Source organism: Spinacia oleracea, chromosome 6 (assembly GCF_020520425.1).
Source record: "Spinacia oleracea cultivar Varoflay chromosome 6, BTI_SOV_V1, whole genome shotgun sequence".
NCBI lineage: Eukaryota > Viridiplantae > Streptophyta > Magnoliopsida > Caryophyllales > Amaranthaceae > Spinacia > Spinacia oleracea.
In genome coordinates this window covers 93,989,590-94,061,678 of record NC_079492.1, presented here as the reverse complement: position 1 = coordinate 94,061,678, position 72,089 = coordinate 93,989,590, and the positions used below count along the sequence as shown (strand labels likewise).

At 37.1% G+C, this 72,089-nt stretch overlaps 1 protein-coding gene and 1 long non-coding RNA gene across 7 annotated transcripts; one reads left to right on the top strand and one right to left on the bottom strand.

Moving 5' to 3' along the window:
- Positions 1 to 27,111: 27,111 nt before the first annotated feature.
- Positions 27,112 to 43,674, top strand: LOC110779863 (short-chain dehydrogenase reductase 2a). 2 transcript variants are annotated; one of them, XM_056831359.1, is made up of 3 exons: positions 27,112 to 27,262; positions 27,371 to 27,439; positions 42,557 to 43,674. In XM_056831359.1, exons 1-3 carry the CDS (start codon positions 27,243 to 27,245, stop codon positions 43,362 to 43,364), a joined length of 897 nt encoding a protein of 298 aa, XP_056687337.1. In that variant the 5' UTR covers positions 27,112 to 27,242; the 3' UTR covers positions 43,365 to 43,674. The 2 variants fall into 2 exon arrangements, with proteins under 2 accessions (XP_056687337.1, XP_056687338.1); XM_056831360.1 differs by having other exon boundaries at positions 27,113 to 27,262; positions 42,560 to 43,674.
- On the bottom strand, positions 30,441 to 68,674 carry LOC110777877 (uncharacterized). 5 transcript variants are annotated; one of them, XR_008923220.1, is made up of 5 exons: positions 68,371 to 68,673; positions 68,196 to 68,265; positions 68,040 to 68,095; positions 67,122 to 67,259; positions 30,441 to 30,584 (listed from the first exon to the last, which is right to left on the bottom strand). It is a non-coding gene; the product is annotated as an uncharacterized lncRNA (long non-coding RNA). The 5 variants fall into 5 exon arrangements; XR_008923223.1 differs by lacking the exon at positions 30,441 to 30,584 and adding an exon at positions 39,505 to 40,159 and having other exon boundaries at positions 68,371 to 68,674; XR_008923222.1 differs by lacking the exon at positions 30,441 to 30,584 and adding an exon at positions 51,553 to 51,774.
- Positions 68,675 to 72,089: the final 3,415 nt, after the last annotated feature.

The following is a 72,089-nucleotide window of genomic DNA, read 5'->3' as shown; positions in this document are numbered from 1 at the left end:
GAGCTAGTAAGGATATCCTGCCTCTGGAGTTATCGACGAGCGAGTACTCCTCTCGGTAGTTACAGTCCCCCGAACCCTCAATCTCTACCTTGCAGGTGTATGTTGAGAGATCCCCACACCAGGGATCACAAGGGAACCTACGATCGTCGTGGTCAAACATAATTGCACTCCCTTTATGTCACGATAACCGGGTTTTGTCAGTTTTTCTCATTGTCGTTAAAAACTGAATGGCGACTCCTATATTACTAGTCAATTGGGTGTAAACTCACAGGAAATCCAATTACACTTGATTGAATAAAAAGAATCGTCACACCCACGAGGGACGAGGTCACGCATTAGCCTCGTGCTTTTTCGACCCCTTCACACTTTGAAATTCCACAAACTGTTTTAAAGATGGGTTTGAGGCCCATGGTTGTAAAACATTGGGGTTGAACATTTATCATATATGAAATGTATTTTTCATACTCCATTTAATCTTGGTTTAGTATTAAATGATGAGTCCTTTCAATTTGACAATATATTCAAGATAGACTGTCAGGACCATTCCTGTGACTAAGAAATGTCTATCAAGTGAACTTGAATGTCAAAAGTTGAAAATGGTCCCTGGTCGGAATTTTCTATAAAGGTGGACGCATAGAAAACACTAGACGACTAGAATGCAAGATGACTAGTAGTTCTGTTTCTTGAACTATGTGGACATGGCAATGTCGCAATCATTTGCATTGATACTTACTTTGGGAAGACTAGTATCGGACAGACCTATGAAACTTTAATGTAAGAGATGAAAATCTGTCATAAGTAAATTTCATTAAAATTATTAGACACTAATCCTCAATACCTGAGTGATTTGAGATTACTTGTTTTAGAACTGGTTACTTTGACGTTGTCAACCGTCACACCATAAAAGGAGGCTATAACGGCAACGCTCGAGTAATCACCTATCAAACGAAGTCTAATCTCAAGATCGCAAAATTGGGATTGTCCTCCCATAAATCGCGATGAGATGTTGAAAGTTGTACAAGGCCACTCGGAGAGCTAGAAACTGTAAAATTCATGGTCGTGCTCAGATGAATCATAGGCCATGATTATCTGTTTATTTGATCAGTTGAACTCTGAAACCGAGAAATACCTCTGGACATTATAAGGATGACAACTCTTACCTTATGTTCATGAGCAAGCATCAAGCGACAAAGGAATTAGGCAATGCACACTTGTCCCAAAGGACAAGTGGGAGATTGAAAGAAATAATGCCCTTGGTCCAAGTATGCATTCAATGCTAAGTCTAATAAATGCGGTTCAGTATTAATTAATTATACAAGTTAATAATTTAGTGAGATCAAGTGAACTGTATGCCTAGCTAGAGGTCTCTTCAGTTCAAGTGGAATTAATAATATTAATCCACAGCTTACTCTTGATTGAACCCGTAGGGTGACACAAATAGTACGTGAACGGATCAAGTATTGAAGTGAATTATATACTCCATTTATGGATATTCGGAATCGACGGATCTCGGTTCCAGTGGGAGCTGAAATCGTCAAAAGGCAAATTATGAATACTCCGGAAACGATGATATTGCCGGAAACGGAAATATGGATCGTATCGGAAATATAAATATTATCCAAGTCGTAGATGTTGCCGGAAACGGGAACATGGTACGTATCGGAAAATATTATCGGAAATGGAAATATTGCCGGAATCGGAAATATTGCCGGAAACGAAAATATTGTCGGAATCGGAAATATTATTGGAATCGGAAAATATTTCCGGAATCGGAAATATTAAATATTTGTTCGAAACGGAAATTAATTCCGGAATCGGAAATATTAAATATTGTTCGATCGGAAATGAATTCCGGAATCGGAAAATTAATCGGAAGCGCGTCGTACGAAATAAACATCGGACGAGCTTGCTAGACGCAAGGCCCAGCACGAAGCCAGACATGCGCCTATCAAGCCCATGCGCGCAAGGCAACACAACAGCCCGCCAAGGCACGCAGGCCCAACCAAGCAGCACGCAAGGCCAGGCCCAGCGAGCAAGGCAAGGCTGGCGCGCCCAAGTAATGTGCTGCGTGCAGCGCTGTGGGCCGAGCCTGCTCCTCGCGCGCATTGCCAGCGCCCCTCGTGGGTTGTGCGTGCGTATGTGCGTTGAGTTCGTGCATGCATCGAATCCTTAAGCGATTAGGATTAGATTAAAGATTAATTTCCTAAAGCTACTAGAGTTAGTTGTTGAATTAAACATTAACTTATTAGTTTTAATTAATGTCTAATTCTAATAGGATTATATTAATTGAAACCTAGTATACTTCTAATTCCATTATTCCAACCCTATAAATAGGTGATGGCATTCACAATTTATAATCACCCAATTCAAGTATTCATATAGTTTTAAGGTTAAAACTAAGATAATAATTTTCCACAACTATATTCTAATAACTTAAAACCTTAGGTTGAATTTTAGTTAATTAAATCTAAGGCGGATCCGAACGTGTTGTGGACTATCTACGGAGGGACGACACTTGGAGTCCTAAACTTGTTCTTATTCGGCTCGGGAGCAGCTAGGGAGGGTACGCTACAAATGTATGCATCCTAAATTATGCTAATTGTTATGTGGCAATTAATTTGGATTCCTGGCTTTATGGTTTTTCCGTATGAAATATATATGCTTTATATGTATCATAACCTAACAATTACGATCGAATGAGTTTGAACTTGAGGTTTTGAGATTGGAATTGGTAACTTGAATTTGAGGTTTGGAGGATGGAATTGAACATTTGAATGCTTAAACTAGAAAATCCGGCATTATGACGCCGCTGAATTGAATTTTGAATTAGGAATTTGAAATTTGGACTAGAAAATCCGGCATTATGACGCCGTTGGATTGAATTTTCAATATGGAATTTGGAATTTGGACTAGAAAATCCGGCATTATGACGCCGCTGGATTGAATTTTGAATATGGAATTCGAAATTTGGACTAGAAAATTCGACATTATGACGCCGTTGGATTGAATTTTGAATTTGGCATTTGTGCGTGAGGCGTGTTTAAGGGTTTTGAATCAAATGGAGTGGCACTCCTAAAAGACCTTAAATCGGCGATTATAGATGCATGAGGTTTGAATGATGCTCCTAGGGGTTTGGTTTCTATGCATGAGGCTAATGGTTTTAGCAAAGCTAGAACTCGAGGTTAGCCATTCACGCGTGCAAAGACGCCCACACAATGCACAAATAGCATGTTGTCACACTAACATGGATATGTATGTGACATGCAAAGTTCTCAACCTAAGGTCGGTCTAAGTTTTGTATGATGCAAGTGGTCGGCTTTGGGTGTCAAAAGGTACTTGACTAAGAGGCGGATCCGGCAACAACTTGCACATCCACCTATGGGACGTGTGTGTCGGCAGACAACCTCCATACTTGACATCGGGAATGTCAAGCAAATGCCAAGTTTCGGTAGGCGCGGAAATGGTCACACACTTTGGTCGGGAACCGTATGGAGAGTCACCATTTCGTTGCCCCCGGGGCTGGCCCGAATGTAGAACACATCCGTATTGGGCAAGGTAGAAATTCGTTTTGTACAAATATGGTTTTCGAAATATGCATGAAATGCCTAGAAATTGAAAATTGAAAATCGCATTTGAATATTGTATTTGAAAAGCTCGTTTTTCGACATTCAAAAACAGACTGACTCCCACTTGAAAACTTGAGAAACATGGGCAACGAGCCACTGTGAGCCACTGTGCTGGATGCAGGTAGTGGCGTTTGGCGCAGGGGCCTGCACCTGGCGCCAGAGCTGGCATCCAGAACTTAAACAGATCAGTGGCTTGCTGCTCAAAGTATGCTCGTATTTTCGAAGTTGAAATCAGGAACTCCCCAGTGGAATCGCCAAAATTGTAGGGGGTTTTTTCTCGTACGTTTCGTAGTGTATTCCCCTACGAGGGCGGTTTTAGAACCTTTGTATTTTTGGATTTTGAAGGAGTCGCCACCAAACATTTTTAAGGGTCCCGTTTGGAGAGATCAAAAAGTGATTCTATTAGGATAAGGCATTGAATCTTAGAAACGGATGGGTGAGATCCGGGAAAGGGAACGAGATGCTTATTCCGCGAGCTTTAGAAATTATTCAAATGCATGGCACAAAACATTTTCGAATAACCCTAGTTATGACACTATGTGGGTTCGGATTTAGTATTTTGAACAAATAGGATTTGTACTTTGTATCGTGACCACTTTGCTATAAAGTTAATTTAAGGGAACCTAAGATCGGTTTGTCCAAGAAATTATCTTTCTTAAGCGTGGTGTAACCTTGTATTTTATTGTATTTAGCATGTGCGGTGATGAAAGCAATAAACAAGTAAAGCAACATCACAATAGAAAATGAGTGCATAATTAGTAAAGTACATCACCACCTAGAAAGGGACTAGGTGGAAAACTACATTGCCTAGAAGGAATAGGCAAGTAAAGTTGCATAAATGAACGTGCGGAATTGAAAGGTGCAATATTGAAAAGCGTAATTGAAATTGTGATATTGAAGTGCATAATTGAAAAGTGCAATATTGAAATGCGTAATGGAAAGGTGCGATATTGAAAGGCATAATTGAAAGGTGCGATATTGAATATGAACTATAGAACATGAGATCCGAACGCCAAACGACTCCTTAAGAATAAGTGCGTCCGACACGGATTCAAAGCTAAAATCTCAACTTTAGGTCAAGTTGCTCAACCTAAAGTGACTTGGATTTTGAACATAGAAATTGAACTTGAAATATTGAACTTGAAATATTGAACTTGAAGTATTGAACTTGAAAATTAAACTTGAATTATTGAACTTAGGAGTCTTGAATCTCAAATATTGCACCTTTTAATGTTAAAAAGGCATTATCTTTGATATGCTCCTATTTTGAAATGATCCTAGTTTAGGGAAGTGATTACAAACAACCCTAAACATCATTGAATATTGAAATTTGGAAACTTGAAATTGTATATTGAAAAATGGAGTCTTGAATCTCAAAGATTAGACCTTTAAACATTAGAAAGGCCTCATCTTTGATTACTCCATATTTTGAAGATGATTCTAGTTTAAGGAAGTGATTACAAATAACCTTAAACATCATTGAATCTTGAAACTTTGTATTTGTATCACATAAAGTGTGGATTTTGCAAAATTATATGATTGTTGTAAGTGACACTTTTAAGAATAAAGGTGCCAACTTTACTAATCATTTTGAAATAGAAGTCATAGAATCATTGTAGATTAGGATTGGGATTCGAAAATACCTAGTTAGGTTTAGGCTAGAATTCCTTTTGGAGCTCCCAATTGCTTAGAAATTTGAGATTGTATGAGATTTTTGAAGAGTTTTTGTATTTTGATTTGAGTGGCAATTTTTGTATTACGACGTTCTATTTTCGATTTGTCCTCCCTAAATGCTCAGAATTAGGGGTTTAAATAGGAAAATTTGTAGCTAAAATCCAGCTGACGCCAGCGTCCAGCGCAGCAGCTGCGCCAGGCGCTGCTGACGTGGCGCAGAAGCTGCCAAACAAGGACGAAAATGTTGTCCTTGTATTTGGCTTGTAGTGGGTGTACCCTTGTACGAATTGTACGAAGTTGGCACGTAGTGATTGCTTGGGGATTAAGGCTTGGTTTGCGTCTAAAAACAAGTCGTTTCGGTTTTTGAAGTTGGTTTTACGGGACGAGGCCCGGCTTGCTCGGTTTTGTGGGTCGGCGCCCGAATTTGGATTGTTTAGTGTCATTTTGACTGGAAAAGGTCTTGTAAAACCAATGGAGTGGTCCATTGGGCGAGATTGTACTTGTGTGAGGGGGTCGAAAAAGCACGAGGCTAATGCGTGACCTCGTCCCTCGTGGGTGTGACAATTCTTTTTATTCAATCAACTGTAATTGGATTTCCTGTGAGTTTACACCCAATTCACTAGTAATATAGAAGTCGCCATTTAGTTTTTAACGACAATGAGAAAAACTGACAAAACCCAGTTATTGTGACATAAAGGGAGTGCAATTATGTTTGACCACGACGGCCGTAGGTTCCCTTGTGATCCCTTGTGTGGGGATCTCTCAACATACACCCGCAAGGTAGAGATTGAGGGTTCGGGGGACTGTAACTACCGAGAGGAGTACTTCGCTCGTCGATAACTCCAGAGGCAGGATATCCTTACTAGCTCAGCATAAATAATTGAAGGGACATGCGTTAACTATTAAACTAATCTGAGTTGATTTTAGCAATATGCAACATATAATACTAGATCGATCGTGATTATCTGATTTAAATAGTATTAAGGGACCTAGCATGATAATCCAATTTCCTAAAAATATTATATTTGTTAGGCGTGATAGAACAATCAGATTTAGTTAGTTTAACATTTCATAAAAAGGGCGAGGAAAGCAATTAAATCATCGAGAAGGGGCACATTACGACGCACCCTTGAGAGGTGCGTCACGGTTCTCAGAAAACTAACCACTTTGACTTTGCTATTTATCCTTTTTATTTAACGAATCTCAAATTACGAGACAGGATACGTTCTGTTCGATTTATGGATCGATTGCAACAGAACGCGTGAACAATTTCGCAGCGTGAGGCTTAGGCTTAGGGGTTGGAGTCAATACTCAGAATATGAATTGTGTGTTGTGTCCTTTCACGTCGAATTTGGGGCAGTATTTATAGGGAAGAGTTCGTGGAAAGATAGAATTGCAGAGTTCTAATCCACAAAGAATTAGGAAAAAACACGTACCCAGGTATTTTCAGCGCCCAGGCCTGGGCGCCGAAGATTTCAGCGCCCAGAGCCAGGCGTTGAAAATAGGGTCTGGGCCATTTTCTTAGTCAGATTCGGATTCCTGAAATCCGTAGTGTTTGAGACTTTAATCGAGTCTTTTAGTGCGTATCAATTTCATGACGGAATGCGTCTGGGCCCGTTACGAACTCTAGGCTCGTTAGGATTTTAATTAATACGTAACTCTTATTTCCGAATCATATTAGGAATAGGATTCTCGCAGTTTTCTATCTCATTTAGGATTTACGTTGGAGTGCAACACCTAATTCTGACAGGTTTCTATCTTTTATGACTTACCACTTTTAGAAGCTACCCTTTACGGCAGTTTACTATTTTTAGCAGGTTTCCATAAATAGCAGGTTTCGGGTGAAATGAAAAGGGGAATTGAGATTCGTTTATTTTATAGGAGATGCGTTGTCAAGTGGAGATTTACGTTTTCATCATCGAACCTTTCCCTTTCGGGAATGGGGACAAAAGTAGGTGTCTACAATTAGCCCCCACTTTGACTGAGTCTCGGGATGAGACGATGGTCAAAGTACTGGACGGAGTGCGCCACACAAGCCATGGTGTATGTGACCTGTTTTGCGAGGGTCTCACGAGCCCCCGAGTGATAACATTTGACTTAAGGGTCATCACTTGAAATGTCGACATATCCCTCACGTGTCATTGGGATTCGTCAACGGATAGTATAGAATACTCCCTCACTTTGTCATTGGAAGTATCTAAAGAGGCGTAGAAACTCCCTAACTTTGTCATTGGGAGTAGCTACAGATGTTTTCGAAATCAAAGCTATAAAGTGTAATGTGGCCTGGCCAAGCCCAACCACGAGGTAAAAATGTTTTTAAAGATTCTCATTTTCAGGGCTAGCTAAACGAGAAAACCCCCTTGTTTTTATGGGACGTAAAACGAAGGAAAATCCAGCACATCGCTCTCTTTTTTTTGGAAAAAACGGAAAACCAATCCTTTTAATTTTTGGAAAAGGGAAAACCAGAAAAGCTATCGCTGCAGCGACTAAGGACCTGCGTGGTTAGTGACGCAGACCCCGCCGGCTAAAGATGGCGAGCCTGTTTGCTAAGGGTGGACACCCCGTCCGATAGAAGTGGACGAATCTGTTTTTGAAATTTGAAAATAAGGACCTACGCGGTTTGTGACGTAGACCCCGCCGGCTAAAGATGGCGAACCTGTCCGCTAAGGGTGGACACCCCGTCCGATAGAAGTGGACGAATCTATTTTGAAATTTGTTTGTGCTTTTTGAAAATAAGGACCTACGTGGTTTGTGACGTAGACCCCGCCGGCTGAAGATGGCAAGCCTTTTTTAAATTTGAAGACTTTATTTTTCGAAAACTGAGGACCTGCGCGGCTAGTGACGCAGACCCCGCCCGCTGAAGGTGGGCGAGCCCTGTCCGCTGAGGGTGGACGTCCCTGAATTCGTTTTTTTCTTGATTTGGAACTCGCGTGGTTCGTGGCGCGATCTTGCCTGATTGAGGTGGACAAGTCCCTATTTCATTTTTTTCTTGTGATTTCTCTTGAGAATTTCTTTTTATTCATTCTTGTAGGAGCGAATTCTTTCGAGGGATGCTCGGATTTAGTTGTAACCTGAATGTGGGTTGGCAACGTTCTTAGACGGACCATTGTCTTGTGGTCATCTTCCTTCATGGTTTTGAGCTAGTCCTTACGGCTCAATTTTGCCACTACCTGGGTCCTTGATTAGGGGACCATGTATAAGTATCAACGGCGACCTTTGTCTTGAGGTCGTAAACCGGTTCTTTTTCTTTTGAGATTATCCAAACACGGGACTTTGTACAGCGCAGTCTGGGAATATTGTTTTAACTTTGCATACCTTTTTTTGAGGTATATTTTTTCTTTCGAGCCACCAAGTACTCGTGCTTGGCGGTTAGTTCTTGTCAAAGAGGTTCTTTGGGGATACGCATTTTGTAATGTTCTTGATTGTTTTTGGGATCGTGCTCGTAAGTGCGAGCGATCTTCGTAGTGGTGTGCTACTCTTGACAAAGTCGTGAGGTGCAACTTTCAGTAAGGAAATTGGCAATTTTCGAGTCAAATGGATGCGGCAGGGCCCAATAGAAGTTAGGGCCTTTTTTGAGCCTGGGTTCATTTTCGGCGCCCAGGCCTGGGCGTTAAAGATTTCGGCGCCCAGCTCTGGGCGCTCAAAATAATTTCTGGCGAGGTTTCTTGATGACACAGTTGGCCTTTTGTTCGTTCGTTTTCCTTTTTTTTTTTTTTTTTTTGAACGCGTTCGTAAATGTACGATACTTAGAAAAGATGATATGTACGTGCGAACGAGCGTTCATAGAATGGCCGTTGTGTGCGGTCCATTAATAAGTTTGTTTGCATCATTCTTCTTTTTTTTTTTTTTTTAAGCAATGACTGATTTTGAATAGTTTGCTTAGAAGCTTGATAGGGTTCAGGCCCATTCATGAAGTGGGCTCAAACATCGTACCCTTTCGATTGTTCAAACATTTGCTTCGAGATTTTTTATTTTGCTATGGTCGTTTCGTAGCTTGGAGCCCCCAAGTATGCACATTGGGATGCTTCCTTTTGGCGTACGATTTTTGTAGGTTCTTTTGAGAAAGATGCCTTGGGGTTCCGCTCGTGTAGGTGCGAGCTGTTAGGTTATGATACATATGACATTACATAGATCATGCGGAAACAACCATTAACCCATGACAACATATTATTTACACATAATCATATAGCATAATTTAGATGCATACTCTTTGTTGCGTGCCCTCCCTAGCTGCGCCCGAACCGAACAAGAACAAGTCTTTAGGACTCCAAGTGTCGTCCCTCCGTAGATAGTCCACAGCACGTCCGGATCCGCCTTAAGATTGACCAACTAGAATCGCCGTTAAGGTACTAGAAAATTTCGGCACTTTATGAGCAAGATGTGTGTTTTAATTTTCTCTCAAAAACTCACTTTTGAATACTTTGAAACTTGTTATAAATTGTGAGCCCTAGCCTCATATTTATAGGGGTATGGAAAGGGAATCGAAATCCTATTCAGATACAAATTAATTAAACCTAGAATCCTACAAGAACTCTAATTTAATTAATTTATCAAATAGAATTAGGAATTTAATCATTAACCGAACTCTGCATGTTTTAGGAAACGTGCACGAACACAAACACTTGCACACACACGCACGGCAGCCACGATGGGCCCCCATGCGTGCGCGCGAGCAGCAGCCCACGCAGCGCCCGCGCGCGCTGCGCGCTGCGCGTGCTGTGCGCGCTGTGCGCGCTGCGAAGCCTGCTGGGCCTGGCCTTGCGCTGGGCCTGGCGTGGCTGTTTGTGCGGCGCGCTTGGCTTGCTGGGCGATGGCCTGGCTTCGTGTTGGGCCTCGTCCGGCAGGCCTCGTCCGATGCTTATTCGTACGGCGCTTCTGATTAAATTTTCCGATTCCGGAATTCATTTCCGATACGAACAATATTTAATATTTCCGATTCCGGAATTAATTTCCGTTTCGAACAAATATTTAATATTTCCGTTTCCGGAATTATTTTCCGATTCCGGTAATATTTCCGATTCTGACAATATTTCCGTTTCCGGCAATATTTCCGATTCTGGCAATATTTCCGTTTCCGATAATATTTTCCGATACGTACCATGTTTCCGTTTCCGGCAACATCTACGACTTGGATAATATTTATTTTTCCGATACGATCCATATTTCCGTTTCTGGCAATATCATCGTTTCCGGAGTATTCATTTCTTGCCTGTGACGATCTTAGCTCCCACTGAAACCAAGATCCGTCGGTTCCGAATATTCATAGATGGAGTATTTAATGCCATTAAATACTTGATCCGTTTACGTACTATTTGTGTGACCCTACGGGTTCAGTCAAGAGTAAGCTGTGGATTAATATCATTAATTCCACTTGAACTGAAGCGGCATCTAGCTAGGCATTAAGCTCACTTGATCTCACTGAATTATTAACTTGTTAATTAATACTGAACCGCATTTATTAGACTATACATAGAATGCATACTTGGACCAAGGGCATTATTTCCTTCAGTCTCCCACTTGTCCTTAGGGACAAGTGTGCATTTCCTAATTCCTTTGTCGCTCGATGCTTGCTCTTGAACATAAGGTAAGAGTTGTCATCCTTATTATGTCCAGAGGTGTTCCTCGGTTTCAGAGTTCAACTGATCAAATAAACAGATAATCATAGCCTATGATTCATCCGAGCACGGCCATGCATTTCACAGTTTCTAGCTCTCCGAGTGGCCTTGTACAACTTTTAAGCATTTCATCCCGATTTATGGGAGGACAATCCCAATCTTGCGATCTTGAGATTAGACTTCGTTTGATAGGTGATTACCTGAGCGTTGCCTTTATAGCCTCCTTTTACGGTGCGACGGTTGGTCAACGTCAAAGCAACCAGTTCTCAAACAAGTAATCTCAAATCACTCAAGTATTGAGGATTTAGTGTCTAATAATTTAATGAAATTTACTAATGACAGACTTTCATCTCTTACAGTAAAGTTTCATAGGTCTTGTCCGATACTAGTCTTCCCAAAGTAAGTATCTATGCAAATGATTATGACATTGCCATGTCCACATAGTTCAAGAAACAGAACTACTAGTCATCTTGCATTCTAATCGTCTAACGTTTTCTATGCGTCCAATTTTATAGAAAACTCCGATTAGGGACTATTTTCAACCTTTGACATTCAAGTTCACTTGATAGACATTTCTTAGTCACAGGACTGGTCCTGACAGTCTATCTTGAATATATCGTCAAATTGAAGGGACTCATCATTTAATAAACCACAAATTAAATGGAAAAATGAATTCATTTCATTTATTGTGAATGATTAACCAATAATGTTTTACAAAGATTTAAACTCTAAAACTTTAAAACATTAAACAGAGACATCAAAGCCATTCTCCAATATGCTTGATTCCCATAGCTGCAGTGTGCGAGTTGTGCTTCGCCTGCGGCAGAGGTTTAGTTAATGGATCTGATATGTTGTCATCAGTTCCAATTTTGCTTATCTCGACTTCTTTTCTTTCAACGAACTCTCGTAGAAGGTGAAATCTACGAAGTACATGCTTGACTCTCTGGTGGTGTCTAGGCTCTTTTGCCTGTGCAATAGCTCCGTTATTATCACAATACAGGGATATTGGTCCTTTAATGGGGGGGACTACACCAAGTTCTCCTATGAACTTCCTTAGCCATATAGCTTCCTTTGCTGCTTCATGTGCAGCAATGTACTCCGCTTCAGTTGTAGAATCCGCAATGGTGCTTTGCTTAGCACTTTTCCAGCTTACTGCTCCTCCGTTGAGGCAGAAGACAAACCCAGACTGTGATCTAAAACCATCTTTGTCGGTTTGGAAACTTGCGTCCGTATAGCCTTTAACAATTAATTCATCATCTCCACCATAGACCAGGAAGTCATCTTTGTGCCTTTTCAGGTACTTCAGAATATTCTTGGCAGCAGTCCAATGCGCCTCTCCTGGGTCTGACTGGTATCTGCTCGTAGCACTGAGTGCGTACGCAACATCCGGGCGTGTACATATCATAGCATACATTATTGAACCAATCAATGATGCATATGGAATCCCATTCATTCGTCTACGCTCATCAAGTGTTTTTGGGCATTGAGTCTTGCTTAGAGTCATTCCATGAGACATGGGTAGGTAGCCTCGCTTGGAGTCCGCCATCTTGAACCTATCAAGCACCTTATTGATATAAGTGCTTTGACTAAGTCCAATCATCTTTTTAGATCTATCTCTGTAAATCTTGATGCCCAATATGTACTGTGCTTCTCCTAGATCCTTCATCGAAAAACATTTCCCAAGCCAAATCTTGACAGAGTTCAACATAGGAATGTCATTTCCGATAAGCAATATGTCGTCGACATATAATACTAGGAAAGCAATTTTGCTCCCACTGACCTTCTTGTATACACAAGATTCGTCTGCGTTCTTGATGAAACCAAAGTCACTGACTGCTTCATCAAAACGTATATTCCAGCTCCTGGATGCCTGCTTCAATCCGTAGATTGACTTCTTTAGCTTGCATACCTTTTTAGCATTCTTTGGATCCTCAAAACCTTCAGGCTGTGTCATAAACACAGTTTCTGTTAAAACGCCGTTTAAGAAAGCAGTTTTGACATCCATCTGCCATATTTCGTAATCGTAATATGCAGCGATTGCTAACATTATTCGAATAGACTTTAGCATTGCAACTGGTGAAAAGGTTTCATCGTAATCTACACCGTGGACTTGCCTGTAACCTTTTGCGACCAATCTAGCTTTGAAAACTTCAAGTTTCCCATCCTTGTCCTTTTTCAGTTTGAAAACCCATTTGCTTCCAATGGCTTGGTAGCCATCTGGCAAATCGACCAAATCCCATACTTGGTTTTCAGACATGGAGTCTAATTCAGATTGCATGGCTTCTTGCCACTGCTTGGAGCTAGGGTTCGTCATAGCTTGCTTGTAAGTCGCAGGTTCATCACTTTCAAGTAATAGAACGTCATAGCTCTCGTTCGTCAAAATACCTAAGTACCTTTCCGGTTGAGATCTATATCTTTGCGATCTACGCGGGGTAACATTTCTAGATTGACCATGATTCTCACCAGATTCTTCTAAAGATATCTGAGTTTCATCCTGAATGTCATCTTGAGCATTCTCTAGAGTTTGTTGTTCGACTCGAATTTCTTCGAGGTCTACTTTTCTCCCACTTGTCATTTTGGAAATGTGATCCTTCTCCAAAAAGACACCATCTCGAGCAACAAACACTTTGTTCTCAGATGTATTGTAGAAGTAATACCCCTTTGTTTCCTTTGGATAGCCCACAAGGATACATTTGTCAGATTTTGGATGAAGTTTGTCTGAAATTAATCGTTTGACGTATACTTCACATCCCCAAATCTTAAGAAAAGACATATTTGGAGGCTTTCCAAACCATAATTCGTATGGAGTCTTTTCGACAGCTTTAGACGGAGCTCTATTTATAGTGAGTGCAGCTGTATTTAGTGCATGTCCCCAAAATTCTAATGGAAGTTCGGCCTGACCCATCATTGACCTGACCATGTGATCTAGCAAGGTTCTGTTCCTCCGTTCTGACACACCGTTCCATTGTGGTGTTCCAGGAGGAGTCAATTCTGATAGAATTCCACATTCTTTCAGATGGTCATCAAATTCATAGCTCAGATATTCACCGCCTCTATCAGACCGCAGTGCCTTAATCTTCTTGCCTAATTGATTCTCTACTTCACTCTGAAATTCCTTGAATTTGTCAAAGGATTCAGACTTATGCTTCATTAGGTAGACATAACCATACCTACTGAAGTCATCAGTGAAAGTGATAAAGTAGCTGAAACCACCTCTAGCATTTGTACTCATTGGTCCACATACATCTGTATGGATTAAACCCAATAGTTCATTTGTTCTTTCTCCAACTTTAGAGAAAGGTTGCTTTGTCATTTTGCCAAGTAAACATGATTCGCATTTACCATAATCCTCTAAGTCAAATGGTTCTAGAATTCCTTCCCTTTGAAGTCTTTCTAAGCGTTTCAAGTTTATATGGCCTAATCGACAATGCCACAGATAGGTGAGATCTGAATCATCCTTTTTGGCCTTTTTGGTATTTATGTTATATACTTGTTTGTCGTGATCTAATAAATAAAGTCCATTGACTAATCTAGCAGATCCATAAAACATCTCTTTAAAATAAAACGAACAACTATTGTCTTTTATTAAAAAGGAAAATCCCTTAGCATCTAAGCAAGAAACTGAAATGATGTTTTTAGTAAGACTTGGAACATGGAAACATTCTTCCAGTTCCAAAACTAGCCCGGAGGGCAACGACAAATAGTAAGTTCCTACGGCTAATGCAGCAATCCGTGCTCCATTTCCCACTCGTAGGTCGACTTCACCCTTGCTTAACTTTCTACTTCTTCTTAGTCCCTGTGGATTGGAACATAAGTGTGAGCCACAACCTGTATCTAATACCCAAGAAGTTGAATTAGCAAGTATACAGTCTATAACGAAAATACCTGAAGATGGAACGACTGTTCCGTTCTTCTGATCTTCCTTTAGCTTCAAGCAATCTCTCTTCCAATGCCCCTTCTTCTTGCAGTAGAAGCATTCGGATTCAGAAGTGGGTTGACTGACCTTCCTCTTTGCAGAATTGGCGCCAGTTTGCTTAGTTGGGCTGGCCTTGTTGCCACCTTTCTTAACATTCCTCTTCTTTCCAGATTTCTTGAACTTGCCCCCACGCACCATAAGCACATCCTGCTTATCACTTTTGAGCGTCTTTTCAGCGGTCTTCAGCATACCGTGAAGCTCAGTGAGCGTTTTGTCCAGACTATTCATACTGTAGTTCAGTTTGAACTGATCATACCCGCTATGAAGAGAATGGAGGATGGTGTCTATAGCCATTTCCTGAGAAAATTGCTGATCCAGCCGACTCATATTCTCAATGAGTCCAATCATTTTGAGAACATGTGGACTTACGGGCTCGCCTTTCTTAAGCTTGGTCTCAAGAATTTGCCTATGAGTCTCGAATCTTTCGACTCGAGCCAGATCTTGGAACATGTTCTTCAACTCACTGATGATTGTGAAAGCATCTGAGTTGATGAACGTTTTCTGCAGATCCGCACTCATGGTGGCGAGCATTAGACATTTCACATCCTTGTTGGCATCAATCCAACGATTGAGGGCTGCCTGAGTGACCCCGTCGCCTGCAGCTTCGGGCATCGCCTCATCCAGGACATACTCCTTTTCTTCCTGCATAAGAACTATTTGCAAGTTCCTTTGCCAGTCAAGGAAGTTTTTCCCGTTCAACTTCTCCTTTTCGAGAATTGATCGAATGTTGAATGAATTGTTGTTTGCCATATTAAAAAACTACAATTGAAAAGAATAAACAAATAAATAACCATTCACAGTTTCTCTTAATAAACTAAAACTCTAGCATACATGCATAATTCAATGTTTATTAAGCATTTTATTCAAGTTATGTGTTCCGGCAGGTGTGAATAAAATGATTCCAAGATCCTAAAATCATTGAAGAACTAAGCACAGTTTGTCGACTTAATCCTAGAACATCTTAGGTAAGAAAAAGCCTTTTGCTAATAGTCTAGAAACTATTCTTGGTTGATAGGTACGTCTAAGAACTTTATTAGGTAAACCTATCGATTTTGCCACGACATAAAAGGACTCCTTACTTATATCGTTGAGTTTCACCAAAACTAACATGTACTCACAATTATTTGTGTACCTTGCCCCTTTAGGACCAATAAGTAACACCTCGCTGAGCGAAAACTATTACTAGATTGATGTAAATGATATCCAAGCAAGTGTATATTTTGGCATGGCACCTTTTAACTCAATTTTTAAGTTTGGAACTTAAGGCTCTTACTATGTTGGTTAGATTTTAAGTGAACTAAAATCCTTAATCATGCAACATAATCAAGCTTTTGATCTCATGCATTTTAAGACATATTTAAAAGCAATAAATAACTTAAAACATGCATAAGATATTTGTGATCTAGTATGGCCCGACTTCATCTTGAAGCTTTAACTTCAAAGTCCGTCTTGAAAATCTCCGTGGGAGGCACCATTTTCTTCAAATAGGATAAGCTATAACTAATTACAACTATTTGATGGTACGCAGACCATATTTGAATTGAAAAATAACTTTGGTACTTCAGACCAATTACATTCAAATTAATGGTACGCAGACCATATTTTCTATCCTATTTGGGCCATACTAGTCACTTCATAACCTGCAAAACAGTACATATACAATATATACCATTCACCCATTCATTATCATGAATGGCCCACATAGCTGGTTAGTAAAACACATTATGCATCACGTAAACATTTGCAGCAATTAATCAAGGGCACCAATAATCTACCAATTATTCAGTCCTTATTAATTCTAATCAAGTTGTTTTAACCTTAAGGATTTGTAGACCTAATCAAGAGTTTATGACTAAAATACGCTCCCACTTAAACCAATAAATTCATATGCTTTACTAATTTTAAACATAAAAATGTATTTCTAGTCTAACCGGAAACATACAAATTTAATTAAAATTTAAAGCTCATATAAATTTATAATTGAATCCAAAAAGTTTAATTTAATTTCAGTCGTATTTAAATTAATTCATGATTTTAATTTTAGTAAAATAATTAGAATAAATAAAATTTATTATAATTACAATATTCAAAATTAAAATCCAAGAAAATAATTTAAATTATTAATTTTAAAATTAATTAAAATTACGTGAACTGGAATTTTCAAATTAAACATTCAAAACGATCTTTAATCGTAACGCAAACACCCTACGCGTTGCACGCCCATGGGCCGCACGCACACAGCCATTGCTGGCCATGTGCGCGCAGCCCATGCGCTCGTCGCATAGCTGCTGCATCCCCATCGCAAGCCTCCGCACGCATTGGTGCTCGCTGCGCGCGCCAGCGCTCATCGCACGCGAGCTATCGCTCGCAGTGCGCGCGCGACATCGCTCGCTGGGCGCGCGACATCGCTCGCTGGGCGCGCGAGCCATCGCTCGCTGGGCGCGCGACATCGCTCGCTGGGCGGGCGACATCGCTCGCTGTGCGCGCGAGCAATGCTGGCTGTGCACGCGAGTCCTAGCTCGTTGTGCGCGCGAGCAATGCTGGGCGCAGCGCTCGTGGCACGCGAGCTTGCGCTCGCTGCGCGCGAGGCTGCGCACTCTTGTGCGAGGCAGCGCGCGTTGTGGCGCAGCTCGCTTGCTGCCCACACGCGACTGCCTTGGCTCGCCCTTCGCCCATGCCCATTCGTCCATTGCTCGTGGCACACGACACAAGGCAGGGCTGCTGCCTTGTGCTCGTGCACTACGCCCTTGCTCATTGCATTCGTGCCGCACGGGCGACGAGCTCCCTTGCTCGTCGTCGCATGCCCGCATTATACAACACCCCTTAAGGGTAACACGAAGCGTCCATTGCTTCGTGCGTGCAAGTTTTATGAACGAATCGCATAAAAAATTTAAAATTTATATTTAAAATTAATGACAAATTAATAAATAATATTAATTTCATAATTTTAGGGCGAAAAATCGAAAATTTATTATCCAATTGATTTCCGATTGTTATGGATTCAAGTCTAGGTCATAAAAATTTAAAATTTATCATAAATTTACAATTTTTATGGTGGTTTTTAATCATAGGTTTCTAATTAAATTACAATTAATTATGAAAATCAAATTAATTCTAAATTATTCTAATTTTCAACAAATTAATCATAATTACAAATTAGATTGCATAATTAACAAGACTAGGCATTCAAACTTGTTAAAAATATGCAGTAGGTCAATCAAAAATTCAAGATTTATCAACAAGAATCGCAAATATTTAATTTAACATCTTAAATTTACGAAATTTTGCATTCGAAAAACTAAAACCTTCGAAAAGTCATAGTTAGGCTTCGAATTTGAGAATTCTGGGTTCGGCAGAAAAATACTGTTTTGTCAAAATTTTAGAATGCCTTTTACATGCGGAATTGACACAAAAATCACTCAATTCGGATGAGTAACGAAGAAACTGCCGAAAAACTGCGTACGTATAATTAAATAAACGCAATTTGCAATTAATTAACAATTACGAAAATTAATCACCCCTTTTAATTCTTGCAAATTTGTAATATTTAACCATGTTCATGCAATTTAGATTATGAATATAATAAGGGGCTCGTGATACCACTGTTAGGTTATGATACATATGACATTACATAGATCATGCGGAAACAACCATTAACCCAGGACAACATATTATTTACACATAATCATATAGCATAATTTAGATGCATACTCTTTGTTGCGTGCCCTCCCTAGCTGCGCCCGAACCGAACAAGAACAAGTCTTTAGGACTCCAAGTGTCGTCCCTCCGTAGATAGTCCACAGCACGTCCGGATCCGCCTTAAGATTGACCAACTAGAATCGCCCTTAAGGTACTAGAAAATTTCGGCACTTTATGAGCAAGATGTGTGTTTTAATTTTCTCTCAAAAACTCACTTTTGAATACTTTGAAACTTGTTATAAATTGTGAGCCCTAGCCTCATATTTATAGGGGTATGGAAAGGGAATCGAAATCCTATTCAGATACAAATTAATTAAACCTAGAATCCTACAAGAACTCTAATTTAATTAATTTATCAAATAGAATTAGGAATTTAATCATTAACCGAACTCTGCATGTTTTAGGAAACGTGCACGAACACAAACACTTGCACACACACGCACGGCAGCCACGATGGGCCCCCATGCGTGCGCGCGAGCAGCAGCCCACGCAGCGCCCGCGCGCGCTGCGCGCTGCGCGTGCTGTGCGCGCTGTGCGCGCTGCGCAGCCTGCTGGGCCTGGCCTTGCGCTGGGCCTGGCGTGGCTGTTTTTGCGGCGCGCTTGGCTTGCTGGGCGATGGCCTGGCTTCGTGCTGGGCCTCGTCCGGCAGGCCTCGTCCGATGCTTATTCGTACGATGCGCTTCTGATTAAATTTTCCGATTCCGGAATTCATTTCCGATACGAACAATATTTAATATTTCCGATTCCGGAATTAATTTCCGTTTCGAACAAATATTTAATATTTCCGTTTCCGGAATTATTTTCCGATTCCGGTAATATTTCCGATTCTGACAATATTTCCGTTTCCGGCAATATTTCCGATTCTGGCAATATTTCCATTTCCGATAATATTTTCCGATACGTACCATGTTTCCGTTTCCGGCAACATCTACGACTTGGATAATATTTATTTTTCCGATACGATCCATATTTCCGTTTCTGGCAATATCATCGTTTCCGGAGTATTCATTTCTTGCCTGTGACGATCTTAGCTCCCACTGAAACCAAGATCCGTCGGTTCCGAATATTCATAGATGGAGTATTTAATGCCATTAAATACTTGATCCGTTTACGTACTATTTGTGTGACCCTACGGGTTCAGTCAAGAGAAAGCTGTGGATTAATATCATTAATTCCACTTGAACTGAAGCGGCCTCTAGCTAGGCATTCAGCTCACTTGATCTCACTGAATTATTAACTTGTTAATTAATACTGAACCGCATTTATTAGACTTAACATAGAATGCATACTTGGACCAAGGGCATTATTTCCTTCACGAGCTACCCCTTTCGTGGTAGGTAATATTTTGCTACCTTTAATCCTTAATGTAGAAGTCGTGTGGCTTGCATTTTGAATTTGGGCGATAAGTAGTCTTTGCCTCTTTTACACATGCTCTTTGGTCGTGCCCGTATTAGTGTAGTATATCTTGCTCTCTTTTTTTAGACTTGTACTGTGGGATGGTTGAACTTATGGTGCGACGTAGGCTTGTGTGGCCTAACCGCATGTATTAGAACATTCCTCCAGGTGTTGGGATATCATTATTATTTTTTGCATTGGAGTACTTCATCACGCCTCGTTCAGGTGCTCGAACAAGTGTAGCACCTTCTGCGTGGGTTTGCACGGCTTATTACTTCGTTCGATGCGAGAATTCATAGGTGTTTCTTTCTTATTTTTATATCTGGGCAAAACATGGCTAGCAGAAAGAATCAGCGCCCAGGCTGGGGCGTTAAAGATATCGGCGCCCAGCTCTGGGCGTTGAAAATGATTTCTGGGTATATTTTGACAGTTCTTATCCTTGATTTTTTTCTTTCGCTTTTGCTTTGGAATGATGTAGACTGTGTAACGGGCGCTTTATAGGGCGAGCGTTATGTGCAGTAATTTGATCGGAGTTTTGGTGACTCGCGATTTTCAGTTACCCTTGTTAGTGGGGTGACTTTATATATTCTAAGTAGCGCTTAGAATTTGGGAGGGGTTGTAGCCATTCTAAGGTTCGTTTTACATGATTAGACCTTAGGATCGTGCCCCTATGATGTATGTATAGCATTAGCGTCGAGAATTTACGATAAAATCGTCATTTCGAGTATTTTTAGAGTGTTTTTCTCAAGCCCCCAATTGTAGCTACGGGATTGGCTTGGTGCTATAATGCTTGGCATACGTTTTTATGCATTCATGGTGACACGGATCAATAGTTTGAACCAGACTCGTTTAGTGCAAGGTATGTTCGAGTAGTGATTTGCTACTTCTCTTGTAAATGTCGTATTGTGCGACATTGCCATGGTCAAGGTAATCACATGTTGAAGTGTGCCTTGACCAAAAGGCTAGGTGCCTTTCTTTACCTATAATCATATTTAGAAATATCTTTGACTCACTTGCAAAACGCATACTTAGATTAAACCAATGACACTGTATTATGTTCGAAGAAGCCTTTGAAAATTATTTGAAATCCGAGTCCTACTGTGTACAATTCGAGGTGTCCTAAGTAGGTTGACTTATAGAAGGGTTCGTACAGGATTACATGAGTGAATCAAAATACTGTTACGATTTTGGAATGTTGTCTAAGGATTTGCTGTAAGCCAGGGTGCAGGCGTCAAGATATACTTGTGCCCGTTTGGCATATGCTTTAGGCTTTTAGGGCCATCTTTTCCAGAATTGCGGGAATATAAACTGTTGTCAAATTGACTTAGATTTACTTGGTGTATGTCCATACAAAAGGTCAAGGTATACTTAGTTATTTCCCTAGCTCTTTCACTTCAATTTTTTAGCCCCCAGTTGCTATTATGTCTTCCCATTAATGATGCTTTTAGATTTCGATTTTAGATGCCCGTGTCATATGTCTGAGTAGGGTGAGCCTTGGTTAAGTGCCAAGTCCTATTGACAATGTCTGATTTTTTTCAAAGGAGATTAGCAAGCATTCGAATTACCATGAACGGGTGCCCAGAGTTCGAAGGAACGATGTGGCGATGTCGTAGAACAATCTTTTTCATTGCAAGCTTACTGCCTTTACTACTTGTTGGCGATCATGATTGTGTCTAGTGGTGAAAGAAGGTCTTTAAGCGAACGACTATGTCTAGTGGTGAATGAAAGTCTTTAAGTGAGTTAGTTCGCTTTAGGGAGGGTCAAGTTGAGTACTTTAGAGGTCATGGACGCTTGCGCTAGCCCCCATTCAATTGAGGCAAAGCGATCTTTTTGAGTCTTGGCTAAGTGCCTAGGAGTGTGAGTGCTCCTTCTGGCAAGGGTACGTGCCCTTGTTATTTTTCGATGTGTGCTCATTAATTTTGGCATCTTGATGACTTGGATTCTTCCTTTGACTTAAATATTTCTTTCGACTTGGGTTGCAAGTAATTAAATTTCAATAAGGGACTCTATTTCTTATTCTTGTTATTTTATAGGCTTTAATATTTTTGCAAATTGGTTGGACCGAATCATGGATTGCCTACGTATCCGCCTTAAATAGATTTAATTTGGAATCAGGTCTTGCGTAGTTCTTAGCCTAGAAAATGGTTTCTTAGAATGCCGAATTCGATAAGTATGTCCTGAGATGGAAACATATTATTTGAAACGGTAGAATAAGTGAAGTTTTTTTTTTATTTTAATCTGCTGCCTTGCCGTAAGCCAAAATTTGTTTTATATATTTTTTGAGTACATGTATTTTTTGGTGGTACGTATATCTGAATACGTGCTGTACCCCTCCAAGTGTTCATTATTTTTCCGTGTATGTGCGGATAAAATGACGAGCACTTCTGGACAAATTTTAGCAAGCAGGGAGATTCAGCGCCCAGGCTGGGGCGTTAGTGATTTCGGCGCCCAGCTGTGGGCGCTCAAAATAATTTCTGGGCGGATCTTTTTTTGGTGCGCTAAATGCTTCATTTTCTTTTTAGATGAACTCTTAAAGGCGCTTGCAAAGTTCCTTTTTTATTATTTACATTTTTTTGCACTTTTTCATTTTTTTTTTTTTTTGTGTGACTCAAGACGGTTTGAAAGATGGGTTGAATGAGATAGGATAATTTGTATAGGTATTGGTCAAGCATGAGGATTATATCTGCTAGGACTCGTAATTTGCAGCCTCAAGCTAGTGTCACGAGTTTACATCAATCAAGGCCAATGAGTAGCATGGGGACGGCTCAAGGGTATATCAATAGGATGTATCCACACAAGTTATATGGTCATTATGCTAATGGTGGTGCAAGAGCAGGTTTGGGATTTGGAAATAATGGGTACGACGCACGTGTCAATGGCCGTACGTGGTTTGCAGTTGACAACAAGTTCAAGAACAAGAGTCGAGGTAATGGTTTCTTGGGTTATGGCAATGAGAACATGGATGGGTTAAATGAGCTGAACAGGGCCCCAGGGCGAAGGCGTCTAAGAACATAAGGATTGGAAAAGGTAGACATCGTAGAACTTTATGATTTGGATTGGTTGACTCAATTCTTTTCCTCGTTTACTTGGGTAGATTTCGCACTTTGGGAGGTACGGGCTAAGTATTTCATGGCTCTTTTCGCTCTCCCCTCTCTTTCTTTTTAAGTATTTCGTAGCTCTTTTCGCTCTCCCTTTTCTCTTTCTATTTTTTCCTTTTTGCTTGGGATTTCTCCCCAACATAAATCCTTCAAATTTTTTATTTGGGCTAAAAGGGTGGATGGTTGTGGTCTTTGAGTCACGAGGCGAGACTGAGTGAGTCTCGTTTGGTAGGCCTATAGTGGACCTTTAACTTTAGTGGGCCTAGGGTGGACTTTTAATTTTAGTAGGCCTAGGGTGGACCTTTAAATTGTCTTACTTTGCAAGCGTATTTAGTCGTTTCTTAAAATGTGCAAATAGCGTAGATTCAAAATGTTGTTTTTACCTTATTGAAATTTAACGAAAGAATTACATCGAAAATAATCTTTTGCTTCTTTTCAGATTCCAGTTTCTGGGATTTAATTGGAAGTTGTGATTTAGACTCAAACTTTCATTAATCTTTCTGATTATAACCCGTGTATGAATACAAGGAGGTGGCCTAGACTCAAAATAATGACATGGCGTAAGCCTATAATACTTGACCAAGCGACTCTCAGACTTAGGCTAATTGGACCATAACTTTCGTTGGTTGACACTTTAGATTTTAACCCTTGGGTGTTCATTTGTCATGCGCCATTTTTCTTAATGTTGGCAAGGTAGTTAATTGGGGAGATCGAATCTTTATTTTTGCAAGACTAGAATCATTAGCGCGGCTTCTCTCTTAGTGTGTATTGCTTTACCCCAATGGTAGTCTTATAGCATGCCGATTTGGGTATTTTCATGGTTCGTCATGTTGTATTCATGGAAAATCTTTTAGTCCGTACTTAGGAGCACTTCAAGGAGCGAGTGGCTCGAGAGGACTATGATAGTCGTGACCCAATGTGATCATAAGCCTTGAGGCCATTAATTTTTTGCCAATGGTATTGATACCTTAGGTTCACTTTGGGAGTTGTGCGACTATGGGGGAATGATTTTCAGAATGTGACTGTTTCCATTTTGCAAATACTATAATATATTCTTTTTATTGGTGAGAGAGTATTGAGGCCGTAGACTCTTAGGAAGGGATGACAATTACATATGGGTGCTTATTGATTTAAATGTTAGGAAGGAAGACTCAACATGGTTTAACCTTTTGACTTGCAGAACGACACCAAGCATTAGGACCGATTCTATGGATAAGACAACTAAGACTTAGGATTTGGATTGTATTTTGGCATAGCCTAGTCTGGACTCGGATTTATTTGAACATTTATTTTTTTCTTGAAGACTTTATTCGAACATTATTTTTTGAATATTTTTCCCATGTGACATTCAAGGTCGTTTAATTAGCATGCTCGGTTTTGGTGCCGAGCATTGTCGTCGTAGGAGGCCTAACAACGACACAAAGAGTTATTTATTTTTTTATCTTTTAGTCGCTTTTAGAGTCGAGTGCCTTTTCATACGCCCCTGCAGCAATTTTTACGAAAAGTTTTTTTTTTGCTACGTATATTTTTTCATGCGCGGGCACCGAGGCTGCTGTGCCTGACCAAAAGGCCAGGCAGCAACTTCAGCGCCCAGCAGTGGGCGTGAGAAATTTTGGCGCCCAGCCAGGGGCGTTGAAAGTGCGTCCCTGGCTGGTTCTCGTTTTCTGTTTGCGTATACTTTTGTTTTTGCGACTTTAGTTTTGCGTGCTTGCCTTATAACGTCCTTTACGCGTTGTGCAGCGTTTGTGGGATTCGTTACAGGCCATCCCGAGCGTCGCTTATTTTTGTGGCGATCGTTCGGGCTTGCGAAACAAGTATGTTGGTATAACTCTTTGGCCAATTGGTTCATGAATGTTTGGGCAACTTTTAAGGTCGTTGGTTTTCTAGCATTATTTGTCTAGCATTATTCGTACGCACAATCATAACATAGTCACATAGTTTGCTACACATAACTACATTACAAACATGGATTTGAAAATTAAATATGTCACGTAGTTTATGATAGGCTTCTATGGGTAGTATTTGCGCCTGGCTTGGTACCGCTTCTATCGTAGATCCAACACATGCCCAGGTCGAGGTAGTGTCTTCAACAGACGAATTTCGCTCAAGAGGCCAACCCGCAAGTGCAAGCCAAGGGGGCATGCAGGCGAGAGGGACCTAATGAGCGAGCGATTGGGTTCGGGATAGGTGTACTACCTGCACAAGTACCGAGTGGGCAACATGCGCGGCGTATGCACCCCCCTATTGGCGGAAAAAGGTATCCTTAGTCCCAACTCCCGAGGGAGCCAAGATTCGTTATGCGGTTCTGCCCGTTCACATTAATATGCTGATTTTTAGGTCGTCCCAACTTGATGGGGAAATAAACGCGGGGTAGGATCGTTTCACCCTTCGGCTATTTTGATTACCTACAAGCACGAGTATTTCCTTCACTATCCCCAGTGGAGTCGCCACTGTGAGGGGGTCGAAAAAGCACGAGGCTAATGTGTGACCTCGTCCCTCGTGGGTGTGACGATTCTTTTTATTCAATCAAGTGTAATTGGATTTCCTCTGAGTTTACACCCAATTGACTAGTAATATAGGAGTCGCCATTCAGTTTTTAACGACAATGAGAAAAACTGACAAAACCCAGTTATCGTGACATAAAGGGAGTGCAATTATGTTTGACCACGACGGCCGTAGGTTCCCTTGTGATCCCTAGTGTGGGGATCTCTCAACATACACCCGCAAGGTAGAGATTGAGGGTTCGGGGGACTGTAACTACCGAGAGGAGTACTTCGCTCGTCGATAACTCCAGAGGCAGGATATCCTTACTAGCTCAGCATAAATAATTGAAGGGACATGCGTTAACTATTAAACTAATCTGAGTTGATTTTAGCAATATGCAGCATATAATACTAGATCGATCGTGATTATCTGATTTAAATAGTATTAAGGGACCTAGCATGATAATCCAATTTCCCAAAAATATTATATTTGTTAGGCGTGATAGAAAAATCAGATTTAGTTAGTTTAACAGTTCATAAAAAGGGCGAGGAAAGCAATTAAATCATCGAGAAGGGGCACATTACGACGCACCCTTGAGAGGTGCGTCACGGTTCTCAGAAAACTAACCACTTTGACTTTGCTATTTCTCCTTTTTATTTAACGAATCTCAAATTACGGGACAGGATACGTTCTGTTCGATTTATGGATCGATTGCGACAGAACGCGTGAACAATTTCGCAGCGTGAGGCTTAGGCTTAGGGGTTGGAGTCAATACTCAGAATATGAATTGTGTGTTGTGTCCTTTCACGTTTGGGGCTGTATTTATAGGGAAGAGTTCGTGGAAAGATAGAATTGCAGAGTTCTAATCCACAAAGAATTAGGAAAAAACACGCACCCAGGTATTTTCAGCGCCCAGGCCTGGGCGCCGAAGATTTCCATAAATAACAGGTTTCTATAAATAGCAGGTTTCGGGTGAAATGAAAAGGGGAATTGAGATTCGTTATTTTATAGGAGATGCGTTGTCAAGTGGAGATTTACGTTTTCATCATCGAACCTTTCCCTTTCGGGAATGGGGACAAAAGTAGGTGTCTACAACTTGGATTTTGAAATTGATTTTTGAAAATTGTTTTTTGTACCGAGTTCCGGAATGGGAACGGTCTCGGAGATTGGACTTTGGCTCTTGGATTTTGGAATATATTCTAGCAATCGGTACTTCCGCACGGAGTTGTTCCAACCACCTAACAAGGATAGTGTTATAAACAATATTCTAGCTTTTATAATATCAATCGCTACTTGTACCGGCCACTCATATTTGTTACCCGCTACTTTGATAGCTAACTTACTCGCTACTTTTCACCGCTACCTGCTATTCCCCCGCTAACTGCTACCTGCTACTTATCCGCTAACTGCTACCCGCTACCGATAAATTTGCCGAAAAAGACCTAAAAAGTCCAGTATCTTTCTATTACAACAACCTTTGACTGAATAATTAAAACACATATCCAAATAAAATTAATAGTAGTCCACTATTTAAAGTTTTGTACAACTACTACTTCCACTATAAAACCTCAAACACGGTTCCTCTCTCTATTTTTCAACGTACTCCTTGCTCTCTCTTTTTCTCTCTCATCCATCATCTCAAATTCCTTCATTTTTCCCCAAATATTCTAACAAAATGCTAAGACTATTGCAAAGGTATCCATTTAATTTTGTATTAAACATTTACTTTTGAAATTATTGGCAGCTTTTTTTTTTATTATTAATTATTTTTCAATTTTTCCTTCTTTTTGGTGTATAATTCAGAGAAATGAAGTGGGTATCGTTCTATCAACAACATTCAAGATTTTCCTCCACCACTTCTTCTACCGGAAGGTATGCTGACATGCTGTCATATTTAACAAAATGCTTTCGTATTTATGTTTTTTTCACTTTCTGTATGACGAAATTCAACTAAAGAATCAGATCCGGTCCTTACATTTTAATATATAAACATGTACATTTAATTTTATACTTCAATACAAAATAAACAAATTACTTCATTATTCCGTAATTCATTAAAGTAATAGGCTTGATTACATTAGGTGAATAATATACTACGTAGTTATCTAATTTTTTTTTTTTTTTAAATAAAAGTATAAAGTCAAAGTATCAAAGTTTTCTATTGAAATTGTTTGGGATCAGACATAATATTTGGTATCTTGATGCCGTAGTGATTTAATATTGATTAGAGATTTAGAGATAGTATAAGTAATTAATAAGAGAAATACTTAAAAACAAACATTTCAGTCGTTCCATTGTAGAACAGAGATTGTCTAACATTGATAACTTAGACCATAGTCCGTAATATATAAACCCCATTTGGTCAAATATATATATATATATATATATATATATATATATATATATATATATATATATATATATATATATATATATATATATATATATATATATATATATATATATATATATTTGTTTATTGAGTGCGTATAAGACTAGTATAATAAATAAGCTAGGAGTAGACTTCGAACACAAAGTCTGTGTGTAGCATTTAACCATTGTGTCATACAACCCAGGCGTTATATTACTACGCTTTTTATGTTCTAAGAGCATTTCCAATGGCAAGCTAATTTGACAAGTAGTTTGTTATGCCACATAAAATTTCAAGATATTTTATTTTCTAGCTAATTTGTGCTCCAATGGCTAGCAACTAACAGGCCCGGCCCTAGGGGGTAGGCGAGGGGTGCGACCGCCTAGGGCCCAAGGCGGAAAGGGGCACAAAATAATAGCATGTCCAGTAAATTAGTACTAATAATAAACAACACTTTAAATACACATATTATTTCCTCGGCTCATTGGTAGAAAGTAGGTGCAAAAGCGTTGAAACCTACCATATGTCTAGTGTTCGGCTCCCCACACTAACTGTTTTTTTTTTCTTTTTTTTTTAACTTTGTCAATATTTTTATTTTTGCTTGTTAGCTTATTGTAATTTTTTTATTTAAATTTATTTTTAGCAACTAATTTCTCATTTATAATACTTTGTACATATAGTGTCTCAATTATTTAAACCCTTTATTTGTATTAGCTTTGTCCTTTAATCCATTATAAGATAATTAAGTTTTACGTTGAGTTTATGTACGTAGTATTTGACTTTTAGTACTCAGTTCTAATTGATGTAACTATATGTGGGCGAAAAAAATGCTTATTTAATGGACTATGGATCTATAAGTTTTAAAATAGATATCAACTTTTAATGAATACAAAATTAACTGAATAACTGATACTTTTATGTGCTCAAAATGAATCTTTATTTAAAAATTTAAAAAAAAATCTCTCTGTGCATATTAATTATCTTGTTATGAAGTAAGTTTTTTCTTTTGATATATTTCAAGAGATCGACTAGAGCATGATCCTACTAGAGCAGGATTTTGAAATTCTAATCATTACCCCATTGCCTCAAAGAGGCTCTCGCAAGAAGTGGGGTAAGGGGGGTTGGGTATACGCAACCTTACCCCTACAATTGTAGAGAGGTTATTTCCAATTGACCCAAAAGCGATAACGGGACGACAACGGGACGACCATCTTCTACTTCATGGAAAGGAAGCGAATTTTTTTTATTGATTTGAATTCAACAATATAATGGATTTAACAAAAAAAATATATAATATTTGTTTCAATTAAAGACGTATCATTTCCAAAGGGGTCCTGATCCCTTATTTCACCTAGGGCCCTCAAAATGTCATGACCGGGGCTGACAACTAGTTTGTTATTTAAATGGTCCCACTTGTCAATTAATTACTTGGCAACTTATGGGAGCTACTTGTCAATTGTTTAAGTTAATTTGATTGGCCAAACTAATATATTATTTTCACTCTAATGGTCTAACTATTAGCTTGAAACTTATATAAATTTCAAGCTATTCCCTATCTACAACAATTAGAGATGATCTAATGCTCCACTAATGAGTAAATGCATCATATCCAAACAGATTTTTGACATCTCCCAAGCTCAAGGCCTAGGCCACCGCACCTCTGGCCTATGCTAAGGGACGGGGCTGCTAAAGGTTTATTATCAAAATATAATTAATGCACCTGGGTGCATAATGTGCACCCTGTTTTGAAATGAACATAAAGTTCAAATGCAAAAACACATAGAAAATGAACATATAGTTCAAATTAAAGGAACATATACTCCCTCTGTCTCAGATTAGTTGTTACACTTACCTTTACACAAAGTTTTAGGTGATAAGTGATTGTTTGGTTATCAATTGTTATTTTATTGAAAAAATAGATGTGATAGGAGTTAGTGGGGTATTGTTTTAATTGAATGAGAGAGGGTGTTGGGACAAAAAAAAAATTAGTGGGAAGAGAGAGACAATATAATAATTGTGGGGTCATTCCCAATTTACAAGTGTAACAACTAATCTGGGACAGCCAAAAAAGGAAAGTGTAACAACTAATCTGGAACGGAGGGAGTAGTTCAAATATTCCCCTTGTACATGAGCACTGAAATCATTCTCCATATTCATTAGATTCTCAATGAATGTTCATCAGAGTGCAGAATGATCAATGTGTACCCAGATGAATAATCCAAATTGCGATTTATTATATCTTACCCCAAATTTAATCAACTAAGATAATTGCCTTCCCCGCTAACGTCTTTTCCTTATGAAAATGGCAATTATGTAAGAAATCATAATTCGATAAATCAATTAAAATACTCGTCCTTTAGACTTTAGAATAGTACAGTTTTTTTTTCTCACTACAAACTGAGGAAGTAAAAAACCATAACGGTTATACACAATATTCAAAAATGGTATGAAAAATAAAAAAAATGGTGTAAAATAAGAACAATGGAATAAAAAAAAAAAAAGAATAATGGTGTAAAAATAATAACAATGGTACATAGAATAATGGTGTTTTTATGGGGAAAATGGCGATTTATGTGATGCGAAATTACCAGCGTACCTTTGTGAGGAGTTTATATAAACATAATTGTGTGCCGCCTCTGCATTCTCCTGCAAAGGGATATAAGGAGAACACAAATTACAAATTGGGAAAAAAAGATTCGAACATGTGACCTATCATACAAAAACTTTTGACTTAACTATTAGATCGGCCAATACGTCACCTATACTAGTATTTTAAAACATAATACGGAGTATTTTCTTACCACATGTCATATTTTTGCTTTTCCATTTTCTTCTAAAATTGTTTTACCCTTGAAATTCTAATTTTGCTTTTTTTTTTTCCTTATATATAAATGAAAATCTTGCATGATTCCCCCATATACTTTTAATTAATTTTATTTTAAATTCTTAATTCATCCATAATGAATAATTGTTTAGTTCATTACCCCTTTAACTTCTATATAAACGTATACCATTGCGCATATTTGATAAATTATAATATAACTCGTGTTAGGTTATGATACATATGACATTACATAGATCATGCGGAAACAACCATTAACCCAGGACAACATATTATTTACACATAATCATATAGCATAATTTAGATGCATACTCTTTGTTGCGTGCCCTCCCTAGCTGCGCCCGAACCGAACAAGAACAAGTCTTTAGGACTCCAAGTGTCGTCCCTCCGTAGATAGTCCACAGCACGTCCGGATCCGCCTTAAGATTGACCAACTAGAATCGCCCTTAAGGTACTAGAAAATTTCGGCACTTTATGAGCAAGATGTGTGTTTTAATTTTCTCTCAAAAACTCACTTTTGAATACTTTTAAACTTGTTATAAATTGTGAGCCCTAGCCTCATATTTATAGGGGTATGGAAAGGGAATCGAAATCCTATTCAGATACAAATTAATTAAACCTAGAATCCTACAAGAACTCTAATTTAATTAATTTATCAAATAGAATTAGGAATTTAATCATTAACCGAACTCTGCATGTTTTAGGAAACGTGCACGAACACAAACACTTGCACACACACGCACGGCAGCCACGATGGGCCCCCATGCGTGCGCGCGAGCAGCAGCCCACGCAGCGCCCGCGCGCGCTGCGCGCTGCGCGTGCTGTGCACGCTGTGCGCGCTGCGCAGCCTGCTGGGCCTGGCCTTGCGCTGGGCCTGGCGTGGCTGTTTGTGCGGCGCGCTTGGCTTGCTGGGCGATGGCCTGGCTTCGTGCTGGGCCTCGTCCGGCAGGCCTCGTCCGATGCTTATTCGTACGATGCGCTTCCGATTAAATTTTCCGATTCCGGAATTCATTTCCGATACGAACAATATTTAATATTTCCGATTCCGGAATTAATTTCCGTTTCGAACAAATATTTAATATTTCCGTTTCCGGAATTATTTTCCGATTCCGGTAATATTTCCGATTCTGACAATATTTCCGTTTCCGGCAATATTTCCGATTCTGGCAATATTTCCATTTCCGATAATATTTTCCGATACGTACCATGTTTCCGTTTCCGGCAACATCTACGACTTGGATAATATTTATATTTCCGATACGATCCATATTTCCGTTTCCGGCAATATCATCGTTTCCGGAGTATTCATTTCTTGCCTGTGACGATCTTAGCTCCCACTGAAACCAAGATCCGTCGGTTCCGAATATTCATAGATGGAGTATTTAATGCCATTAAATACTTGATCCGTTTACGTACTATTTGTGTGACCCTACGGGTTCAGTCAAGAGTAAGCTGTGGATTAATATCATTAATTCCACTTGAACTGAAGCGGCCTCTAGCTAGGCATTCAGCTCACTTGATCTCACTGAATTATTAACTTGTTAATTAATACTGAACCGCATTTATTAGACTTAACATAGAATGCATACTTGGACCAAGGGCATTATTTCCTTCAGTCTCCCACTTGTCCTTAGGGACAAGTGTGCATTTCCTAATTCCTTTGTCGCTCGATGCTTGCTCTTGAACATAAGGTAAGAGTTGTCATCCTTATTATGTCCAGAGGTGTTCCTCGGTTTCAGAGTTCAACTGATCAAATAAACAGATAATCATAGCCTATGATTCATCCGAGCACGGCCATGCATTTCACAGTTTCTAGCTCTCCGAGTGGCCTTGTACAACTTTTAAGCATCTCATCCCGATTTATGGGAGGACAATCCCAATCTTGCGATCTTGAGATTAGACTTCGTTTGATAGGTGATTACCTGAGCGTTGCCTTTATAGCCTCCTTTTACGGTGCGACGGTTGGTCAACGTCAAAGCAACCAGTTCTCAAACAAGTAATCTCAAATCACTCAGGTATTGAGGATTTAGTGTCTAATAATTTAATGAAATTTACTTATGACAGACTTTCATCTCTTACAGTAAAGTTTCATAGGTCTTGTCCGATACTAGTCTTCCCAAAGTAAGTATCTATGCAAATGATTATGACATTGCCATGTCCACATAGTTCAAGAAACAGAACTACTAGTCATCTTGCATTCTAATCGTCTAACGTTTTCTATGCGTCCAATTTTATAGAAAACTCCGACTAGGGACCATTTTCAACTTTTGACATTCAAGTTCACTTGATAGACATTTCTTAGTCACAGGACTGGTCCTGACAGTCTATCTTGAATATATTGTCAAATTGCAGGGACTCATCATTTAATACTAAACCAAGATTAAATGGAATATGAAAACACATTTCATATATGATAAATGTTCAACCCCAATGTTTTATAACCATGGGCCTCAAACCCATCTTCTAAAACAATTCATGGAATTCAAAGCTATGCTTGATTTCCAGTGCTACAACGTGAGTGTTGCTTCTCACTTGTTGCATAGGTTTAGTTATCATGCTTTGCCAATCTTAATATCCTTTGCCAATCGAATGTTATCATTTTGAGTGTGTTTATTTTGTGATCTATTCCTTCTAGCTACAAGAGTAGTTCTACGCATCTTGCAATGAAGAACCATCAAGTCAGAAGACATATGATCTACCCAAGTTCAGTGAAGAAACTCTTTAACACAAACAAACAACCCTGTTTTATTGCTTCTTAGGCAATAAGTACTTTTACTTCAACTGTTTAGGTTGCTAGTGATGCTTTGTTTGGATTTACCTATCCAGGCAGTTCATAGATATGTGGAAGATTCTCCAACTATATCTTAGAACATAGAAATTATTATTTTAATTTCCCACGCAACAACTCATGGTCTCCAACCCATGTTGCCATTTTCAAAACACGATGCTCTATAGCTCGTCCTTATCAATGGTTAACTCCAAAGGGTCTTGCTTGATCCTTTGCCAGTGTTTATGTGTGTAGCATCAATATTTAGCATATCTTTATTTCCTTGAATCAAGAACTATTCCTATGTACCTTTTCAAGTACCATAAGTATTCTTGATCTCAATCTAGTTGATCTTTACTTAGATCAATAGAGATTGGTATATGTTCGTCATGCCTAAAGTCATACGATACGTTTTTGGCGATCCTCATATTATATCATACATGATAAATTCTTTTGCAGAATATTTCCCAATTGAATTCTATTCATGTAACTTTAGCTTATCTAGTTTGAGTAGATACTAAATTCATCTAAATTCTTTGACATATAATATAGGTTAAGAATCTCATTTAGACTCTTTGATGTTTAACTTAGTAAATGCTTATACATAGTTCAAACATCCTTTACTTAGATTTATTCACATGGGTCGAATATCTCCAATGGAGACTTTCGTGTTTGATTTAGTAAATGCCATTACTTAATCCAAAACAATATCATAAGATCTTTGTAAATAGATCTTAATACCCAGTATGTACTAAGTTTCGCCATGGTCCATCATTGATGAATAATTTCAAATCTAAGTCATTAGCATTTGAATGTTATATTACAATAGAGAGATATGTGTGTGATACACATAGGACCAATTAAGTTTTAAGTACTCCCACTAAACTTCTTATATATCTATAAGAATTATGTACATTTTATGAAACTAAAATACTTATTAGCTTCACTAAAATACATTTCTAATTCCCAATTGCTTGCTTAAATCTGTACTTAGATTTTATAAACTAGCTTTTCTTTTCAAGCATTTATTTGGATCCACAAATCCTATGACATACCATGTACATAGTTTCTTCCAACATTTGATTGAGGAATATGTTTTGTTATCCAATTGCCATATGTACCAATATGCAATCATTGCTTGAATTATAGACTTAAGCATTACGATTTTGCATGAGGTTTCAACACAATCCATGCCATGAATTTGCTTGTAACCTTTAGCAACTAATCTAGCTTTGTGTGTGAACACAATTTCATGTTTGATGGTTTTTATCCTTAAAACAAACTTGCAACCAATAGGTGTGAACCTATTCTTGCAAATCAACAAAATTTCAATTTTGTCATCAAAACATTGAGTATGTTTTATGGCCTCTAACCATTTAAAACATTTGAGTCTATATATGGCCTCTAACCATTTTAGGGAATCTAGGATGCGTCATAGCTTTCTTACAAGTCACAAACTCATTAATCTACATGATAATAGTTTGACTGCAAGTTGTAGGTTTCTTCACTATCTAATGGAAGAATTGCATAGTTTCAGTGACCTGAACTCCATGTTTCTTCACTATCTAATAGAAGAATCTCATAGTTCCAGTGACTTGAACTCTATGCCTACTAGGGTATAGAACATCAAACAATAGAATATCAATAGCCACTTGAAAGTCCTTTGAATATTCTGTTCTCCTTGAAGCACTTGTAAAGTTTTCTAAGAGATGTCTATTCTTTAAAGCCACTTCTAAAGTCCTTAAAGAATAAGTTCGGATTTTCTGAAGCACTTCGAAAAGCCTCCGGAATGTCCGTTTATGTTTGTTGTTCGCCTCGAAGACTTTCGAGGTCTATTTTCTCCCACTTGTCATTTTGGAAACGAATCTCCAAAAGGACATTATTTCGAGCAAACAAACATTATGTTCTCAAAAATTCGTGGTAGAAACAATACCCTTGTGTTTCATTTGAATAAATCACAATGAAACATATATCTATACTTGGGCCTTAGTTTGTTGAATAACAAACAGTAAGCTCCCACTGAGTTTAGGAACTCTTTAGATATATTATGAAAAGATATTCTGAAATTACTTTTCAATAGCTTTGACGAATTTGGTTTAGTTTGGTGGTAGTTGAGCATTTTGTTTTAGAAATTATAGGAAAAGTCTTTATGATTCATCATTGATCGAATCAAGTACTAATTGACTTCGATCATTCCAACGTAGATATGCCATATCTTATGGACCTAGATTGTGAAATTATAACACACAATCATTGATGATCATATTTGGTCTCAAGTAATCATCAACATGATCTAACCTAGATCTTTATGATTTCTTGCCAAGTGGATTTTATACTTCTGAATCTTTGAACTAGCCAAACAGATTCAAACTTATATCAAATTGAGTAAATAAACCTATATTCACTCAAATCTGTGTGAAATAATAAAGTCATAAAATCTTTCTTTAGCTTTGAACTCTATTGTCTAGGCGTTCTAACAATAGTTCATATCTTTTGTTACTTTCAACAAGTAAGACTAGCTGTCTTAAAATGATCTAGAAATCAATCAACTTTCAAAAGTCCATCAAAATAGAGCTTATGAATGTTAACTTGTTGATATGGTCTAAGCAACAATGCCAAAGATTAGTGGAACTCAAATCAAAGGATTGATTTGAACCTAGTAAAGTTCTTTAAAGAGTTGTTTGTTTTAATCAAGCATATTGACTCAACCTGTAATTGACCATTTCATTCAAATAAACAAACAAACATTGTTTTTGTTTTTCTTGAATGTGAGTCTTTCTGTGTTTGAAAACAGAAATTTAGGTATGTTGATTATGGACCAAAATAGCCATTAAGTTCCAGCCTTTGAAAGGACTTAAAACAAACTAGATGACCCTACAACTAATGTAGCATTGCCATGCTTCATTTCCCACTTGTAGGTCATTAGTGTAGCCTAGCTTCCATTGTTTGAGTTTTTACCGAAGTAAGAACCTCAAGCGGTATATGATACCAAGGAAGTTTGATTGCTAGGTCACTTCTCTTTAAACATAAACTTATAGGTAGAAACGGAATCGTAAATTCCTTTGATTTGTTCCTTTGTTTTCCTATTTCTTGTACCCTTTCTTATAGTCTTAAGAATTGAATTCTTTAGTGTTGACTTTTATACTTTGTTAGACATGTCCAATGTTACCCAACAAGGTTCTTACCATTTAATTTATGTTGAATATTAAGTTTCAACTAGATGATCTTACCAGAAGCTTCTAAAGTTCTCTAAGCATCGATCTATTCGAATGTCTAGGGACTAGACTCATTCGAGAATTAAATGGACAAAGATATTAGGTTGTTAACCATTGGTAAAGCTGAGCGTATTAAACTCAATGCTTTATGATCTCAAAACTACAGTGTATTTTGAATTCACAAGCACCAATTGGTTTGCCATTCGACTTTGATGTTCGAAAACAACCATAAAAGTCGCTATAAGAAACGTACATTTTAAATCGCTCATTTTCTCTCATTTCCGTGAATCGTTCTTGGATTCACTACCAATCGAGGAAATTTACTGTTACCTTTCTAAAAGGATTTATTGCAGTGCAAGATATTTAATTATAAACAATAATTAAAACATACATTGAAGCATGCAAAGTCTAAACATTTATCATGAATAATAACTTGAAAATAAAAGCAATCATGCAATTTAAACAAGTCATTAGCATTTTATTCGAATTATGTGTTCCGGCAGGTGTGAATAAAATGATTCCAAGATCCTAAAATCATTGAAGAACTAAGCACAGTTTGTCGACTTAATCCTAAAACATCTTAGGTAAGCAAAAGCCTTTTGCTAATAGTCTAGAAACTATTCTTGGTTGATAGGTACGTCTAAGAACTTATTAGGTAAACCTATCGATTTTGCCACGACATAAAAGGACTCCTTACTTATATCGTTGAGTTTCACCAAAACTAACATGTACTCACAATTATTTGTGTACCTTGCCCCTTTAGGACCAATAAGTAACACCTCGCTGAGCGAAAACTATTACTAGATTGATGTAAAGGATATCCAAGCAAGTGTATATTTTGGCATGGCACCTTTTAACTCAATTTTTTAAGTTTGGAACTTAAGGCTCTTACTATGTTGGTTAGATTTTAAGTGAACTAAAATCCTTAATCATGCAACATAATCAAGCTTTTGATCTCATGCATTTTAAGACATATTTAAAAGCAATAAATAACTTATAACATGCATAAGATAAATGTGATCTAGTATGGCCCGACTTCATCTTGAAGCTTTAACTTCAAAGTCCGTCTTAAAAATCTCCGTGGGAGGCACCATTTTCTTCAAATAGGATAAGCTATAACTAATTACAACTATTTGATGGTTCGCAGACCATATTTGAATTGAAAAATAACTTTGGTACTTTAGACCAATTACATTCAAATTAATGGTACGCAGACCATATTTTCTATCCTATTTGGGCCATACTAGTCACTTCATAACCTGCAAAACAGTACATATACAATATATACCATTCACCCATTCATTATCATGAATGGCCCACATAGCTGGTTAGTAAAACACATTATGCATCACGTAAACATTTGCAGCAATTAATCAAGGGCACCAATAATCTACCAATTATTCAGTCCTTATTAATTCTAATCAAGTTGTTTTAACCTTAAGGATTTGTAGACCTAATCAAGAGTTTATGACTAAAATACGCTCCCACTTAAACCAATAAATTCATATGCTTTACTAATTTTAAACATAAAAATGTATTTCTAGTCTAACCGGAAACATACAAATTTAATTAAAATTTAAAACTCATATAAATTTATAATTGAATCCAAAAAGTTTAATTTAATTTCAGTCGTATTTAAATTAATTCATGATTTTAATTTTAGTAAAATAATTAGAATAAATAAAATTTATTATAATTACAATATTCAAAATTAAAATCCAAGAAAATAATTTAAATTATTAATTTTAAAATTAATTAAAATTACGTGAACTGGAATTTTCAAATTAAACATTCAAAACGATCTTTAATCGTAACGCAAACACCCTACGCGTTGCACGCCCATGGGCCGCACGCACACAGCCATTGCTGGCCATGTGCGCGCAGCCCATGCGCTCGTCGTATAGCTGCTGCATCCCCATCGCAAGCCTCCGCACGCATTGGTGCTCGCTGCGCGCGCCAGCGCTCATCGCACGCGAGCTATCGCTCGCAGTGCGCGCGCGACATCGCTCGTTGGGCGCGCGACATCGCTCGCTGGGCGCGCGAGCCATCGCTCGCTGGGCGCGCGACATCGCTCGCTGGGCGGGCGACATCGCTCGCTGTGAGCGCGAGCAATGCTGGCTGTGCGCGCGAGTCCTCGCTCGTTGTGCGAGGCAGCGCGCGTTGTGGCGCAGCTCGCTTGCTGCCCACACGCGACTGCCTTGGCTCGCCCTTCGCCCATGCCCATTCGTCCATTGCTCGTGGCACACGACACAAGGCAGGGCTGCTGCCTTGTGCTCGTGCACTACGCCCTTGCTCATTGCATTCGTGCCGCACGGGCGACGAGCTCCCTTGCTCGTCGTCGCATGCCCGCATTATACAACACCCCTTAAGGGTAACACGAAGCGTCCATTGCTTCGTGCGTGCAAGTTTTATGAACGAATCGCATAAAAAATTTAAAATTTATATTTAAAATTAATGACAAATTAATAAATAATATTAATTTCATAATTTTAGGGCGAAAAAATCGAAAATTTATTATTCAATTGATTTCCGATTTACATGGATTCAAGTCTAGGTCATAAAAAATTAAAATTTATCATAAATTTACAATTTTTATGGTGGTTTTTAATCATAGGTTTCTAATTAAATTATAATTAATTATGAAAATCAAATTAATTCTAAATTATTCTAATTTTCAACAAATTAATCATTATTACAAATTAGATTGCATAATTAACAAGGCTAGGCATTCAAACTTGTTAAACATATACAGTAGGTCAATCAAAAATTCAGGATTTATCAACAAGAATCGCAAATATTTAATTTAACATCTTAAATTTACGAAATTTTGCATTCGAAAAACTAAAACCTTCGAAAAGTCATAGTTAGGCTTCGAATTTGAGAATTCTGGGTTCGGCAGAAAAATACTATTTTTGTCAAAATTTTAGAATGCCTTTTACATGCGGAATTGACACAAATATCACTCGATTTGGATGAGTAACGAAGAAACTGCCGAAAAACTGCGTACGTATAATTAAATAAACGCAATTTGCAATTAATTAACAATTACGAAAATTAATCACCCCTTTTAATTCTTGCAAATTTGTAATATTTAACCCTGTTTATGAAATTTAGATTATGAAAATAATAAGGGGCTCGTGATACCACTGTTAGGTTATGATACATATGACATTACATAGATCATGCGGAAACAACCATTAACCCAGGACAACATATTATTTACACATAATCATATAGCATAATTTAGATGCATACTCTTTGTTGCGTGCCCTCCCTAGCTGCGCCCGAACCGAACAAGAACAAGTCTTTAGGACTCCAAGTGTCGTCCCTCCGTAGATAGTCCACAGCACGTCCGGATCCGCCTTAAGATTGACCAACTAGAATCGCCCTTAAGGTACTAGAAAATTTCGGCACTTTATGAGCAAGATGTGTGTTTTAATTTTCTCTCAAAAACTCACTTTTGAATACTTTTAAACTTGTTATAAATTGTGAGCCCTAGCCTCATATTTATAGGGGTATGGAAAGGGAATCGAAATCCTATTCAGATACAAATTAATTAAACCTAGAATCCTACAAGAACTCTAATTTAATTAATTTATCAAATAGAATTAGGAATTTAATCATTAACCGAACTCTGCATGTTTTAGGAAACGTGCACGAACACAAACACTTGCACACACACGCACGGCAGCCACGATGGGCCCCCATGCGTGCGCGCGAGCAGCAGCCCACGCAGCGCCCGCGCGCGCTGCGCGCTGCGCGTGCTGTGCGCGCTGTGCGCGCTGCGCAGCCTGCTGGGCCTGGCCTTGCGCTGGGCCTGGCGTGGCTGTTTGTGCGGCGCGCTTGGCTTGCTGGGCGATGGCCTGGCTTCGTGCTGGGCCTCGTCCGGCAGGCCTCGTCCGATGCTTATTCGTACGATGCGCTTCCGATTAAATTTTCCGATTCCGGAATTCATTTCCGATACGAACAATATTTAATATTTCCGATTCCGGAATTAATTTCCGTTTCGAACAAATATTTAATATTTCCGTTTCCGGAATTATTTTCCGATTCCGGTAATATTTCCGATTCTGACAATATTTCCGTTTCCGGCAATATTTCCGATTCTGGCAATATTTCCATTTCCGATAATATTTTCCGATACGTACCATGTTTCCGTTTCCGGCAACATCTACGACTTGGATAATATTTATATTTCCGATACGATCCATATTTCCGTTTCCGGCAATATCATCGTTTCCGGAGTATTCATTTCTTGCCTGTGACGATCTTAGCTCCCACTGAAACCAAGATCCGTCGGTTTCGAATATTCATAGATGGAGTATTTAATGCCATTAAATACTTGATCCGTTTACGTACTATTTGTGTGACCCTACGGGTTCAGTCAAGAGTAAGCTGTGGATTAATATCATTAATTCCACTTGAACTGAAGCGGCCTCTAGCTAGGCATTCAGCTCACTTGATCTCACTGAATTATTAACTTGTTAATTAATACTGAACCGCATTTATTAGACTTAACATAGAATGCATACTTGGACCAAGGGCATTATTTCCTTCAACTCGTGCATCACACGGGCTAAAAACTAATAATACCAGTGATAATAAAGGTTACTTTCATTGAGATGAATAGTTTAGGTATGACTTGTGAGTTTTATACGAAGTACTTATTGTTGTTGGCTCTGATTTTAATTAAAAATAAAAAGTTGTTAGTGGTTGTCTATCTATTATTCCCTCCGTCTCAATTTATTTTTTACGTTTTTTGTTTTTAGTGTCTCATTTTAATATTTACACTTAGAATCTTTAATTTTATATTGTTCCATAAAAGTCCTTAATATTATGTCAAAAATCGTGACAAATGATTATTTCAACCAATCAAATTCATTGGACCATTTTAACCATTAAATCTTTACACTTTTTCATTGTAACATTAAATCTTTTTCATTTTCCCAATGTCAAATGTTTGATAAAAGTGAAAATATTATTAAAAAACGTATTTACATGGTTCAAGTTAAACAAAAATATACCAATGATAAAGAATAAAATGGGACGGAGGAAGTATTTTTTTAATAAAGTTATTCATTAATGTATTAATTCTTTATAAACAAGTTTCGTAGTTAACTTGTTGTAGTCAACCGTTAGCATTGGTTATTTTATAAATAGAGTATTTAGTAAACAATGGTTGTATGTTTAGAGTTGAAAATTTAAAATTGACTCGAGTACAGTCCGATCAACACAACTAATCAGAACTAAATTGAATATCTTTATAATTGTTCAATTACATTAGCTGGAAGTGATTCGACCATTTATAAAGACAAGAGAAAAGATCTAAGTTATCACATGTAACTTAACTTGTTCTGATAGCCTTGTCCAATTTCATGTGCATCAAGTCAAAGGACTCGATTTTTTTGTGTGTTTTTATTAAGCTACTAAAGACAAGCGGAAAAATGAATGAATGATATGGACGAGATTTGATCAAATGTATTGGGTACCATCTCGTCAAGACTTTACCGACCAAACTTAGTTGACTTCCACAAGTTGACAACAACCAAAATGTGTTGTACTCCGTAGTTAGTTAAATGGCATGATATGTTTCTATAATGTTAAAGAGAGAGTTTTACATGACACGTATATTTTTTAGGAACACTACACATAAGCGGAGTACTTTATTAGTTTATTTGGAAGTATATTACAGAGTGGTATAGATGTGTGACCATGTGTCTATCAAGAATCAAACTTGTTTGTAAACTGTCACTTTGCAAAAAGGACTTGATTTTTCTTGTGTTATTACAAAAAGCAGGCTTGAAGGTAAGATTGCTCTAATCACTGGTGGTGCAAGAGGGATTGGTAAGGCAACAGCACAAGAGTTCGTAAAACAAGGAGCCCATGTCTTAATTGCTGATATAAATGATAAAAATGGGCCAAACGTGGCCTCTGATTTAGGCCCAAAAGCCCAGTTCATCAAATGTGATGTTAGTATAGAGGCCCAAGTAGCTGAAGCCGTTGACGCCGTGATCGAACGTCACGGAAAACTTGACATCATGTACAACAACGCAGGCATAATAGGGCCATATTACCCACCTAGCATAACCGATCTTGACTTGGATGAGTTTGAGCAAGTGATGCGAGTAAATGTGAGAGGCACTGTAGCAGGAGTGAAACATGCGGCTCGGGTGATGAAACCGGTGGGTTCAGGGTCAATCCTTTGCACCGCGAGCATATGTGGGATTCTAGGTGGGTTGGGCCCACATCCATATTCCATATCAAAATTTGCGATACCGGGGTTAGTAAAGTCTTTGGCTAGTGAACTATGCAAATACGGGATTAGGATTAATTGTATATCACCAAGTACAGTTGCAACTCCTATGGTGATTGAAAATTTTAAACTAATTTATCCAAACGCAACGTCAGAAGAAATTAAGAAAATTATTGGTGGATTAGAAGAATTTAAAGGGACTCAGTGTGAAGAAATTGATATTGCAAAAGCAGCTTTGTATTTGGCTTCTGATGATGCTAAGTATGTCACTGGCCATAATCTTGCTGTGGATGGAGGCCTCACTTGTATTAAATCTCTTACTTTACCCCCTCGAGATCATTTTATGTAACATACCAAGTATTATACTTCCTCCGATTTTTAATACTCGCAACGTTTGTCATTTTCACGTTGCGTTGTTGCGTAGAGGATGTGCTCGATGCAAGTATTAAAAATCGGAGGAAGTATATGTTAATTAATAAGGAGTGGGACACGCACCTTGTCGTAGAGGATGTGCTCGCTTTTCAACATTATTTTCGGTCTTTGTATTTTTTGCTTTTTTTTTTGGAGAATGTAATAAAGATTTTTCATCGTCTCACAAAAATGGGGTAATATTGTCATAAAGGGCACCAATAATGTAGTAAAACACATTGTATGCATCACTTTATTGTTTCAGATTGTCTACCTTTTCCTTAATAATACTCCGGAAACGATGATATTGCCAATATGGATCGTATCGGAAATATAAATATTATCCAAGTCGTATATGTTGCCGAAAACGGAAACATGGTACGTATCGGAAAATATTATTGGAAATGGAAATATTGCCGGAATCGGAAATATTGCCGGAAACGGAAATATTGTCAGAATCGGAAATATTATCGGAATCGGAAAATAATTCCGGAAACGGAAATATTAAATATTTGTTCAAAACGGAAATTAATTCCGGAATCGGAAATGTTAAATATTGTTCGTGTCGGAAATGAATTCCGGAATCGGGAATTTAATCGAAAAGCGTATCATACGAATTAGCATCGGACGAGGCTTGCTAGACGAAGGCCCAGCACGAAGCCAGGCCGTCGCCCAACAAACCACACGCATCCAACAACACGCCAAGGCCTCGACCTGGCCCAGCGCAAGGCCAGGCCCAGCCAAGGCTGGCGCGCGCTCAGTGATGGGCTGCGAGCACTGGGCCTCAGCGTTGTGCGCTCAGCGTGGGCCGCAAGGCTTGCGCATGGGCGTGCGGTGCTCGTGCGCTACGTGTGTGTGCTATACGAATCCTAAAGCTATCGGAATTCGTGCATAGATTAAATCCTAATCCTAAAAGATTAAATTAATTATTTAGAGTTCTAATAGGATTCTAATTAATTAATTAGTATTCTAACAGGATTCGAAATCCTTTCCAAAGTTCTATAAATATATGCCTAGGGTCATAAATTTATACACGAGTTTTTCAACAAGTATTCATACAATAAAACAGTGATTTTTGAGCAGAAAAATCAGTCACATTCTTGCCCATAATTGCCGAAAATTATAGTACCTTAAGGGCGATTCTAGTTGGTCAATCTTAATGCGGATCCGGACGTGCTGTGGACTATATACGGAGGGACGACACTTGGAGTCCTAAAGACTTATTCTTGTTCGGTTCGGGCGCAGCAAGGGAGGGCACGCTAAAAAGTGTATGCACCTAAATTATGCTAAATGATTATGTGTAAATAATATGTTTCCTGGCATTAAGGTTTTCCGCATGATTTATATTTTGTCATATGTATCATAACCTAACAGTGGAATCACGAGCCTCTTATTATTTACATAATCTAAATTGCATGACATGGTTAAATATTACAAATTTGCAAAGAATTAAAAGGGGTGATTAATTTTTGTAATTGTTAATTAATTGCAAATTGGGTTTATTTAATTATATGTACATAGTTTTTCGGCAGTTTATTCGTTACTCATCCAAATCGAGTGATTTTTGTGTCAATTCCGCATGTAAAAGGCATTCTAAACTTTTGACAAAAATACTGTTTTCGGCCGAACCCAGAATTCCCAAATTCGAAGCCTAACTATGACTTTTCGGAGATTTTAGTTTTTCGAACGCAAAAGTTTGTAAATTTAAGATGTTAAATTGAATATTTGCGATCTTGTTGATAAATCTTGAGTTTTTGATTGACCTACAGTATATGTTTAACAATTTTGAATGCCTAGACTTGTTAAATATACAACCTAATTTGTAATTATGATTAATTTGTTGAAATTCGAATAATTTAGAATTGATTTGTTTTTCATAATTAATTAATAATTTAATTAGGTACCCATGATTAAAAACCAACATAAAAATTGTTAATTTATGTTAAATTTTAAATTTTTATGACCTAGATTTGAATCCATGTTAATCGGAAATTAATTGATTAATAAATTTTCGATTTTTCGCCCTAAAATCATGAAATTAATATGTTTTGTTAATTTGTCATTAATTTTGAATTAAAAATTTTAAATTTTTATGAAAAACGCCCATAAATGTTGCACGCACAAAGCAATGGAAGCTACGTGTTACCCTTAAGGGGTGTTGTATAATGCGGGCACGCGACGACGAGCAAGAGAACTCATCGCCCGTGCGGTACGAATGCAGCGAGCAACCAAGTCATGGCGCGCGCGCGCGCGAGGCAAGGAGCCTGGGCGTGTGTGTGCTGTGTTGATGGGCGGTGGGCGAAGGGGTGTGGCACAAGGTCGAGGCGCGCACGCGGGAGAGCGCAAGCTGGGTCGCCCAGCGAGCACTGCTCCGCGCACCAACTAGCGCTGCCTCGCCACGAGAGCTGCTGCGATGCATGCGGGTGAGCAGGCTGCGCGCAAGCGTGGCTTGGCTTGCTGCGTTTGCGCGTGGCTGCTGCTGCATTGTGCCATGGCCATGCGATCGGTCGTGCACTCGATGGGGCTTGGGCGCAAGCCCAAGTGCTCGTCATGTTACGATTGAGTCGTTTTGAATTTTAATTTGAATTTTCAGTTCGGAAATAATTTTAATTAATTTTAAAATTAATAATTTAAATTGTTTTCTCGGATTTTAATTTTGAATATTATAATTATTATAAATTTTAATTTATACTAATTATTTTACTAAAATTAAACCTTGAATTAATTTAAATTCGTTTAAATCAAGTGAAAAATAAATTAAACTAAATGGATTCTATTATAATTTTATATGAGCTTTAAATTTTAGTTAAACTTGTAAGTTTTCGGTTGGACTAGAAATACATTTTTATGTTTAAAATTAGTAAAGCATATAAAATTATTGGTTTAAGTTGGAGCATTTTTAGTCATAAACTCTTGATTAGGTCTACAAATCCTTTAAGGTTAAACAACTTGATTAGAATTAATAAGGACTGAATATTGGTAGATTATTGGTGCCCTTGATTAATTGCTGCAAATATTTATGTGATGCATACAATGTGTTTTACTAACCAGCTATGTGGGCCATTCATGATAATGAATGGGTGAATGGTATATATTGTATATGTACTGTTTTGCAGGTTATGAAGTGACTAGTATGGCCCAAATAGGATAGAAAATATGGTCTGCGTACCATTAATTTGAATGTAATTGGTCTAATGCACCAAAGTTTGTTTTTCAATTCAAATATGGTCTACGTACCATCAAATAGTTGTAATTAGTTTAATTATAGCTTATCCTATTTGAAGAAAATGGCGCCTCCCACGGTGAAATTCAAGACGGTGTTTCCAATCCATTTTCAAAGACGGACTTTGAAGTTGAAGATTCAAGATGAAGTCGGGCCATACTAGATCACATTTATCTTATGCATGCTTTAAGTTATTTATTGCTTTTAAATATGTCTTAAATATGCATGAGATTCTGGCTTGATTATGTTGCATGATTAAAGATTTTAGTTCACTTAAAATCTAACCAACATAGTAAGAGCCTTAAGTTCCAAAGTTTAAAAATTGAGTTAAAAGGTGTCATGCCAAAATAACGCTTACTTGGATAACCTTTACATCAATCTAGTAATAGTTTTACGCTCAGCGAGGTGTTACTTATTGATCCTAAAGGGGTAAGGTACACAAATAATTGTGAGTACATGTTAGTTTTGGTGAAACTCAACGATATAAGTAAGGAGTCCTTTTATGTCGTGGCAAAATCAATAGGTTTACCTAATAAGTTTTTAGACGTACCTATCAACCAAGAGTAGTTTCTAGACTATTAGCAAAAGGCATTTGCTTACCTAAAAGATTTTAGAATTGAGTCAAAATACATAATGTGCTTAATTCTTCAATGGTTTTTAGGGTCTTGGAATCATTTTATTCACACCTGCCGGAACACATAACTTGAATAAAATGCTTAATGAACATTAAATTATGCATGTATGCTAGAATTTAAGTTTATTAAGAGAAACTGTGAATGATTATTTATTTGTTTATTCTTTTTCAATTGTAGTTTTACTATGGCAAACAACAATCAAAACATCATCATGGGTTCTGAGCTTATGGTCAAGCTGAACCTAACAAATTTTCTTGAATGGGAAGCTAAGATAGTTGAAATAGTCAGACTCAATGGACTTGAGTATGTACTGTTACATCCCATACCAAGCTACTATGCCAGAGACATGACCCCTGAAAGATTTGCCGCCTGGGATGCGGATCTCAAAAAGGTTATGAGTCTCATGCTGAACAATATCCCTTATGAATGGGCTAGAAAGTTTGTAGCTTACGAACCTTTTACGCTCATCAAGAATCTGAGGGATATCTGTCGTGGAAGCACGGAGGACAGGGACCTGAACGTCCATGAGTTGATTGAATCAATGTCTGGTCTAAAGGTTAGTTCTCCCAACAGGTGTTATAGGATGGAGGTCCAAGAAACACATGTTCAGCTCCTTCGCACTAAACAAAGGGTAGGCGTCTCACTAAGGTACCATGTGGATCTTATGCTTTCATATTTTGATCGCCTAAGTCTACTAGGAACACCAATAAGCGAAAGGATGGCAGTCTCTATCTTGCTCAATTCACTGCACAATGGGTTTGGTCGCTTCAAGCAACTACACCCAAGTGAACCAAGAGAAGAAACAGTTGCATAATTTGTTCACCTTGTCAGAAAGGCTGAGATAATACTTGACTGTGAAGCCAAAGATTTACTCAAGGCTAAAGGGAGACACTTCAAGAAAGGTGGAAAGTCCAAGGGCAATGCTAAAATAAAGCAGGACAAGTCCACATTAAGTTGTCTTTATTGTGATGGAATAGGCCATTACAAAAGAGAATGTCCAAAACTAAAGGAAGATCAGAAGAACGGAGCAGTTGTTCCATCTTCAGGTACTTTCGTTATAGACTGTATACTTTCTAATTCAACTTCTTGGGTATTAGATACAGGTTGTGGCTCACACTTATATTCCAATCCACAGGGACTAAGAAGAATTAGAAGGTTAAGCAAGGGTGAAGTCGACCTACGAGTGGGAAATGGAGCAAGGATTGCTGCATTAGCTGTAGGAACTTATTATTTGTCGTTGTCCTCTGGGCTAGTTTTGGAACTGGAAGAGTGTTTCCATGTTCCAAGTCTTACTAAAAACATCATTTCTGTTTCTTGCTTAGATGCTAAGGGATTTTTCCTTTTAATAAAAGACAATAGTTGTTCTTTTTATTTTAAAGAGATGTTTTATGGATCTGCTAGATTAGTCAACGGACTTTATTTATTAAGATCACGACAAACAAGTTTATAACATAAATACCAAAAAGGCCAAAAAGAATGATTCAGATCTCACCTATCTGTGGCATTGTCGATTAGGCCATATTAACTTGAAACGCATGGAAAGACTTTAAAAGGAAGGAATTCTAGAACCATTTGACTTAGAGGATTATGGTAAGTGCGAATCATGTTTACTTGGCAAAATGACAAAACAACCTTTCTCCAAAGTTGGAGAAAGAGAAACTGAACTATTGGGTTTAATCCATACAGATGTATGTGGACCAATGAGTACAAATGCTAGAGGTGGTTTCAGCTACTTTATCACTTTCACTGATGACTTCAGTAGATATGGTTATGTCTACCTAATGAAGCATAAGTCTGATAGAGGCGGTGAATATCTGCTATGAATTTGATGACCATCTGAAAGAATGTGGAATTCTATCAGAATTGACTCCTCCTGGAACACCACAATGGAACGGTGTGTCGGAACGGAGGAACAGAACCTTGCTAGACATGGTTAGATCAATGATGGGTCAGGCCGAACTTCCAATAGAATTTTGGGGACATGCAATAAATACAGCTGCACTCACTATAAATAGAGCTCCGTCTAAAGCTGTTGAAAAGACTCCATATGAGTTATGGTTTGGAAAGTCTCCAAATGTGTCTTTTCTTAAGATTTGGGGATGTGAAGTATACGTCAAACGATTAATTTCAGACAAACTTCATCCAAAATCTGACAAATGTATCCTTGTGGCTAACCAAAAGAAACAAAGGGGTATTACTTCTACAATACATCTGAGAACAAGGTGTTTGTTGCTCGAGATGGTATCTTTTTGGAAAAGGATCACATTTCCAAAATGACAAGTGGGAGAAAAGTAGACCTCGAAGAAATTCGAATCGAACAACAAACTCTAGAGAATGCCCAAGATGACATTCAAGATGAAACTCAGAGATCTTTAGAAGTATCTGGTGAGAATCATGGACAATCTAGAAATATAACCCCGCGTAGATCGCAGAGATATAGATCTCAAACGGAAAGGTACTTAGGTATTTTGACGAACGAGAGCTATGACGTTCTATTACTTGAAAGTGATGAACCTGCGACTTACAAACAAGCTATGACGAGCCTTAGCTCCAAGCAATGGCAAGAAGCCATGCAATCTGAATTAGACTCCATGTCAGAAAACCAAGTGTGGGATTTGGTCGATTTGCCAGATGTCTACCAAGCCATAGGAAGCAAATGGGTTTTCAAACTGAAAAAGGACAACGATGGGAAACTTGAAATTTTCAAAACTAGATTGATTGCAAAAGGTTACAGGCAAGTCCACGGTGTGGATTACGATGAAACCTTTTCACCAGTTGCAATGCTAAAGTCTATTCGAATAATGTTAGCAATCGCTGCATATTACGATTACGAAATATAGCAGATGGATGTCAAAACCGCTTTCTTAAACGGCGTTTTAACAGAAACTGTGTTTATGACACAGCCTGAGGGTTTTGAGGATCCAAAGAATGCTAAAAAGGTATGCAAGCTTAAGAAATAAAGCTACGGATTGAAGCAGGCATCCAGGAGCTGGAATATACGTTTTGATGAAGCAGTCAGTGACTTTGGTTTCATCAAGAACGCAGACGAATCTTGTGTATACAAGAAGGTCAGTGGGAGCGAAATTGCTTTTCTATTATTATATGTCGACGACATATTACTTATCGGAAATGACATTCCTATGTTGAACTCTGTCAAGATTTGGCTTAAAAAATGTTTTTCGATGAAGGATCTAGGAGAAGCACAGTACATATTGGGCATCAAGATTTACAGAGATAGATCTAAAAGGATGATTGGACTTAGTCAAAGCACTTATATCAATAAGGTGCTTGAAAGGTTCAAGATGGCAGACTCCAAGCGAGGCTACCTACCCATGTCTCATGAAATGACTCTAAGCAAGACTCAGTGCCCAAAAACACTCGATGAGCGTAGACGAATGAGTGGGATTCCATATGCATCATTGATTGGTTCAATAATGTATGCTATGATATGTACACGCCCGGATGTTGCGTATGCACTCAGTGCTACGAGCAGATACCAGTCAGACCCAGGAGAGGCACATTGGACTGCTGCCAAGAATATTCTGAAGTACCTGAAAAGGCACAAAGATGACTTCCTGGTCTATGGTGGAGATGATGAATTAATTGTTAAAGGCTATACGGACGCAAGTTTCCAAACCGACAAGGATGATTTCAGATCACAGTCTGGGTTTGTCTTCTGCCTCAACGGAGGTGCAGTAAGCTGGAAAAGTGCTAAGCAAAGCACCATTGCGGATTCTACAACTGAAGCGGAGTACATTGCTGCACATGAAGCAGCAAAGGAAGCTATATGGCTAAAGGAAGTTCATAGGTGAACTTGGTGTAGTCCCCTCCATTAAAGGACCAATAGCCCTATATTGTGATAATAACGGAGCTATTGCACAGGCAAAGGAGCCTAGACACCACCAAAGAGTCAAGCATGTACTTCGTAGATTTCACCTTCTACGAGAGTTCGTTGAAAGAAAAGAAGTCGAGATAAGAAAGATTGAAACTGATGACAACATCTCAGATCCATTGACTAAACCTCTGCCGCAGGCGAAGCACAACTCGCACACTGCAGCTATGGGAATCAAGCATATTGGAGAATGGCTTTGATGCCCTTATTTAATGTTTTAAAGTTTTAGAGTTTAATACTTTGTAAAACATTATTGGTTAATCATTCACAATAAATGAATAGAATTCATTTTTCCATTTAATTTGTGGTTTATTAAATGATGAGTCCCTTCAATTTGACGAAATATTCAAGATAGACTATCAGGACCAGTCCTGTGACTAAGAAATGTCTATCAAGTGAACTTGAATGTCAAAAGTTGAAAATGGTCCCTGATCGGAGTTTTCTATAAAGATGAACGCATAGAAAACGTTAGACGACTAGAATGCATGTAATAGCCCGGCAATTACAACTGCTTAAACAAAATGTATAGACGATTTGCACATAACTCTCCGAGCTATTACTCACTAGACCCGTACTTTGGAAACAAGGATAAGTACACCACCTGAATAGTTTCCACACTTAGTGTTACTTACTATAAGATACATACTCATTAAATTAACTACAATATGATAGCATTCAAAAACAAAATATTACATGGTTAGCATATAATATATACATATATAGGTTTAAGCTCACGTGAGAAGCATCCTTATGGTGAGAAGTTCTGACAATCGTTGGATTGAATAGATTTAACGGCTGTAATTGATCCTCGGTTCATTAATGACAAATCAAGGCAGTCACGTTGCCAGCTCCCACGTGATTAGCAATCAGCTTCCCCATTTCTTTTCTATCTCCTACCTCAATCTCCCATTCTCATTTTTTTTATTGCCAGATTCTCTCTCCTCCAGTCCTCGTATAACAAGATGATTTTTGTTTGATGTATGATGCATCTCTAATTCACCATTGATGTATCTCTAGTATAATGTTTATGTATCTCCAACATAATGTCTATGTATCTCTTATACATTGCCAATGTATCTCAAATTTACGCCTAATGTATATCATATTTTTCTCAATTTGTCTAACCCAAAAATCAATCTACCGTAATTAATCCCAATTCCTGATATTTACCCAACAATCAATCTACCTAAATTAATCCCAATGCCTGGCATTTTTTCTATGGATTTCGAACACTTGATTGAATTGATCAGTGTTCGTAGCTATGTTGTCGGATACAATATATTATTTGCAGCAAGATGAATGGCACCATGGATGAAAGGTTAAAGAGGAGAGATAAAATGGACTGAAAACGTAGAGTAGGAGGAAAGATAAGGGACTTCGAGTCGTTTAGTTACTTGTGACATTGAAATCAAGCAATTAAACGCAGTAGAGGCTGGGAGGAAGAAGGTGAAGAAAAAAAAAGGGAGCCCATGGAGTGATATGATCTGGGAAGCTATGGTGTTAATTTGGTCGGTCACAAAGAGAGAGGAGAGAGAATGAGTGGGCTGGGATATTGAGATTTATGAATTTATTTGCGTTTTAGTTTTTATCGCTCACACGTAGGGGTGTCAAATCGGGTCATCGGGTCGGTTTCGGTTCGGGTTGAAATCGGTTTATTTTGCTATCGGTTCGGTTCGGGTCGGGTTAAAAAATTAACGGTTCGGTTCGGGTTTGGGTTATGTGGTACGGGTTCATATCGGGTCGGGTTAATAACGGGTCGGTGCATAACGGGTCGGGTTCATATCGGGTCGGGTTCCTGTCGGGTCGGTTCATATTTGGTCGGGTCATAAACGAGTTAAGTCGGGTTCATATCGGTTCGGGTTAATATCGGGTCGGGTTTATATCGGGTCGGGTTCAAACCGGATCGGGTCAAACCGGGTCGGTTTGTAGTCGGGTCGGGTCAATTCGGTTCGGTTTTTTAACGGGTTTAGCCGGGTTGTAATCGGGTCGGGTTTATATCGGGTCGGGTTCATATCGGGTCAGTTCATATCGGGTCGGGTTCATGTTTAGTCAGATCAATTCTGATACAACTAATGTCAGGTTATTACTAAAATCACAATTTTCAATACGCTTATATTATAATATCTGCATTATTAAAGCTATGTGAAAGGTAAAAGAAAAGAAACCACATAATTTAATTACGTGATTTTAACTAATGTTATTTTCTTTTTTGACGAACAACTAATGTAGTAATGTTCACTATCCAATTAATTTCATAAACTTAATTAAGAAAAGTCAGTCAATGTCTTTTATTATGTCTTGTAATATTTACCAATCATATTATTCAAATGGAATCAAAATCATCTATGCCTTCCCCCACCATGCCAGAGTATTGTCAAACATGTATTGATGAACTCTAATAATGTAGTAATAAATAAAAATGAATTAATACGTAATGAATTTGTAAAGTTTGTAAATACAACTTTGTCATATATTCATATTGGTTTAAACATCAAAGAGAGTAACATGTTCAACAACGAAACGAGACAAACAAGTTCAATTGTTAATGAATTAAGTCGATTCAATTAAAACAACATAGCTTTTCGATTAGTTCTTAAGTTATAATTAAGCTTATGACTTTATAAGGTATTTAATTAGATCAATTTAGTTTGATGATCGATTAGACGATTAGTTAGTTGAATACAAGTCAACAAGAGAGTGTCAGGCTAATAAAACAATACAAATTCACGAGTTTTATACTTTTATAACATTGTCAAAAATTAAGGAATATAACATCTACATTTATTACTCTAATAAGCTAACTGATGAATTGATGATAATAATTAGTTTAAACTAAAAGTCCATATATGACATAACTATAACTATGTAAGGATATAAATCTATAACGATATAATTGTGTAATTATATAAGCATATAACTTTGTGAGGTTATTAGTTAAAACTATCTATTAATTCTATATAATTTTATGAGATTACAAGTTCACCATTATATAGCTATGTATGAAAGTAATTATATAACCATGTAAATATATATAACTTTATGAGATATAGATCGGTTTACATCTATCTAATTCTATAAGACTATAACTATACAGTAATATAACTCTATTGGAAATTTATCTATTAAAGAACAATATGTTAAATGAGTTTAAATGAGAACATGTCTAGTTACTTAGTTGGTTGATAAACAACAGTTCGAATACTCGTTTAAACAACGAACATTGAATTATATCTTTGATTTATAAAGGTTCAAGAAGTACAGTTATTACTTACGAGTGATCCACTATAATATATATAATATACAACGATATCAATATTACCTTAATATATATATATATATATATATATATATATATATATATATATATATATATATATATATATATATATATATATATATATCAATATTGGATTTTCCAAATTCTATTATTTAACAATATTAGACTATTTTTACCATAGAAAAAACAAAGGCTATAGATAACCTGAAAGTTCTAAAAGAAAAGAAATTTATTTTCAAATTTATTTTTAAAAAATAAAGTACTAATATTTTAAGTTGGTAACAAAATAAAATGCTAATTTGTGTGTACTATGTACGGAGTAAATTATACGGAATAAATTATACGGTGTACTAGGTATTTGTGTACGTACTTTGTATCTTACCCTAATAAAAATGGGTCAAGCCCAAAATCCTATTTCTAACCCTAAAATCTAATGACTATATAAGCTCCTAAAAAAACCCCTTGCAGTCATTCACTCTCACTCTCTCTCAAAGATCTCTCTCTCTTTCACGGTTCTCTCTCTCTCTCTTTCACGGTTCTCTCTCTCTCTTCATTTTACGGTTCTCACTCTTCATTTTTACGGTTCTCTTTCTCCTCTCAAAGATCTCTCTCTCTTTCACAGTTCTTCCTCTTTACAAGGTGATTTTTTTTCGATTTATTGTCTTATTTTTCCGATTTATGTGCTAATTTTCATGTTAATTTTATGGGTGATTTTGTGGATTTAAATTGTTGATTTTATTCGGTTTATTTGATACTAATTATCTCTATTCATTTTTCCGATCTCCGATTTCTTGCGCCGATCTCCGCCTCTCTACTCTCAACTCCTCAAGTTTTCGGCTTTCTCTTCACTAGGTGATTGTTTTCTAATTCTTTTCGATTTTTTTTTAATTTACGGGCTAATGTTTATGCATATCGATTTTCTTATTATTTTCGACTATTTTTTCGATTTATTTTCTTATTTTTCGATTTATTTTCTTATTTATTTCGATTTATTTTCTTATTATTTTCGACTATTTTTTCGATTTTTTTTCTTATTTTTTCGATTTATTTTCTTATTTATTTCGATTTATTTTCTTATTATTTTCGACTATTTTTTCGATTTATTGTCTTATTTTTCCGATTTATGTGCTAATTTTCATGTTAATTTTATGGGTGATTTTGTGGATTTAAATTGTTGATTTTATTCGGTTTATTTGATACTAATTATCTCTATTCATTTTTCCGATCTCCGATTTCTTGCGCCGATCTCCGCCTCTCTACTCTCAACTCCTCAAGTTTTCGGCTTCCTCTTCACTAGGTGATTGTTTTCTAATTATTTTCGATTTTTTTTTAATTTATGGGCTAAATGTTTATGCATATCGATTTTCTTATTTATTTCGATTTATTTTCTTATTATTTTCGACTATTTTTTCGATTTATTTTTTCAATTTTTTTAAGATCCAAACTGGCAGTCATTTTTTTAAAATTAAAATTCATTGAAACTAAGATCAAAATACTCCACATAATTTATGCTTTTGTATTGTTTTTTTCCTATGATAACTAACAGTTAAAAAATAAGAAGAAAATCCTAAAGCATGAAAAATTAACGGTCAAAAGTAATAATAATAGTGTCATTACAAAAATGGGCAGCTTGTTGGACCATTGTACTTTGACGTTTCTTTTATTGTATTTGTATGAGAAAGCCAAGCAAAGTATTTTGAGTTCTGGAAATGGACATATATTAGGAGTTAAATTTTTGCATACTTATAAGTAGGCACATTGTTTTATGCAAAAAAATGGCATAAAAAAAGATAGAAAAAACACAAAGAAATAAGACAAAAATGTAGCTTAGCAAACTACTTGTAGAGTCGTAGTAGCACAGTAAAAACATGTCATAGGAAAATCATGTGACAAAAATTACATTTAACAAATTTCTTAATTTTAGTTGTACTGCCTTTTGTCTTTCATCTTCTTGACCCCTTTTGTTTGGCAATGGCTGATAACTCAAAATGCTTTCTTTTCGCCTTGTATGTGCCCTTTTGTTATATTGTTTAATTGTGGAAAAAATCATGCGTTGTTTGACGTTACAAATATTATAGGAGTACTTTGTAATTTTCAAACTCTATCCTCATAACATTGAAATTTAGACTTTTGTTTCAACTTAGTGATTATGAGGTTACAGCAGAATAAACAACATATGATTCTCACCATTTATAATTTATACATATGATGCTAAAAATAAGTTGTATATGATTGTAGGGGCAGATATCTGTCCATATATCTCTTACCTTCTTCAAAACTTTGTCTCCCCTAATGCCTAATCTGAACCTAACAGAAGGGTCTAATTCTTCAGACCCTAAATAAAATAACGTCAAACAACGAATCTGGAAGTCAATATAGTCAGATTCCAGTAAATTAGCATTTAATTAATTAACAATTAATGCTATATTTTAACATCTAATTAATTAAAATTGTTTATGGTGTATTTTAACATCTTATTAATTAAAATTGTTTTCTTTATGTTTTGTAGAAATGGATTCACAATCTACTGCTGAAAATGAAATTTTGACTGCTGAAACCATTCTGACCACGAGCTCCAAAATTGGTCAGTTAGTGGTGCCATCTAGGGGGCCTTCGTTGAAGCGTAAACGTAATGCCCCAATTTGACAACATTTTACCTTTATTGATAAAATGGAAGGTGATATTAAGGTTTGCTTTGCTCAATGTAACTATTGCCCTAAGCAATACAAGGCAGAAAGCTCAATGGGTACTAGCACTGCTAATAATCATTTTAAAATTTGTCCTGGTCGTCCTCAATTGGCTGTTGTTGCTTCCTCCTTTGACCCAAAAGTGTTTTTGCGCTTGTTTGCTAGAGCTATTATTTGTCATTCATACCCTTTGTCAATTGTTGAACATGAGCATATGAGGGTAGCACTTACTTATGCTAATCCTGCTATTGTGCATGTTACCAGAAACACCATCCTTAAACATTGCATTAGGGAGCATGACATTTATAAAGATAATTTGTTTAAGCTTTTGCAAAATATTTCAGGTAAAATTAGCTTTACATGTGATTTGTGGACTGCTTGTACTAGTCGTGGCTACCTTACACTCACAGCTCATTTTGTTGATGAAAGTTGGACTCTTAGGTCCAAAATTTTGAATTTTAGGTATTGTGAGCCTCCCCATACAGGGGTTGCTGTTGCTGGTTTTGTTTATAATCTCATAAAAGAGTGGAAACTTGAGCATAAAGCTTTTGCTATGACTTGATAATGCTCGTAGCATGGACGTTATGGTCCGCAAACTTAAGCTTGATTTATGTGAATCTTCTTCTCTTCCTTGCCATGGTGACTTTTTTCATGTTCGTTGTTGTGCTCATGTTTTAAATTTAATTGTTCAAAGAGGTTTGAAAGAGGTTGATGCTAGTGTTACTAAACTCCGTGATGTTGTCATTTATATTGATAGTTCTGATGCTAGACTTTGTCAGTTTGAACAGGCTGTTTCTGAGGTAAATTCTGTCTTTAAGGGTAAGTTATGTCTTGATGTGGTTACTCGTTGGAATGCAACTTTTCAGATGATTCGGAAAGCTTTAGAAGCTAAAGAAGCTTTGATTTTACATGCTGGAAAATATTTAGCATTTTCCTATCATCTCTCTGATGATGAATGGGCTATTGTTGAGACTGTGTATGAATTTCTTCAACCTTTTTTTGATATGACTGTTCTATTTTCTGGTTCTGAATATCCCACTGCTAACTTGTATTTCGAGAATGTTTTTCTTATTGAGTACAATCTGAAGGAAGCGCATAAAAATCCTTTGCTTAAGTTTATGGCTGTTGAAATGCTTGAAAAGTTTGAGGATTATTGGGGTGAATATTCCCTAATTTTATCAATTGCTCTTGTTCTTGATCCACGCTATAAGCTTCAACGTGTGAGAAAAGCTTTTAGTGTTCTTTATGTTGAATATGCAAGTGAGGAAAAGACGAAAAAGGTTAAAGATGCTCTTCAAAATATTTATAAGCATTATCTTTCTCAACGATCTTGTTCTTCTTCTACTTCAACTAGTCAAACTCTTTATAAGAAATCAAATGCATCAAGGGTAATTTTTTAATCATATAATCTGAATCGTGATGCACTAATAAGTTAATGTCTGTATTATTAATTTTCTTTATTTATTGTTGTTTTTTGTTACAGTTACTTGATGACAGTGATGATGAGGCCGAAGGAAATAGTATTGGTGATCTTGAGTTATACTTGAGTACACCACGTTCTCGAGTTGTTGATGGGGAAAAGTTTGATGTTCTAAAGTTTTGGGAAGGCCAAATGCCTGTCTATCCTGTATTAGCTTCTCTAGCTAGGGATGTTTTGGCAATTCCCATCACTTCTGTTGCTTCAGAATCATCCTTTAGTATGGGTGGTCGCATTTTGAACAAGTATAGAGGTGCTATGTTGAGTAAGCATGTTGAGGTTATGGTTACGGCCCAAAATTGGAGTCGTGGTTATTTCTGCGATATTGATGAAGATGTACTTTTTGTTGGTAAGGAAATGGAAGCTGAAAGTGCTTCATCCACTTGAGATTCCTTGTGTTGCCTTGTCGTAGCATCTGGGAACTCATTTAGAGATGCCGATGCCTTAAAACCACCTTATTTTTGCCCTTGTTTTCTATGTTGGGAACTCAGTTTGAGATGCCCATAGAAACTTGCTGGCTTTATTTGTGTGGTAATTCCCTATGATGAAAAATTTACTTATATTATTATAATATCTGAGGGAATTTTATAATAAAAATTTTCAATCTCTTTTGTACCTTGATTTGGGGTGTAGGATTGCAATTGAGTTTGTGGGGGTTGCTATATTTTTTTTTTGCTGTTTTCTCCTTGTAATGCCAATTTGGAATAGGAAGTTCATTGGCTTTCTGTTTAGTTGATAGCTCACATGAGATTTATGGCCAAGGAATTGAAGGGAACTGTGAAGGAGATTCTGGGTACTTGTGTTTCTGTTGGGTGTACTGTTGATGGCAAAGATTCTAAGGATTTGCAGCAGGAGATTGCTGATGATGAGGTTGAAATTCCTGAGAACTAAATTTTATAGTTTTATTGTAATGTGATGTTTTTTTTAATGAAATTTTTAACCACATTTTGTGTGTTCTTAATGTTTATTTGATTTTGGTGAATTTCTGAAATCGGAGTATTGGTTTAGGTGATTTGGAGACATAGTTGTGGATGAGACTGGTCAGATATATGGTTCAATGAACAACGAAATCACGGTAGCTTTTTAATCGGTATTCCTAAAAAAAATCAATCATCCGCCGCATTTCTCAGGCTTCCCGGTCTATGGTTCTGCTATTTTTATCTTATGGTTTTGTCTAAAGTTCTTAAAAATTAAATCATTCTGTTTTTGCAAATCTGTCTTTTTATACAATTGAAAAACGAATCAGATTCCATGGAAAATAGAGCTTAATTTGTTGGTTGATACGGAGAATATATATTCCTATTGACTCGTTCCCTTAAAACGTTCATTAATTCGTGCTGTTTTGATATTTGTAATGAACACATATTTCAATAAAGAAGAAGGAAATTTACAAATTAAGTTTCAAAAGTTGTATTATGGTATAATTTCAGTTTGTCTTTTTAGAATTGTTTCATTTCGTAATATATTATTATCCATGTGTCTAGAATCCTTGAAAAGAAATACATAATACAAAATTAAAAAATAACGCATACGCCTTTAATTTAAATAACGCATACTCCTTTAATTTAAATAACGCATACGCCTCGAATAGTCTACGCATAATATATCTGGTTGCAAATATAAATTTAGATAATTAACAAAATGATTATTACGACGAGTATTTTGGTCGCAAATATAACTATTCACGATGAGATAATAGACTCGTCGTAAAATAATATTGTAAAGTATTTATTTTCTAACATAAATACAATACTCCGTATTATTAGAATTAAAAGAACGTGTAGGAATTGAAATCTTTAATATTCGAATTTAAAATAGTTCATATAATTTATGACGAGTCACATCAAGTATAGATGAATCGAGTGTCCAATTAAAAGTAAACAAATGACAACTTATAATTTGAAATGGCATATTTACATATGGTCTTTTTGACAGTTTTGTTTTAAGAGTTATTCAAGTGTAAATAAATACGTATATGAAAGTCAAACCTTGAAACACTTATGTTTGTATCATATTTGATATTGCGGGTTATAAACAGTTTGAATTAAACGGGTTATAAACGGGTTACGGGTTGTAAACGGTTCGGGTTGTAAACGGTTCGGGTTGAAACAGTTCGGGTTGTAAACGGTCCGGGTTGAAACGGTTCGGGTTGTTAACGGTTCGGGTTGTTAACGGTTCGGGTAGAAACAGTTCGGGTTGTGAACGGGTTTTCCCCGGGTTGAAACGGTTCGGGTTGAAATAAATCGGGTCATTAACGGTTTTTGGGTTCATTCGGTTCGGGTAGAAACAGTTTCGGGTTGATGCAAACGGTTTGTTATCGGGTATCGGGTCTTAATCGGTTTAATATTTTCGAGAAGGTTCGGGTTCGGGTTGATTGTTATCGGTTCGGTTAGTTTTCGGGTTCCAACTAACGGTCTATTAACAGTTCGGGTTCTTAACGAATCGGATTAACCCAGCGGGTTCAACGGTTCGGGTTGAGATTTGACAGCTCTACTCACACGAGATGGTATAAAGTATGGATCGTTAGATTAAGTCGCTTGTGCGGTTAAGATTACTTCTCACCTTCTCACGATAAATGTACTTCTCATCGGATCCCGACCCTACATATATATATATATATATATATATATATTCTATTTAGGAAGTCATTCTCGTTCTTTACAAAAGTACATCTCCGTAGGAAATGTTCACCATACCAAAATACATACTTCAACCAATATACTTCATAAGAGCGTGTCTATCTGCACACAATGTTCACCAAGGAGCTGTCCCCATCCAGGACAAGTTCCAAAATAAAACATGTCAGCAAACGGCTGAGTACACAACTCTCTAACCCATTAAAACAATAAGGTGGCTGAAAGTAGGGAATTAATCTTGGCATTTTAAAAAAATTCATAACACGAAGAATATTTTTCCGTACACCTTTAGACATAGCATTCTTGTATCATAAAGTATCATAAAAAGAAACTGTTTGGGGAAAGAGAACATGGAAAAGGGTCGGTTACCGTAACTTCACTCCTTATCTTTACGGGGTCGTCACCCTCCTAGAAATCATATGCTTGCAAGGCTTAACCAGACGCGTCCTAGACATATACGGGTACCATACCCGATCATATAGAGCACCATGCTTTAGTCGCAACAGAGCTCCATACTCTGATCGGAACATATATTTGTTCATCACTGAGGTATGTGAGTGCCGTACTCAACGCATACACAACTTCTTTCCCCATATAACTTAGATGCTTTTGAGAATCATAAGATCTTAAATACTTAAGTAATATTCTTATATAGCTTATACAAAACAAACATATAGTCCTTAAAACTCTTACTAGTACCAGGAAAAGGACTTGCACCCACCTAGAATATTAATTTAGTGGATGATGGTTTATCAATCTGTCCAAATTCTGTATCGTAGATAAATTGTACTCCCTCTGTCCCGGAATACTTGACCTGTTTTCCTTATCGGGTCGTCCCTTAATACTTGACCTGTTTCTAAAAATGGAAATATTCTAACAATATTATATTATTTCTCACTCCACCCCTATTAACCCACCTACCCCTTACTCCATACAAAAAATAATTAAAAATTCAACCCCCTCTCTCACCCAACCCCACCCATTTACACATTTCCCACTAACTACATTAAAATAATACCCCACTATCAACTACTACCTATTAAATTAAATAAGTCAATTCAAGTCCCTTAAACTCTGTGCCGGTCAAACCGGATCGAGTATTCCGGGACGGAGGGAGTATCATCTAAATGAAGTAGTCCGAAAAATTCTATGTATTTATATATATAAAAATATATAAAAAAATATATAATAAAAATAATTAAAATAATTAAAAAATACGTTAACTATTAAATGAGTAAACGGAAGGGTATCTAAATAAAATAAACTTGAATAGTAATCTACACGGAGTAATATCTAATTTCAGAAAGTTACTTTTAAATAAGAGAAGTATAGATATACTTTATTTTAATATCAAGTAGTTAATTAAAACAAGATAATTAAATAATAATAATTCATAGTTGACTTTTCCAAATCCTAAAACAATGTCGGTTAGTTTAATATGTCAAAATTAAGATCATAACATGCATCATTGGTCAAAACAGAAAAACTAGGCTTGAGTTTTTGGTTTAAATTGGGGATTACTCAATCTGTAAAGTTAGTATTTTTATCAGTGGGTGCAACTCACTATTCCAAGTACTCAACACAATAGTACAATGTACCTCACTTAAAAAGGATATGGCTAGGAGTACACAAGGTGTGTAAGAGCATCTTACACACCACCACTTATATTTTGACACCTCATAAATCCCACTAAAAAAAGAGAGGGAAACCAAAAATAAAATGCAGATTTTGGGCGGTTCTTTTTTTCACCAAAATGCGCCATAACCATCTTCAGAGCGGGATAATTTTGATTGAGCGCCAAAATTATCGCCTCTTTCAAGCTTTCATCTTTTTCTCCTTCTTTCAGTTTCATCATGAATTTTGGTTGAGCGCCAAAATTATCCACAAGTAAATGTAAATGGCATCTCACCTCTTTCAAGCTTTCATCTTTTTCTCCTTCTTTCAGTTTCTACCATTACAGGTTATTTTTTAAAAATTATATTTCATCCTCATTTACATACATAAATCGTGGAATAAATTTCGAATGGTATTGAGTTTGTGTGTTTAATCGACGTTTGTAACATATAAATTGGATATTAAATGGCGAGCCCAGCCATAGAAATTCTCCTCCATTTTTACTGAGATTTTAGTGTTGTTATATTTGTTAAAAACCAGATTTGACGACTACAACGGCGAACACTATTTCCGGCACTCCACATTGCCATTGACGGGTGAGTTTGTATATTTTATTATCTCTTATTTCTTGTTTACACTGAAATTGTTGAGTTGATCGATTATATCTGTGATGTTGTGTTAAAAGAAAGCTGAAAATTGTTGTTGCATTGAAGGTGTTCGACAAAATGCTTAAATGAAAATGTCTTGAATTTTCTTTCAACTGTTTATGTATTACTACTGTTTTTGTTTTTGTATCCGATTTGGGTTGTCAAATTTTCATTGAGATTGAAATTTCAAGTACTAGTCTTATAGCTAAATTCACCAATGGTGACATTTTTCTTCGTATATCTAAGAAGAATGTCAATAGCTGATTTTTGTTGTTGATGGAAACGGAATTTTTAACATTGTCATTGAAAATTTGATTGTTATTTAAGCGAATTTGTGAATGAAATTTTGATGCCTTCCATTTCTGAATCTGAGAACCGAGGAGTGTAAAGTCAAAGCCAAGGAAACTACGTTATCAACCATAATTTCCTATATAATGCTTGTGAAAACCTCCTACATGTTTGAGGGAAGGAAATTGGTCATTTTGCCAGCTTGCTAATGAAGTATTGGAGTTATAGTTAAGGGATATACAGGGTGCATTAGGTCCCGAGTCTCGATTCTTTGTAGTGTTCATCGTTTTCACTTTATTTAGCATGTCTCAAAGATAATGATATCATTTCCTGCCTAGATCATGGGTGAAGTTCGAGATTGCTTCATCTTTGTTCTTATTCCCCGTGGGAGATGAGAGGCAAGAGTGTAGTAATATTTTTTTTGTGCACTAGTAGAGTGGCCAACTCTAACCGTGTTGGTGGGTATCATAGTGTCTAGCCTCTTGACGGATTTGGTGTCTCCGTCATAGATTCAGATGATCCAAATTTCCAGCCAGAAGATATTGTTTCAGGATTTACAGGGTGGGAGGAATTAAATGGGTTTATAAAAGGTTTTTGTCTACACACTTTTTATATATTCTATGCTTATGCAAATCTTTACAACCACCACTCCACCAGTAAGTACTCCATATACCTATGGGAATGATGGACATAAGTACTTACTTGCAGGGGTTGAAAATTAAAACTTCAAAACAAAGTTTTTAACTTGTTGCTTTTGTGTTTCTATAGGTTGTGTTGTGGGCGTTTCTGATGTGTTGCCAGCAGTTAGATTAGGTGTAGATGGTGTTGGTTAGGTTGTTGGTTCTGGAGCTTGTGATGCGTTAATAAATTTGATATATATACACCGGAGGTTCAATCACTAGAGCTTGAGCAACGACATTTCTGCTCATATTGTCTTTTGTTGAGATGATGCATGTAAATGTCTATTGCGCTGTTTGTTGTTTATGCCATAAACCAATTGAACGAAGTACGAAGTATGCACGAGGGTATAATTCAGAATAGTCACTTTTCATCAATATATGTAGAATCAACCATTAGCCTTCAAAATTCTTAACCAATCAACTTTACTGAGACAATAACCAGGAAGAGATCTGTCATCTAAAACAAAAAGAAAACTATCTAGTTCCAGCAACGGTGGTGTAAGGGAAGTCAAAATGTATGTAGATCTTTAGTCCAACTGAAGAAGAAATATTTAACAAATGCACGGGTTATGTATGACTTCAATCAGTGACGGATCTAGGGGGGATACACGGGGTACAGATGTACCCCATTCCCTAGAATCTACAACAGAAAATAGAAGGAAAAGAAGAAAAATCTGACAATAAGAAAAATAAGAAATATATATTTATAGTTTCAAAATAGAACCATGTACTGATCCTTGACTCAGTGGTAGCAGAAGATAAGAACCAGTTCAAGGTTCGATTCTCATTGTAGGTATTATTTTTTATATTTGCGTTTTCTCTATTCCTTCTCCAAGGGCTCGCGTTCCCTGTGTATATATATAATATTTTTTATTTTGAGACAAGTTTCACTTTTATGAAAAAAAATTCCTACTCATGTGTATGGAATATAATTTTCTAGTACGTCGTATATGTTTATTCATAACATATATAGAAAATGTATAATAACTAAATGAAAAAAGTTGTTTATAAAAAGTATAATTTTTAATTCAAAAAACGTTTAACCTAACAATTTGGGAAAATTATCCAAAAAATTGATCAATAACACAATAAGCGGTTGTAAATTAACAATTCCTTTTTACAACTCTAAACATCTAGTCAATATATCAATGTTGAAAAGTAAGTACATCAATGACTAAAAAAATGTTGGACAGAATTACGATTCGTATATTATTTACCCGAAAAATTTCTTAGGTTTTTTCTTGTTCGGAAAAAATTTATCATTATGTACCCCATTACTAAATTTATGGATCCGCCACTGACTTCAGTAAAATACTCTAAAAACCATCAACTGCCTGAAAGAGGATTCTTGCCTCAGATCCAACAAACCACAATCCCTAATATGTAACTAAGTAAAAGGAGAGTTTCAGTAGGGAAAAGGCCCAGTTAGTTGAATTCAGATACTGAAATCCTCGGCCGCTAATATTGACACCATCAAGAGCATTTTGTGCAAACTTAATTAATGCAAAGTATCTTCACACAGTAAAATTTGAGCATGAAATATCGGAATTCTTTGCCAAAAGTTTATAACCATCAAGGTAATGAGGTATTGAGGTTCCATTTTAATTTTAAAGAAATCAACAAAACTGTTGCATAACTCTCTTTTGTGGGATATGTAGGCAAGGAGAAGGGACTGGGCTTGGTTTATGTTCTATAATAGATTTCAAATTCTAATGCCTTTGTGGCTCAATGCAAATGATGGATAATAATAATATGATGTAGCTTTATTTTGTGTCTGAGTGCTCTATTTGAATCATAATAATTCAGGGAAGAAACATTAGAGCTTTTCTCTTCTCCCATGCCATTAGAGATTATAAGGACTTACTGATTTTAATTGTGGTTCACTGTGCAATTTATGTGTGTATAGCTTTTGCTACTAACTATCAGCTTGATTGTGATGTCTGCTAGGACTGGTTATTGTAATTTCCTGATTGAATACTTTAATTTTGGTTGTTTACATAGTCGTGTGGCAAACTGATTTTGACCAAGATGACCAGGCATCTAGTAAGGGTCCTTCCTGGTTCAGGAAGCCTCATAATGGATCAGGAAGGTATTCATCTTATACTCAGGGACGTCAAAAGGAAGGAAAAGTAAGGATAGATTGGATTTTTAGCTTGCAAATATTAGTTGTCTATGTTTAGATGTGCTTTTTCCCAGCAAAAATTTCTGCAGTCATCATCCTTTTTGGTTGTCCCGTTTCTCTATCATCTTAGTCAAGCATTTAGGCACTTATTCTCTAATTTGCTGCCAAAAAATTGTTTTATTTGCCTAGCTGTCCAGTGTCCTAGTTGCAACTGATTATATTGGGAGAAGAGGTTTCACAGGCTTCAAAGTTAAGACCCAAACCAATGAATTTAGATAAAGCAATTGAACTAAGTATGAAGTATGTACGGAGTATAGGTCAGAACACTCACTTTTCATCAAACATATGTAGAATCCACCATTAATCAGAAAAAATCACTCTAACTCAGATTAAAATTAAGCCAAAATTGACCGGTGAGAAGTTCAGCTAAGCCGTAGCAAGCACACCGTATATAAGTTTACAGATGATACTCTTATTAAGAGATAAATAAAAGCAAAACAAAATGGCAAAACACATTTACCAGTCATAGCTGCCGCTCACCACCGCCACAAGCCCCGTTCATCCGTCGAATCAGCCGCCCATCCCTTGCGCTCTCAAAGCCCTCCACCGTTTTCCGATGGTATGAGGAACTGGAATGTATCGTTTTACATGGAAAACCCTAAAGCCTAAATTAATTTAGTTCAAGGAAGAAAATATGAAAAATCGGAAGAACCCTAAAGCCCCAAAATTATTTTATTTCAACGAAGATAGAACAAACGAATAAACCAATCTTACAGCTCCTAATTAATTTATCTCAATGAAAAAACAAATGATAAACTACCGTAAAATCCCAATTTTTTTTGAAAAAACCTAAATTCCCTTGAAAAAAAATTGAAGAACAAGAACAAGAACAAGGAGGAAGAAGAAGAGAAACCAGAAACGTGAAAGGGTTGATTGAAAAAAAAATGTTTTCTCTCTCCTCTTGTTTTTTTTTTTTTGAATTAATTATTATTTTGTTGGAAAGGTAAAAGAAATTTGAAATTCAAAATTAGAATTTCAAAACAGATTTTAAATTTCAAATTAAAAATTTCATTAGAGGAGAATCTTTGAAGAATGAAGTGGCATTATTTAATTGGTGGTGTGCAAGATGCCCTTGCACACCATGTGTACCTCTATCACTATCCACTTAAAAATGATATAGGAAGTATCAATCAACTTAAACTTGTAGCTTTGGGAACTTGAACCAAACACATAGATAGTTTGAAATTCCAACGTAACCCAAACAAAATGGAAATTTTTAATTTCTAGATGAAATTATCTACTATGAAAATATCGGAACTCTTGGAAAAAAATACTTATTTCCCAAATTTACATAAATTAAAATGATAATTTTTCTTCTTCATGTATAATTAAAGAAACATATAGTTATATGAAAAATATGGTTAGAGTAGTTGTGTACCTTAAACCACAAAGGGTTAATCACTCCTCCTTAGAACTCCTACCTCCAAAGAACTCCTTCAAGAAACCCAACAAATTTCTTATTAGTGTTTTTCTTTTCAATACCTTACATGATATAGTGACTAGTTTACCCAAAATTTGGAAAATTCTTACTTACCTTAGCTATGTCTGGAACCCCCCAATCTTAGTTTTACCTTGACCTCCTTCCAATCCTTTGCTTGAACCCCCTAAAAGAGATATCAATTAATAGAAATTAGGAGTTGCATGCTGTGAATTTTAAGAGGAGAAGGAAAATATCAAGGACGGAGAAAACTAAGCTCAAGTGATACTACCTTGTTCTTGGTTGGGTTTGCTGTTTCCTTTGTTTTGTGAGAAAAACAAGGGAGTGTGTGAGTTGTGAGCTAGTGGATCAATTGGTCTTTATTCCATCAAGAAGTTTCTAGTGTAATTTATCTAGTTGTTTCTTACTAACTCTCTCCCAATTTATTTGGGCACATGTCATTTTATCACAAAAGTAATACCAAATGTACATTTGTTTCCCCTATAACCTAATCCTAGGACACGTATATCCCATCAAGTGAATTTTTTTTATTTTTTTTTATTTTTTTTTATTTTTAGCTATTCATGTGAAGTTACTAATGCAATTACATAACTAGAAATTAAACATTTATTCTTGACTACTCACTAATTGGACTAACGAGTGTTATGTTACTAAGACTGCTATTCAGCTCAGTCAACGGATAAATCAAGCGTGCGGATTTATTTATTATTGGGCTATTACAATGCAGGATGACTAGTAGTTCTGTTTCTTGAACTATGTGGACATGGCAATGTCATAATCATTTGCATAGATACTTACTTTGGGAAGACTAGTATCGGACAGACCTATGAAACTTTACTGTAAGAGATGAAAATCTGTCATAAGTAAATTTCATTAAAATTATTAGACACTAATCCTCAATACCTGAGTGATTTGAGATTACTTATTTGAGAACTGCTTACTTTCACGTTGTCAACCGTCGCACCGTAAAAGGAGGCTATAAAGGCAACGCTAAGGTAATCACCTATCAAACGAAGTCTAATCTCAAGATTGCAAGATTGGGATTGTCCTCCCATAAATCGGGATGAGATGCTGAAAGTTGTACATGGCCACTCGGAGAGCTAGAAACTGTAAAATGCATGGCCGTGCTCAGATGAATCATAGGCTATGATTATCTGTTTATTTGATCAGTTGAACTCTGAAACCGAAAAACACCTCTAGACATAATAAGGATGACAACTCTTATCTTATGTTCAAGAGCAAGCATCGAGCGACAAAGGAATTAGGAAATGCACACTTGTCCCTAAGGACAAGTGGGAGACTGAAGAAAATAATGCCCTTGGTCCAAGTATGCATTTAATGATAAGTCTAATAAATGCGGTTCAGTATTAATTAACAAGTTAATAATTCAGTGAGATCAAGTGGGCTGAATGCCTAGCTAGAGGCCGCTTCAGTTCAAGTGGAATTAATAATATTAATCCACAGCTTACTCTTGACTGAACCCGTAGGGTCACATAAATAGTACGTAAACGGATCAAGTATTTAATGGCATTAAATACTCCATCTATGGATATTCGGAATCGACGGATCTTGGTTTCAGTGGGAGCTGAGAGCGTCAAAGGCAAGAAATGAATACTCCGGAAACGATGATATTGCCGGAAACGAAAATATGGATCGTATCGGAAATATAAATATTATCCAAGTCGTAGATGTTGCCGGAAACGGAAACATGGTACGTATCGGAAAATATTATTGGAAATGGAAATATTGCCGGAATCGGAAATATTGCCGGAAACGGAAATATTGTCAGAATCGGAAATATTATCGGAATCGGAAAATAATTCTGGAAACGGAAATATTAAATATTTGTTCGAAACGTAAATTAATTCCGGAATCGGAAATGTTAAATATTGTTCGTGTCGGAAATGAATTCCGGATTCGGGAATTTAATCGGAAAGCGTATCGTACGAATTAGCATCGGACGAGGCTTGCTAGACGAAGGCCCAGCACGAAGCCAGACCGTCGCCCAGCAAGCCACACACATCCAACAACACGCCAAGGCCTCGACCAGGCCCAGCGCAAGGCCAGGCCCAGCCAAGGCTGGCGCGCGCTCAGCGATGGGCTGCGAGCACTGGGCCTCAGCGTTGTGCGCTCAGCGTGGGCCGCAAGGCTTGCGCATGGGCGTGCGGTGCTCGTGCGCTACGTGTGTGTGTGCTATACGAATCCTAAAGCTATCGGAATTCGTGCATAGATTAAATCCTAATCCTAAAAGATTAAATTAATTATTTAGAGTTCTAATAGGATTCTAATTAATTAATTAGTATTCTAACAGGATTCGAAATCCTTTCCAAAGTTCTATAAATATATGCCTATGGTCGTAAATTTATACACGAGTTTTTCAACAAGTATTCATACAATAAAACAGTGATTTTTGAGCAGAAAAATCAGTCACATTCTTGCCCATAATTGCCGAAAATTATAGTACCTTAAGGGCGATTCTAGTTGGTCAATCTTAAGGCGGATCCGGACGTGCTGTGGACTATCTACGGAGGGACGACACTTGGAGTCCTAAAGACATGTTCTTGTTCGGTTCGGGCGCAGCAAGGGAGGGCACGCTACAAAGTGTATGCACCTAAGTTATGCTAAATGATTATGTGTAAATAATATGTTTCCTGGCATTAAGGTTTTCCGCATGATTTATGTTTTGTCATATGTATCATAACCTAACAGATGACACCCCTGCAAGCCCTTCCGTAAGGCTTGTATAGTCTTGTATTTTGGATGAATTTACATTATGGGCCTGGACTTTATTTGCTTTTACATGAGTTTTACCTGCCGTCCCTGTATATTTCCTCCCAGCAGTTCTTCTCCAGGCTTGGATTTCGATTCCTCTTCGTCCTTGCCCATATCTCACGGTTTGTGATTTAATTTTGCGAAAAAAAAATTCAACCTTGCTCTTGATACCATGATAAATATTGATAAGTTGTGTCTCTATTATTACTCGTTTTCCCAATATATATCATACAACATATTTAAGAGCTACGTAATTCTAAGGATTACTACTACTGCTATCCTATTTAAACTCTAACACATCAACAACGTATAGTACTTATATTCCTAGTACTAATATGTCTAGGATATTACATAGATCAGAATACTAATCTATCGTAACAGTTTGGCTAGATGAATAGACCTACACTTTATTGTTTCAGATTGTCTACTTTTTCCTTAAAAATAAATATATGAAAATGGGTAGGGCATGGACGAAGCTCGAGTGGGGTGGTGGCGGTCAGGCGATTGTTCTTGATAAAGGAGGAGGGGGTGCGTGGTTACGTTAATTTTGTAAAAAAAATATTTTTGTCTTTTTTTTTTTGCAAATAAAGTGTTCAACAATAACACATGACCAATTTAGGAAATTAAAAATTCCATGTAGAATTAGAGCATCGTCGATGGTGAACCTTTGTTTGGAACTTCTAGACACCAAATTTGAAGGAAATATGTCCATCACCCAAGGTGCATTTGTTAGGTTATGATACATATGATAATACATAAATCACGCGGAAACAACCATTAAGCCAGGAATACATATTATTTACACATAATCATAGATGCATACTCTTTGTTGCGTGCCTTCCCTAGCTGCGCCCGAACCGAACAAGAACAAGTCTTTAGGACTCCAAGTGTCGTCCCTCCGTAGATAGTCTACAGCACGTCCGGATCCGCCTTAAGATTGACCAACTAGAATCGCCCTTAAGGTACTAGAATTTTCGGCACTCTTAGGTAAGAAAATATGGCTGAATTTTTCTCTCAAAACTCACTTTGAATACTTGAATTAATCTCATAAAATATGTGACCCTAGGCGCGTATTTATAGAGTTATGGAAAGGGAATTGGAATCCTAGTAGGATACGAATTAATTAAACTTAGAATTCTACAAGAACTCTAATTAATTAATTTATCCTTTTAGGAATAGGAATTTAATCATATACTAATTCTAATAGTTTTAGGAATC

Coding starts and splice junctions, on each gene's coding strand:
- LOC110779863 (XM_056831359.1), top strand. CDS start 27,243: ATGCTAAGACTATTGCAAAG. Junction 27,263..27,370: donor ATGCTAAGACTATTGCAAAG/GTATCCATTTAA, acceptor TGTATAATTCAG/AGAAATGAAGTGGGTATCGT. Junction 27,440..42,556: donor ACCACTTCTTCTACCGGAAG/GTATGCTGACAT, acceptor TATTACAAAAAG/CAGGCTTGAAGGTAAGATTG.